Raw genomic sequence first — 72,089 nt, forward strand, 5'->3', positions numbered from 1 at the left:
CATTGGTGAAAATTGTAAACATGCATTGAGTAACTTTCAATGCTATCCTTTGTTAAGATTATTGAATCTTAATCATCCATTTCCCTATTTTCTCTATAAATAGGAATCACTTTCTTCATTCACCATATCCAAGTTTTATGCATCTACATTATTGTCTAATTATATCGGTCATTTTAGCCTCTCTTTGTTAGAATAACATTTTAGCATTTAGAAGCATTTCATATCATAGTATATCCATGTTAGTATATCAAGTTAGTATAGCTTGTTAATATCTTTATCATATCATTATCTTCACCCTAATTTAGCATCATAACTTGAACATATCATATAGATTTAGATTGCATTCATGCATATAGATCACAATATCACTCGTTCTTGGAGTTGTCATTCCTAAAGTCATTTTCTCAATGATCTGAGAGCAAAACATTGATTTTAGGGATCCTATGAGATAGAGAACAATGAGACACATCTTGTGGAGTTAACTTGTTTGAACTAGTTTAAGTTAGTTAATCTTTGTACTCAAAAGTTTCATTGGTATGTTGGTCCTTTTGATCTCAATGTTAATATTTTGATCACCACAGATTCCATCACACACATTCCACAACCTACCATCACCTATTAGATATTCAAAGAAAACACATATTCCATATTTCATTTTCTTAACTCATTCACATCTTTCATATCTTTTATCATTTTTGAAAAACATTATCCACATCTCATCATTTTCATAAATCATTTCCCAAGTCACAATTTTCTCCCAATTTCCTCTTCATCCAAAAATCTTCATATCAGATTACTCATCAAATTCCCCCAAATTAAACTCATCCCAAATTACTTATCATTTTCAAAAAAAATCATCACACTTCAAAATTAAAAAAGAAAACTTTTCTAATATCTTCCATATTTCATATTTCCAATCACATTTCCATATTCCAAAATCAAGTCATCCAAATATTTCCATATTCCATATTTTAAATCACCTGTCCAAATTCACATATCTTCCAAATCACACTTCAAATTTACATATTCCATAAATCATTTCCAAATCATACTTCAAATTCACCCATCTTTCATATGGCATTCATCTTCCATAAATCATTTCCAAATCATACTTCAAATCAACCATCTTTCATAGGTAATTTTCTAAAGCTTTCATCTTCCACAAATTAAAATCCTTTCCAAATCACACATCTTTCATCTTTTATCATCATTCCAAATCCAACAATCATCAAAATCATATACGCCTCATAGAAATTTCAAAGTTTTACACTCATTCCAAAACTCCAAAAATTGTATTCAACTCTCAACATAAAAGAGGTTTTGTCCTTAGTTCTTTCAAGATACTGCTTATCAATAAAACTGCTCTCTAGTATGTCTCTACATCTAGGATCAATCATCCCAAGAGACATTACTAAGCATTATAGATAGGTTAAAACTAGCTTTTGAGTGCATCCTCTCAAAGCTCTATAGCTTGTGATTTGTACGCACAAACCTTGCTACACTTCATCTCACAATTGTTGCAACACCAAACAAGCAATTCTAAAGAGGACTTGTTGATACCCAACCTTTAGTGTAGGAGATAAAACATCTAGTAAATACTTCAAACTCATCATCATCGTAAAATCTTAAAATTATAAGAGGGGATCAACCACCCACTTTTCACTCACCTCAATTCCACAAATACAAATTTCAAACATGGCTAGGACTAGGTCTCAAAGTTAGAGACAACCGCAAAATGAAATATGGGAAGAGGAAGAGGATGTTAACCCCTTTTGAGGAAGAGAAGACCTAGACACTCCTACATAAGCGGAAAAAAAAGGAAGCATTGTAGAGCATTGTTACCATATTTGCATTAGCATATGTTAGCAGCAACCAAGAAGGAAGACTGAGAGGGGGGGGGGGGTGAATCAGTCTTCACCAGATTAGCAAATTTAATTCTAAAAATAGATTTGATGAACTACAACAATAAGACAGATAAGCAAATTAAGAGCACAACACACAACACCAAGATTTTGACATGGAAAACCCAGTTAAGGGAGAAACCACGGTAGGAACCTACCCACAATAAGATGATACTCTGCAGTAGTATGTGAAAATGTTACAATGGGCAATGCACATGCATTTAGGCACACTACCTAGAGCTCACTGCTCAAATATAATGGCCTGGAGGGCTACAACCCTCAGGGAAGTCTCACTGACTTACAACAAGATTCAAAATACAATCTAGAAGAAATGAACTGAATGTAATAACATCTCCAAATGCTTGATTACAGTTTCGGTTAAGTACAGTTGTCTGCTCGACAACCCCAATCTCTCCTCAACACTCAACACTGAAGGATAAATCTCTTGTTCTCACAACAACCACTCTCTGATATTGTAGACACAACATCGACACCTAAATTACATGAATATATCACCTATATACAATTCATCAACCTTGATAACAAGGTCGACTAAACCCTCAACCCTCAATTATAAAATTACATCATACGATACAAAGATCGACCACCCGACCAATATAATGGTTTGCATAGCATAGCATGGACCTAAATTAAATTCCCAAATGCACAAATCCATCAGAAATCACGCTAAGATCAACTGCAACATGCTACACCACCAAGAAAACCGCATAACACGAAAATCATCACCAATTCATAAAAACCACAAAAAAATTGCACAACGATCAATGCATATCACCAAAACAAATAGGACATGACTAGGAAACACCGACAAGCACATTAGAATCATCAAGAACAGCTGCACCAACACCACTTATCAAATCTTCATCTGCCAACGCCTGAAAGCTCAAGAACATAACCAATAAGAAACTGTCACAAAGAAAGATAACTTGTGGAGCACCGAATCACGATCCATCTAAAACAAAGATACACAAGACCATCCCAAACAATATCCCAAAATATCATCACAAGATCTGATCACATCGAAATATACCAGAGGAAATACCAAACTTTGCAAAATAGTGATTAACAAAACAACACTGCAAACCAGATCATAAGATCTTCCCAAACTGCACACACCAGAGCAATACATAGAAATATATTGACATCAATGACAACAACATATCCTAGCATCAACAATGACCAACAATATCCAACAACATAGACACTTAAGCTTTCTTATAGCAATCTTATTCTAGCATTTGCATAGTAATAGGAAGCATCATTTCTCAACCATCTTGAATCTCCATTTGGCATCCATGGTTAGTGATAAGAACTAAGAGATACACACATTTGAATCTTGAAGAAGAGAAAAATGAGGGAGAAGCAAAAAGGGCATCATGGGAGCATCTTAGGCGGTCTCTTCTTTTTTATTTTCATTTGATATTGCTTCGTTTGTATGCTTTTTAATCTCTGGGTATGTATTGGAAGGTTTTTAGAATTTGTTGCATTTATTTGGTTTTTGGTTGAAACTAACAACACTTACTCTTTGGTTCTTTGTCTTGTCCCCTTTTCCATGCATCTGTATGTAAAATCTTTTATTTATAGTTATGGTTAGGATTAAGGTTAGCTTAAGGTTAGGGTTAAGGGTTGGTTAAAATGAAGCTTTCCTTGTAAAATAAATCTTAGGTTAATGTTAAAGTTATGGTTAGTATTAGGGCTCAATTAGGGTGAGTCAGCGTTACAATTTAGTACAAAATTGTCATTCTACGATAAAGCTCGGGGTTAGGGTTCCAGTTGAATTAGGATTATGGTTAGCATTAGGTTTCAATTAGGATCGGAGTTGGTGTTCCTAAGATTTAAATTAAGGTTAAAGATAACACAAGGGGTAAGATTAAATTACTATTAGAGGTAGGGTTAGTATGTTATAGTCTAAATTATTATCAGTCTTTCTTCAATTTGTACCCTTTAATATATTAGTTAAAGTATATCTTACTATCACTGTAACCATTGCACTTCCTTTTGGTGCAAGTGCTAGTATACCATACCTGGAAAGTCATTACAATATATATAGTTTTCCTAATGACAACTATTACTATCCCATGCACATGTGGAAGACATATTTTATTCTAACTAATGAGTGAAATGATTTAAAAAGCATATACATCCCATTTTTAATTAATTTTACCTATATGAGCGACTTATAGGCATATGCATCTCACCTTTTAATTAATGTTACTTGTGAGTGACTAATTAAGTATATGAATCCAATTAATTTACTAGCTACTAAATAGCACAATGATGTCCATAAGAAACATAAGGCTCAAATGCAAGACAAGTATTATTACTCACGTAAGTTCAAAATTTATAATCAAAATAAATCCCTAATGACAATGGGAATCACATCTAATTATAAAGGGAATCACTCTAACCTTGTAAGCAACAAAAATCTTTATAGTTTCACCTTTGTAGATAGAATATGAAATTTTCCTACGATAGATTATGAAAATTATTAGTTCCAAGGTACATATAATTGGGTTTAAATGTTTATAATTTAATGTTTTAACAAGAAGATAAATTATCTTATAAGAAATAATGTAAATAAAATATAAAACAATTGATTTGAGTATAAATGAGATATTTAATCATAAATCGTTGATTATAATTAGTTGATACATTGCGCATGTCTTTTATATATATATAATTTTATTGGTTAGGAGGGATTTATGTGGATTATATAAGAATTTATTTTCAAACTTGAGTATTACTATTTATATAAATTCATTTTATATATCAAATAGTGAGTTTTACATAAGTAGTCATTTCAATAATTTGTAGGTGAGGTCTCCAAATATGACACTAGTTATGCACAACTTATAAAAAATGTATAGTCTACTAGAAATCATGATTTATAAATATTATAAGTTGAGGACATATATTATTTATTAAATAAAATAAATATATTTGATTTAGAGTTATGTTACGAACTCAAAACATAACAAGTGCCACATAGTGGTGAGTACTTGCCTTTTTAGTATTGCAATAATAATATTTTGTTTTGTTTAGAGTTAGGTTGGATAATAATTTGAGATAATATATTTTTGTAGTAATATAATAGAAAGTGTCCACAATTGTAATATAGTTATAAACTTACAATAATATCTATGACTAATTCAAACGCTAACAATAACCTTAATTCCAACCTTAGCATAGTTTGTACCCCAGCTCAATTTTTTTAACCTAATTTAACTCTAAATATAACATTAAATACAATCCTAATCCTAATTTTTCCTTAATTCTAATCCTAGTTTAGAATCTAAGTCTAAGATTAACTTTAATCTTAATTTAGAAATAATTTAAACCTTATTTTAACCTTAACCTTAACCCTTATTCTAACACTAACACTTATTAAAAACCTGATTTTAATCCCAAACATGATTATAATGATTTTAGAATTATAAGAATTAATAAGAATTAAGATTGAAGTTATAATATAAATATTAATTAAGTCATAATCATTTATTTAAATTATAACCTTAAAATCAATAATAATAATCTTAATCCCAATTAATAACTATTTAATTAATTTTTTTATATAATTATTAATAATAGATTTATTATTATATATTTTAGGTAATTTTATTATTAATAAATTATTTATAATTAATATATTAATATTTATACAACATTTTAGATTATATTGTTATATTATATAGATTTAATATTACATGATAAGGATATACAATATTTTCTTTCATTTATGTTATAAATATAATTTAGATTAGAAATAAATATGTTAATTATATAGTCAATAATATATATATATATATAATATTGAATTATTTAGCCAAACCTTTATCTCACATTTTCTTATATTTTAATAATTTAATTAACCTTACGAATTTATTATTATATATAATTTTATTGTTGATTGATCATATATAATTAACATATTTAATTTTGCTTTTAATATCAAAAATAAATTTAATCCTAATATAATATTTTTAAATATATATATATATATATATATATATATATATATATATATATTAATAATATTTGTCAATAACATTTATTAAATTAAATTGTTTATTCATCTTTTATTTAATATTTAATTTAAATATATATTATATAAAAATCTATATATTATTAAATTTATTAAATATATATTTTATTTTGGATATTTTCTACTATATAAAATATAATTAATAATAGATATATTTTTTATAGGTCATTTCTATTTTTCATTTTTTTAGACAAAATATGAATTTAAAAAATTCTAAAATGTATTTACTAATTTTTTGAGTAAATCTATTCAAAGTAATTTGATTCTCTGTTTTTACTGAAGGATCCGATTTCTTTTTTATTTGTGTGGGCTCCAACATTCTTCAAAGAAGGATAGGCCGCAAGTGTGCTGTATTCATTAATACAAGTTAATCATCTTTTTAACTTGTTGTGACAATTGAAAAAATTCCTAAAAAATATTTATGTTATGCTTTCCAAAAATCCAATCCGTGTGTAAGAACCAAATTTATTAGCCAATCAATGCAAAAAGAAATAATTTTAACAATTCATAAATTGAAATTTTTGCACGAATACTTTAGAAAAACCAAAAAAATGAAACAAAATAAAAACAATTTTTTTAGTAAGGGGAAAAAGATGAAACTCATTGCAATAGTATTGGCAAGAACTAATAATTTGAAAAGAAAATTTAAACATAATATTATCATATATAATTTCATATGAATGAATTAAATTACTTGTCTTGTATAAAGGTACATTTTGAGGAACATTAATTGTATTTTTACTATGAAATGATAAGTAGATAATATATATATTTTTGTTTATCAATGATATATGTCAAGTTAAACTAAAACAACTAGGAGTGATTAACATTTTATTATGCATGACTTGCTAACACACGTATTTGCAACACCGAAAATTTCTCGCTCTACAATTTTTCAATGCATGGCATTTCTGCTAGGGAGGGCCTGCCCTCCCTGGACCCGGACCCTCCACCGTTTAACCTACAGATTTGTCCGGACCTGGCCCTTGTGCTGTGAGCCCAAGGTGATGGGTGGGCTCCCTTTGTGGATGCTTGCAACATGACCCTGCACGAGGTCCCCTGCCTTGCGAAGCTTCCTCTAGTGGCCCCCAACATGGATTCTTCCAAAAAGGACCCTAAGTCTCAGGAGGTGGGTCCTTTGTCTGGGGAAGCTCAAGCGATCTCCTAGAAAGGTGCCCTTCTGGGGAACTCCAAGCCAAAACGTCAAACGGTGCAGTGAAAAGTCACTATTGGTGAGGAGGGGCCTAAGATTTGCCTCCCCGATGGAATCATGGGTAACATTACTTCATCCCTCAACCTTTGCCTGGTTGGAAGGTTCCTTGCCTTCAGACCCACTATAGATATGGTTAGAAGATGGGTGGGCTCTAGATGGAAATCCAAAGGTAGTGTCTCTGTCTTTGCCATGCCAGGCGGACTTTTCCTTTTCAGATTCACTACAGAGGAAGACTTCATTCATGTTATGTCTGGTACTTGGTCTTATGGTAAGAACTGCCTTACTCTCTCCAAGTGGAAGTTGGGGTTTGACCCAAGTGTGGACCTCCTTAGACTGGCGCCGGTGTGGATTAGACTCCCTGGCCTCCCCCTTGAATTTTGGGATGAGACCATCTTCAAGTGGATTGGTAACTCGTTTGGTCAGTTTATTGTTGTCGACAATGTGACAATGCAGAAATCCAGATTGGTGTATGCTCACCTTTGTGTGAATGTGGTTGTCAACAATCCCCTCCCTAACTTCATTTCCCTCAAATCCAAATAGGGTAAATGGACACAGGCAGTAGTCTATGAGAATGCCTCTCTGTATTATCAAAAATGCGGTAAACATGGCCATGTTATTGCGGTTTGTCCAACGCCTCAACAACCTGAGGAAAAGTTGAAGGAGAAGTTGTTATCCCCGGGTATTGCTAATGGGGTCTGCTGAGATTGGTATGGTTAGTGGGGAGACTGCTGTGACTACTGAGATTGTTGATGGTGAAGTTGTCATCCCCGTGGCTCAGACTAAGGATCAGATAGACAAGCCAAGCCCCCAAGACACCTTTGAGGAGGGCTACCCCTTCTTGGATGGCATTCTCAACATGATAGTTACCCCTGACTCCAAAATGACCCCTACCCCCTTGAGGAGATGCTTGGGACCGGAGCTGGAAGAAGGAGAGATCCCCAAAGAAAAGGTTGATAAAAAAGGTCCCATAGCAGAGGTGACTAGCATGGACAAGATAGATCTCATTACTTCTACTCCACCATCAACTGTGAACCTGCTAACCAACCTAAAGGGAAGTGGTGGGAGGAATATCTGGAGCACTTGTGTGGGGGCTTCGACCACTGTTGGGATTGGGTTGGATCCAACCTCCTCCTCGTCTGCTACTAGATCCTTTGGGGATATCACTACTCTTTCTTTTGGTAGCCGTTCAACCCAGTCCTCTCCGATGGACAAAGATTTGGGGGAATGGCAGAAACCAAAGAAAAGAACTAGGGGAAATAAGAAGGTGGATGTGGGTAACGACTCTAAACCAGGTAGACCCTCTGAGAGGACCCTCAGAACTAAGGTAATGGCAAGGGAAATTGCTAGTGGAAGGCAATTAACCCTGGAGACAACTCAAAAGAGAAATAAATGAAGTTCCTTTCTTGGAACTTAAGGGGCTTAAACAACCCTCAAAAGCAGTATGCTCTTAAACAATGCATACTCACAAATAGAGTTGATATCATCCTTATCCAGGAGGTAAAAATGAGTTACCAAAATTTTGATATACTTGCAAATAGTTTATGGTCAGGTGTTGCCTTTCATTATGGAGAGGCAGAGGGTACCTCTGGAGGAATTGCTACCCTTTGGAATAAGAGCAAGCTAGATGGTATTGCAGTTGGCTCTTCTCACAACTTCATTTCTACCAGGTTCACTTTGAATAACTTATCATGGGTCTTTTTTAATATCTATGCTCCCAATACCAGATATGGAAGGGTTTGAATCTGGGATGAAACTACTTCCTTGTTAACTAACAATAAGGAGGAGTTGGTTATGTTAGCTGGGGATTTCAATACCCCCCTCTATCCTTCAGAGAAGATTGGAGGTCTTACAGACTACAGTGAGAGCATGCTTGACTTAGCTGACTTCATTAGAAATGATGAATTACTTGATCTTGACCTCCAAGGGAACCAACTCACCTGGTCTAATAACAGAAAAGGCTCCAATCTCATCCAGGTCAGGCTAGACAGGTTTTTGATTTCTACCAAGTGGAACTTGGAATCTAGTTCCTCGCTGTTATCTCTCCTGCACACTATCTTAGACCACTCCCCGATCCTCTTCTCCTAGGTTGACAAGATGACCTCCGGCCCCTCACCCTTCAGGTATGAGATTATGTGGCACTCCCACCCAGATTTCAAACGATGTATACAAAATTGGTGGAACTCCCCTGTTCAAGGGTCGACTATGTTCAAAATTTCTAAAAAGTTGGAAATTATCAAAAGGGAGGTGAAAGCCTAGAGCCTCTCTTCTTTTGGGGATATCTTCAAGAGAAAAAAGAAGGTTGAAACCAAGTTGGACTGCCTCTAGAAAACCATTGTGGAGGGGACTTCCTCTAGGAGCACCCATATGGAGGAAGAAGGATGGAGACACAAGTGGAAAGAAATCATGAATCTTGAAGAAATTTACTGGAAGCAAAGATCCAGGATCTAATGGTTAGCTGAGGGGGATAGAAATACCTCTTTCTTTCATAGATCAATCTCAAAGCATAAAAGGAGGAACACTATCAAGTCCATCCTCAATGACAAAAATGAGGAAGTGGTGGGGGATAATGAAATTGGTCAATGGGCTTCTCTTCACTTTGTTAATGCCTACTCGAATGATAGGATCAAGGAACCTACTGAAATCAGTGATAGACTCCTAAGTCTCTTTCCTCAAATCCTCGATGATGCTGATAATGAGCGATTAATAAGCCGTGTGACTGATGAGGAAGTCAAAGTTGCGGTTTTTTCTATGGCTGCCTTTAAGGCCCTCGGACCCGATGGCTTCCCCCCGGCTTTTTTCCAAACTTTTTGGGAAACTGTGAGATATGATCTCACTAATGCCACTAGGGACTTCATTCGCATTGGTAAACTTCTAAAAAAACTGAATAACACCTTCATTGTTTTGGTGCCCAAAGTTCCGAATCCGAAACTTATCTCTGACTATCGGCCCATCAGCCTATGCAACTTTGTTTACAAAATCTTCTCTAAAGTTATTGTCAATAGAATAAAACCCCTCCTTGATAAATGCATTAGTCCCTCTCAAAGAGGGTTTGTTCTGGGTAGGCAGATCCTTGATGATGTTATTACTACTCATGAGGTCATTCACTCCATGGAAAAAAGTCACAAGCCAAGTATGGCTCTGAAACTTGACATCTTCAAGGCTTATGATAAGGTTAATTGGAAATTCATGTATGCGGTCCTTTCTAAGATAGGGTTCTAGGAAAGACTTATCAACATTATCAGGATGACAATGGAAAGCATCCAATATTTGGTGATTGTCAATGACACTCCTTGGGGCTTCTTCAAGGTTGGAAAAGGGCTTCATCAGGGAGACCCTCTCTCCCCTTATTTGTTCATTATAGTTGCTGAAGTCTGAAGTAAGAATTTCTCCAACCTTGTCGGGACCAATCGAATCTCAGGGTTAATGCTGCTTCCACTCTCCCCCCTATGGTTATGCAGGAATTTGTGGACGACACCTTCCTGTTTGGCCTTTCGTCGGTTATTGAGGCTAAAGCATGGAAGTATCTATTGGGAGAGTACGCTCAAGCCTCTGGTCAACTGATTAACTATTACAAGAGCAAGGTTTACTTCTTTAACACTGACAGAGTCCTCCAGAGTAAACTCATCCAAATCTTGGGTTGTAGTGCTACTGATCTCCCAGATTCTTACCTGGGTCTACCTCTCACTACCAAGGAGGTCACCCCCCTCTTTTGGGAATCTATCCTTGAAAGAATGCAAAAGAAACTCACGGGCTAGTCTGGAAAAACTCTAAGTAGTGTGGGTAAACTCTAGCTCTTGGCGACCTCCCTTCAAGGTGTCCCTGTCTACTTTCTCTCTCTTTTCAAGATTTCCAATTCTATGGTTGTCAAACTTGAGAGAATTCAAATAAGCTTTCTATGGACGGGGTTGGAGGAAAAGACCAGAATCAGTTTAGTCAACTGGGAAAAGGTTTGCAAACCTAAGAGAATGGATGGCCTTGGGATTAGAAAAATCTCCGATCTTAATAAAGCCTTGTTGACCAAAATCGGATGGATCCTTTTGAAGGGAAAAATTGACTGGAGCATGATTATGAGGGCCAAGTACTTCAACCACACCCCCCTCCCCTCCATCCTATCTTCTAATGAGCTCCCTCCTGGATCTAAAATCTGGAACAACTTTGTTAAGAACAAGAAACTTCTCAAGCAAGGTCTAAAGTGGCAAGTTGGGAGTGGTCAGAAAATTAGATTTTGGGAGGACAACTAGATTGGGGACAGACCCCTTGTCTCCTCTCGATTCAATTGCCTGTTAATCCCTCTAAAGGATTAAATTGGCCCCCTTGTGAGCAACTATATCTCTCCTTCCCACTGTTGGTTAAGGCTTGCTGACAGTCTGGGAAATAACCCTCAATGGATTCATCTGGCTGAAGAACTGCAATCTCTCCTACAGGGGATCAGGATTCCTTGTTTCACTCACACTGATAAACTTGTTTGGATTGCGAATCCTTTGGGGTCTTTCAGCATTAAATCGACCTACAATCTCTTGGTTGCCTCCTTCAACGATTGTTGCAGTTGGAATGATGTTTGGAACTCTCAGCTCATTCCTAAAATTAACTTCTTCTGGTGGACGACTCTTCATGGGAAGATCCTTACTATTGACAATTTGAAGAAGAGGGGTTTTATGCTTGCCAACAAATGTGTTATGTGCAGTGGACCAGAGGAAAGCATAAATCACCTCTTTATCCATTGCCCTTTTGCTTTCGGAGTCTGGCACAAAGTGCTTTAGAAATTCAATTTGGCTTGGACTTTCTCAGAAGATCTGTAGCAGTTTGTCAGCAACTGGAAGTGCCCTTCTGCTCACCCATCGGTCACTCTTTTTTGGAGACTCATTCCTCCCCATGTTTGTTGGCATATCTGGAAGGAAAGAAATAACAGGATTTTCCGAGACACCTGCAACTTGGTTGACATGGTGACTGACTTAATTGAAAATTACCTTAGGGAAAATGCCAACATCAACAAATAGAGAACCTCGAATGCCAGCCCCATGGCTCTAGACCAGAGGTGGATTCAAAATTGGAAGTTGCCAGATAACTTCCTCATATATGACAACTCCAAAAAGATGGAGAGGCTTAGTACTAGATGGTCATCACCCCCCTATTGGCTCAAGCTCAATTTTGATGGTGTTGCTCGTAATGGTTCTGCGGCCGGGGGTGGAATTATTAGAGACAACCTGGGTAACCTGGTGTTGGCCTATGCAGGGAATTTTGACTTTGTTTTGAGTAACATGGCGGAGGCTCTTGCTCTTTTTTGGGGGCTGAAGTTGGCCCTGAGCACTCAAGCCAAGAAACTGAATATTGAAGGGGATTCTAAATTGATTATTGAGGCTACTAAAGGTGCCTCAGGGATCTGCTGGTGAATCAAAAATGTTATCAAAGATATCTGGTCTATGATGGTTTGGCTAGAAGATTTTAAAATTCAACATACCTACAAAGAGGGGAATGGGGTGGTGGACTCTCTAGTTGTGACGGGGCTAGATATTAAAGGAATGAGGTGCTGGAAGCACCTAGGCTCTCTCACTGACAAGCAGAAGGCCCTTATTGGGAATGATCAAATTGTCCCTATCCATCAATGAAGTGCCAATTTCCTTTTTCCAAGAGGTTGCTTTGGGCTGGCAGCTATGCTATGCTGCTGGCGGGAATTTCAAATTCAGATTGGGCAGGCTTTGCCTTACTGGCGTTTTGTGGCCCCCACCTTCTTTGCTCGATGCTGACTTGGTTGGCCACCTACTCCTGCATTATCGACGAGTTGGAGTGCCAACTCATAATCATTAACAACTGCAAGGACCCTAATTATTACATTAATAGAAACCTTACCACTCGCCATAATGACGATCTTTGCAAGTTGGCAGAGATCTCTAGAGGTGTCCCTTCGCATGGTTCCCGGAGCTGGCAAACGCAAGCCTTGGGAAACAACACCAAAAATCATTATTACACCTTGCAATTCATTTTGGCTAATTACCGTTTGTTTCTTCTTAACTTCAGCTCTGGTTCTCCTCTTTGCAGTTTTCCTTTCAGGTTTGCGCTTTATCTCAACATCACTCTAGAGGAAGTCGATATGGGTGGGGATTTAGTCTAGGTGGAGCCGGACATAATTGATGACTATTTTTGCAATGACCCTTGTGTCTGGCTGTATATTAAGGAAGGAGGAATCATCCCATTCATGGAAGCCATGAAGGGATTCGACGAAAATCTCTCCATGTAATTTGTCAACAGTTGGAAGGATAGGAGGGTTGTCATGGGAGACATTTCATTTGAAATCAATGAGGAAGTTGTTGCCAAGGCTACAAGCCTCTCCACTGAAGTAAGGAAATGGAAAAAAACAAGTAGGGTTGCAGACGAAAACAACATGAACCGCTTCTTCAAAAAAGGCGAGGAACCGACCAAAATGCGTGGAGGCTTCAACAGGGAATGTTTACCCTACCCGTGGGACCAGGTTTACAAAGTAATAATGAAATACTTCACCCTCGAGGGAAGGTATGGCGTGTTCTACTATTACCACTTTCCGCTGTTAAACCACTTCCGTAACCGTGACACCATTTCTTTCCCTTTTTTTCTGCTACATGCTCTTGAGTCTACTGTTAAAGATGTCCGCAATTGCATGAGCTAAGAGGGTAATTTTACCATCCTCCACCAGGGGCTGATGTTTAGGATTTACAACTTTCATTTGGCCCTCTGCCCTCCTAAACCTATCTCGGTTCAACCTGCCCCCTCCATTCTAGGTCCCCCCACAGGCTCTAAAAAAGGACCCAAGAAATCCTCGAAAAAGCCCATGACTCCCTGTCAATCCCCTGACCAAGGCCCCCTGGTCCCCTTAAAATTGGGGAAAAATATAAAAGCAATCCTTCTGCTGTGAAACCCACCTCCAAGAAACCAAAAAAGGAGCCCAAAATCCTCCTTGTTGAGTCTGATGCTGAGGAGGGCATCACCCCTCGCAGATCCCACAGAAACAAATCCAGGATGAAGCAAATGGTCATGAGAAAGAATTATGTCGACGATGAGGAGGAGGACTTTGAGAAAGTGGAAAGTGAGAAGGGGGAGGAGGCTTCAGAGGCCAAGGAGGACTTAGATTCCACTAATTCTGGCACCAACATCCCCGACTCGGAAACCATCATGGAAGATATCAAGGACACCTCCCCTCGTTCCATATCTCCCCTACCCCACGCCTCAGAGGACAATGGTAGGCACTCTGATGGCAGGAAGACTGCTGTGGATGAGGGGGAGAAGAAAGAGGAGCAGTGTGTGGGTTGCAAGGCTATCTTTGAAGATCTTAGGGGTGTTAAGAAAAAGATGGAGCACCTAGAGTCATATGTCAACAAGATTGAGAAATTCACCATCAAAGTTATGCACTCGTCTGCTACCTCTCTGTGCTTGCTTCACCAGGACAAAGCGGACCTGGAAGGAATGGGCAGCGACACCACTAAGGAACTGTTTCAATTCCTGGCTGACGACTGGACTGGGCTTATGCTCTCCAAGCACGTGGATGCTAATAATTAAGTTGTATGGTTGTTTTCCTCCTTTTTTGCTTTAGTTTCTGTCGCTGGAACGCTGGTTTCCATAGTAATACTGCCACTCTTAGCAATTATTATTATTATGACATTATGTTGGGTAACTATTGGTTATGGCGCTTATTGGACAAGATTGGTGTCAATTTTGGGTTATCCAATAGCGGTAGGCAGTTTTTGTTTTTGATTATTAGAGTTGGGGTTGGCTGACCGCCACGTTTCTGCGGTGTGTGTGCTGGTAATGGTTTGTTTGTTTCTCTCGGGTCAACCCCCGATTTTGGCTGCTTTCTAATCAAAAACATTTTATTATGCATTTACTATAATTTTATGTAAACAATATTGATAATATGTTCTATTAATTATGTGGAAAGAAATTCTACAATTGTAATATGAATAATAATAAACATAAATTTAAAAAGTAATATAATGTATATAAGATTTCTTACATTTTTTAAAATAAAAACAAAATAAATAAATTATCAAAAAATAACAAAGGTTATATACTTTTAAAAGAAATTAACATCTACATGAGTAAAATAATTATTTTCAAATAAAAATAAAATAAATATTGTCATAAAATAAAATAATTCTTGAACAATAACAAATTTTTTTATCAGTTAATGTGACTCTATGAGGCCACACTCATAAATTAAGAATCCAGGAAATTTAGCCTGGCCTTCACCAAGTGAGTTCATAATTAGGAGATCTCATCCCCACAAAAAAACTAGTACTCAGGATACCCCATCTATAGGAATCACAACACCAAACAACTTGCAAAACTAGGATCCAACCCCACTTTTAGTGTGGAAGCGTAGCTGCATTTTAAACATTACCTCATTCTTCTTTCTCCTCTTTTACACCACAGTTTAATTTCCCTTTATAACCTCGCAACCTTGACCTTCATTCGGTTTAGATGGGATTTTCCCTTCCTCCACTAGAGACAAAATTATTGAACTCTCTACCTAATTTGTCATCACCGCATTTGTGTCTTTAGCAACCTTAACACAATCTCTCCCCCAAAGAGGAGATGCAATCATAGGTTTGTGTGTAACCAATGTTTTGCTTGGAGGATCTTTTTGGTCTCCTTTCCAATTGGATTTTGGGGTTTCAACAAGGGATTTGTCATCCTGACCAGATCAAGCTTTCTCCACCAAATAATGATATGTGTAAGCATCCTTCCACCATGTAGCTTGATTATCAATATTTTGTTTAACACACTGGGCCACAACATGATCACCACTGAAGCATCTGCAACATCTAAAAGGAATGGCTTCATAATCTAAACTTTGAGTCCAGCACCCAACTAAGGTGTTGAGGTAGATATCCACATGAAGGACTTTGGTGATGTCAATTTCCACCAAGATGCAAGTGAATATTGTTTGTAGATAATTTGAAGAACCCTCATTCACCCCTAATAATTTTCTCAAGGAGATGCCAATAGCTTTAAAATAAGAATCAAACCAAAACTGTAACGAGAGATTTGGGAGTCTTACCCAAATTGGAATAATAGATAAAGATTCGGTAGCTAGCTTGAAAGAAGAGTGCCAAGGCTTCAGGATAAGAAAATGCTTTTTGTGCAGTCCTATTGATAATCTCATAATATAGTGCGATAGTCCTGTATGCTGTCAAAGACCACCATGAAGAACCCTCTTGCATAAGGATAAATTTGAAGCCTCCCCTCCAAAATGGTATAACATGTATCCAAAATCCATTTGTAAAGCTCAAGTGAACTGGATTAGTATCCCCTGAATCTCCTGATCAGTCCTTGTTTGGCAAAAAAGGTTTCATTTTCAACCACCTCCTGCATAATGTCTTCTCGAAAAACCACTTTTAGAGGAGATTTGGTAGATTGGATGGGCTTAGTCATGGAAGGGGTCGCACCATTCTTCACGGGAGGGGTGTGATTCCTCCCAAGTTCTACCACCATTTGCCTACTAACCGACCTAAAGGGATGCCACAAACCTTGCATATCACCTTATACTTCATTTTGAAACCCATACAAATCACAATGTTTACTAGGAAACCATCACTCCTTACCATCATTTTAAAACCCTAGCCATTGAGTCCAGACGTGGGGGCATAAAAGCTCATGGGTAGACATCTATCGTTTTCCTCAAGGATATCCCACGAGGAGGACGAAAACCCTAGGTAGCAACCTCAAACTCAAGTAGCCATTAGCTAGGGAGAAGATTCTCAACACATTTGCCATAGTCACCCACTAAGAAGGAAGTCATGGGAGATGCCCTAGCTTTGGGAGAAGTCCATAGTCACGACATTGTGAAAAGAGTTTCTTTATTTTTAAAATGTAATAACAATTATTGTATAATAAAAAATTAGATGATGATGTATTAAAAGAAATAATTCTAAATAATTAAACATTTTTATATTGACATATTTAAGATATCTATAATATGACAAATACCTTTATGCTATTTGTGACATAATGTAATAATTATATAGTAAAATTATTGTTAAAATCACCCATGTGTAAACCTTTTCCAAATTCCAAATATTCAAACCTTTCTCCCATTGTTAAAGGCAGGGGTTCCATAAAGAGGCTTTCTTCAAATAGTAAAATTATATTTCAAAATTGTACATGTAAAAGTAGTACTGAAAATGGGCTCGATGGAATGTAACGCTCAGAATCGTTGTACTTCTTTCTAGCTCTTTCATTCAGAACTTACCGGCGGAACAAGAGTGTCATGGAGGTCCGTAATCCTGGAAAATCCAGCCATTTGATTTCTGCGACAACTAACCGATTCCCTTTGCAACCCAAGCTTACACAACTCAGATCATGCTCTGTTACCAGGCCTTTGGTATCTGATAGGCTTCGATGCAGTATTAATAGTTCCTGCACGATTCAACTTTGGCCTAAATTAACTGGAATCTCGCCTACTGACAATATGCAGCGTTTCAAGAGCAGGACGAGACATAGAAGCTGCTCTGCAATAAGTAAGCCAATCTCATTTTCTTTCTGTATCTAAATTTGGATTTTCTGAAATGGGTATTTCTGCTTTTGCCCCCATCAATACACCCTCTCTCAGACTTCAAGATCTAAGCCTTGGAATTTGCGAACAGGAATCCATTAAACAATATGCAATATCCTTATTGAGGAACCATTATCGGTTTTTTTTGTTTTCAATTAGTCGTGTAAATCAAGGAAAGCGTTAGGTTTAGTTGTCCGTAATGTGGGTTGGGTTGGATAGAGCGTTGAACAGCATCAGCGGAATTGTGGAAGGTTTTGTTTCAGTTTCTTTTTTGGATTTCTTTGACTATTGCTTTTAGGGCCGTTATTTATTTATTTTATTTTTTGCTGGTATTGCTCAGGGCTTAAACTTATGGCATATGCCTATTAGCTCGTCAAGGTTACTAGGCTCTCATTCTAGTTCGCAATTTCTGCTTTTGTTTACTCCAGTAGCTTAGCATTGGAAATGCTCCAGTCACTTGCAAATTGTCCATCTGGCAAAAGGTTTTGCCCTATCTGATTAGTGTGTTCGCTCAAGTACCCTGACCAATCTCTACTACCAAGCTTTTATATTTCGTTATTTGTTGCACTGAAGTTATTAAACTAAATCAAATTAAGAAATATGCACCAGATACCCAGAGTGTAAATTCCAGAAAGCTGAAAATGAAGAATTTCATAGTTTATCGTGTAAGGTTCTAGGTTGAGTAGTTTACATACAAGCTCCGTTACCAGAAACAAGAAACATGATGATAACCGCAACATAAACGAAGACGGGGTTATAGAGGTTGCTTATAAGTTTTGATTTTGTAGACAGTTTGTCACGTTAATATATATACCGTCAGTACAGTTAAAATTCACAAAACCATATAACCCTGTCAATGGGGTAATTGAGAAAGTCTCAAAGTGGAACTTCAGTTTCTGAATTCTGCCAAAAAAGTGATTTAGCTAAGATGAATTTTGATGGTGCAGCTAGAGGAAACCTGGGGTCAGGTAGTGCACTGGCCAATTTTTTGAAGGGGTTTTTTCCATTCAGGTATCAAATCAAAAAGTGACGCAGAGGCGTTGACAGCTCTGAAAGGGCTCAAATTAGCTATTTCATCTGGTTTCAAATGTCTAGAAGTGGAAAGGGGATTCCCTTTTAGTGATTATGGTTTGGTGAAGATTCAAGAACCATTCGTATGATTGGAGTTTGAACAACATTTTAGATGAAGCTCGTGTTTTGTGCGGTCATTTTGACAAGGTTGTGTTTATTAATTGCTTCCAGGAAAGTAACATGGTAGCTGATTACCTAGCGAATATGGAGGTGGATCAATTTGCTCTCTCCTTCAAGCTCAACGATGAGCTGGATGAATGGAATTTGATGCAGTTGTTAGAGAAGGATTTCTTTCATGAAAAAGATTTTGTTACATTGAACATCAGATCTTAACCCTTTCTTTCTAATGATAGGCCGTAATTATTTCTCTTGGTGGCATCGGCTTAAATTCAAATGCCTTCATATGAAATGTTCCCCACGTAATTCTCCGTTCCAAAACACACATGGCACCCATAGCTCGTGGGCATTCCTGCATTTTCCTCCAATTCCTCTTTTCATGCATTCTTTGTTTTTTTTTGAAATGATGTTCCCCATGTAGTAATCTGTTCCATAGCACACATAGCACTCGTGGCTTGTGCGTATTCCTGCATTTATTTCCAACTCCTCTTTTCAAAGCATTCTTTGCATTTTTGTTTTGTGCTCTAGGTTTTTCCTTTGTGCAGGATTTTCTGCAGCTTGTATGGCTGTGACTTGCTATAAGAGCCATGAAAAGAAGATTTTCAGTCAGAAGTTTTCTTACAGCAGTGTGGCCTCAAACTGTCGCTTAAGAAAAACATTCAGTATCAGCGATATTTTGACTCTTCATTACATGAAAGAGGTTGGATGAAGAGGGGCTTGCCAATTTGGAGTCTGCTACGCCCTTAATTCAATAACTATATTGGGTCATGTGTAGCTGACTTATGTAATCATTTAATTAGTCTTAGTTATGTATCCAAGTCAACTTGGATGATATCCAAGGCATAAGTAGGGTATATAAGGAGACCACAAGTGCTATTTGATAGATTGTGAATTGTATTCTTCTTGTGGACTTCCAGAGGTTTGCCCCCTCAAAGTGGCTTTTTATTCTCAAGTATTTTTTAGCATATTTCCCATATTTCTTCTTCTTTTGTGCAAGCTGTTTACAATTGGTATAGGAGCATGATCTTGGTGTTTGAAGGGCAAGAATCAAGTTGATTTTTTCAGCTCAATTGGAAAGCACATCTCTTTAAAATGGGCATTTTTTTTCTTGGTTTTTAAATTGTTTTTCAAGTCCATATTGAAGTGGCAACAATCTCAATTTGAGGTCATTTGGAGCAGACCAGAGGAAGTTATTGGGAAATTAGGGTTTACACCAAATTCATTCACAAGGCTGCAAATTATGGAATTTCTTGGAGATTTTTTGTGAAAGATGAGATCTAGGCCTAAGTAAGTTTTCTCTTTCAAATGAGTGATTTTTATTTTCATTTTTAAATTGTTTTTCAAGTCCATATTGAAGTTGCTACAATCTCTATTTGAGATCATTTGGAGCAGATTTGAGGAATTTATTGGGAAATTAGGGTTTACCCTAAATTTTTTCACAAGGCTGCAAATTAGTGAATTTATTGGATATTTTTAGTGAAAGGTGAGACCTAGGCTCAAGTAAGTTACGATAATTTTTTTTTTATCATTTGGTTTTGTTGTGTGATTTATTGGAAAATTATTTTTCCTCATCATGGCTAGCCCTACCAAAAGAGGCAAAAAGAGTCCTATCGCATCTAGAAAATCTCTAGACAAGGAGGATATAGCAATTGAGGAGGTTGATCCTAGTGATATGAAAGACGAAAACACCAAGTTTAAGGAGGACATTTCATCATTGAAGGTATAGATGACATTTATAGATTAGAGATTAGCTTATTATCAAGCAAAATTGAGTACTTTTTGAGTGGGATGGAATTCGAGGGTGAGAATTCACACAGTAAGAATTGGGAAGAAGATGATGCTTCTAAGGGGCATGATGCTTTTGTGTTTGACTTAGATCTCAAGATGGATCGTCACCCAAATCATTCTATGGTTAGGCACTTTACACTAAAGATGGATATGTGAAAGTTTGATGGCAAAGATTTGATCAATTGGTTTTGTCAAATGAAGCAATTTGTTGATCTTCATCACATTCCTCGTCAACAAAAGTTTGCAATGGAATCTTTATACTTGGACCTTGAACAATTCATTTGGTATTGTTGGCTAAGTGAAGAGAAGAAAATGAATGGATGTGATGTGACACTGTTAATGCATGATAGCTTCAGTAAGATAAATGATTGAATGAGAGATAAATGAAGTCTCTCATTCAAGCATTTATCATATCGATAATTATGATGGAAACCTTCAAGCAATTAATTCTTTGATAGCCATTCTACATTTGCATATAATTAACCTATTCAGTTCGATCAAATCCTTAACATTGATAATCATACTATATCATTGTTTATGTTCATTGATTACTAAATCATGCTCATGCATTCCGATTTGTATCAATTAACATAATTGATAATAACAATTGATTAATCAAACACCGATTGATATCGGGTTATATGTGCTCCGATTAATATCGGGTGGCATGATAAAGTTTACCGATAGTTATCGGTTGTTAAGCATATGCCAATAGTTATCGGCTGTTAAGGCTAAGCATATGTCGATAGTTATCGGCTGTTAGGATTATGCAAACACCGATAGTCATCGGGTGTTAAAGTATAAACATACCGGTTGGCATTAGTAATGAACATGCATTGTTTGGTATTAACAAAGAGGCACGATCAAGTAATGTCTTGATCGGTCATGACCGATCAAGGCATTGCTTGATCGTGCCCCACTTGTTATATACATATATTGAATGGCATTCGTGAGATAGGACATATAAAATATCAAATGCTCCTCTCACCTACCACAAATAAGAAGATAGTCAGATTCATATATTAATTTAGTAATATATAGAACAAGATCATTTTAAATAGAATATAACTTGCATATTGAATGTAAATTGAACATCATTTACATGGTATCGGAGCTATAGTTAAATCGAACCCGAGGCTGTTCAATTTTACGTAAAATTCAAATCAAGCATATATTCAAAATCACAATTCTATCAATGGCTAGCGCTATCAGATTTGAAGACAAGCTTGCAGGAGGTGATGACTTCTCCGCATGGAAATTCAGAATTCAAATGATTCTAAAAGAAAATAAAGTTGAAACATTTGTAAAAACTGAAACTGAAGAACCTGAGGCTGAACCTGACAAAGCAATCTGGAGAGAAGGAAATGATAAAGCTATCAAAATCATAGTTGATGGGGTGAGGAACAACATTATGCCCATTATAAGGAAGCATGAAACAACCTTCAATATGTTCAAAGCACTTGAAAATGCTTTTGAGATATCTAATGCTAGTAGAACCTTGGCTTTAAAAAGAGAGATAAATCACATAGCCATGACAAAAGAAGAATCAATCAATGCCTACTTCATGCTAATATCTGCCCTAAGGGATGAACTGGCAACCCTTGGATATGAGATCCAAAGCAAAGAATTAACCCTCATTGCTCTAGATGGGTTGCCTAGCATATAGGAAACATTCTTCCAAGGCATCAGTGCAAGGGATAACTTTCCAAAGTTCAATAGGCTGAAGGCTGACTGTCTCCAAGAGGAATCAAGGCAAAATAAGAAAGGGATCAAACAAAAGAATATAGATGAAGATCTCCAAGTTCTTAATACGAACTCAAATAAGAAAGGCAAGTAGAAGCAATTCAGAAAGAGAAAAGGGTGCCACGGCAAGAACTCCTTCAAGAAAGACCTCTCTCAAATTCAGTGTTACAGATGTGACAAATTTGGGCACTATGTTGCCAAATGTCCAGAAAGAGCTTAACAAGCCACATTTGCCAAAGTAGGAAAATCCAAAAGGAAAGAACTCTGAGAAGTATGTACTCTATTCAGCACTAACAAATCATGCATCAAACAAAGTGAACTCTTGGGTGATCGACAATGGCTCATCCAGACACATCACAGGATTCAGACAAGTACTAGACTCCATGAAAGAAGAGAATGATGAGGAAGTAACTATCGGAGACGATTCTACACACCCTGTCAAAGGAGTTGGAACCTGCACCATCAAACTAAAGTCGAGTGTATCATTACAACTTAGAGGAGTGCTATATGTTCCAAGCATCAAAAGAAATCTAGTCTCAATATCAGCACTAGAGGACAATGGATACAGAGTAACCTTCATGGACAACAAAGTACTGGCTTGGCCAAAGAACTCATCCATCAAGAAAGCTAAAACAATTGGTCAAAGACAAGGCTATTTGTATGAGCTATGTACAAAACCCAACTTAGCCCTAATTCATGAGACCACAGATGCAAATGAAATCTGGCACAGAAGACTAGGCCACCTAAATTTTAGAGCTTTATCATCAATGGGGGACCTTGTCACAGGTCTACCCAAGTTAAAGCAATATCATTCAGGGGCATGCACAGGATGTGCCCTAGGTAAGAATACTAAGGGTGCTTTTTAGAATAGTAGTAGGAAAACAAGTAAAATTTTAGAGTTAGTTCATTCTGATGTATGTGGACCTATGTCCGTACCTTCATTTGGGGGGATTTCTGTATTATATAATTTTTGTTGATGACTACTCTAGGAAAACTTGGATCTACTATTTGAAATGTAAAGAATTAGAAGAGATCCTTAATAGGTTTAAAGAATTCAAATCACTAACATAGAACTACTCAGGAAATAAAATTAAAACCCTAAGAATTGACAATGGGGGGGAATACACATCAGAATTATTTAAAGAGTTTTGTAAAAATTCAGGGATTAAGAGGGAGTTAACAATACCCTATAACCCTCAACAAAATGGGATAGCTGAAAGAAAAAATAGGACAATCGTTGAAGCTGCCAAAGCTATGATTCTTGATCAGAATCTAAATATCAATCTTTGGGCAGAAGCAACTAGCACTGTTGTATATATTCAAAACAAATGTCCCCATTTTCATCTTGAAGATAAAGCCCCTGAGGAAGTCTTTACTAAATCAAAACTTGATATTAGCCACCTTAGGATATTTGGATGCCCTGTCTATATTCATGTACCTAAGGAGAAAAGATTAAAACTAGAGCCTTCTGGAAAAAGGGGAATCTTTGTAGGATATAGTGAAACCTCCAAGGCTTACAGGATCTATATACCTGGCCAAAAGAATATTGAACTAAGTAGGGATGTGATCTTTGAAGAAGACTTAGCCTTCAAAAGAGCCCAAAGCTCTCTAAACCCTGAAGTCTATATCCCCACCCCTAGCATGGATAGAGATCCTACTCCTGAGCTTCAGGGGGAGAATCTTAAGGAAACTATAAGTGAAACTCAAAGTCCGCCTAGAGAAAACCTCAAGAAAAGACCACTATGGGCCACCAAAACTGCAGCAGAAGCTCAGAAGTTTGTTGCTCCTTTAGGGACCTTCAGCGAAAGCAAAAGGCCCAATAGATTCACTAGCTATGTTGCCCTTATGAATAATCTCTTGAAAGTCAAACCAAACAATGTATCAGAGGCTCTTGAACATCAAGTATGGAAGGATGCTATGTTTGAAGAGTATCAGTCCATTATGAAAAATGATGTTTGGGAGATTGTTCCTAGGCCAACTAAGAAATCAGTTGTTTCATCTAAATGGCTTTTTAAGATTAAACATGCTACAGATGGTAGTATTGAAAAACACAAGGCTAAATTTGTAGCTAGAGGTTTCTCTCAAAGGGAAGGGATAGATTATGAAGGAACGTTTGCACCAATTGCCAGATATGCATCAGTAAGAGCTGTCTTAGCCATTGCAACATCTAAGGGGTGGAAGGTACACCAGATGGATGTTAAGACATCATTTCTAAATGGTGAGATCTCAAAAGAAGTCTACCTAGAGCAACCTAAAGGGTTTGAAGTCTATGATGCAGAGTCTCATGTTTGTAGACTCAAGAAAGCTCTTTATGGGCTTAAACAGGCTCCCAGGGCTTGGTATGAAAGAATTGACACCTATCTCTCAGGACTAGGTTTCTCTAAGAATGATGCAGAGCCTAATCTCTACTACAAAAGAAATAAAGGTGATATGCTAATATTGATTTTATATGTTGATGACTTATTAATCACAGGAAATGATCATCTTATAGATCAATGCAAGAAAGATCTATCCAAAGAATTTGACATGAAGGACTTGGGACTCCTTCATTACTTCCTAGGATTGGAAGTATGGCAGAATTCTGACAGCATTATACTAAACCAAGGGAAGTATACCTTGGATATATTGAAGAAATTCGGAATGCTAAACTGTAGGCCCATGACCTCTCCTATGGAAACCAATTTACATAAACTTAAAGAAGCAGCAACAGAGTCACAACCCACTGACTCTACTCATTACAGACAGATAATTGGGTCCCTGATGTACTTGGTGAATACAAGGCCAGATATCTGTTATGCAGTTAATGCCTTAAGTCAGTTCATGTGTGAACCCAAGGATATACACCTAGTTGCAATAAAGCACATCATGAGATACCTACAAGGTACTCTAAACCTTGGTCTCAAATATGAGAAAGTTGACATAAACCTCCATGGATTTACAGATTCAGATTGGGCTGGAAGTGTAACTGACAGAAAAAGCACTTCAGGGTGTTGCTTCAGTCTAGGTTCAGCCATGATATCTTGGATTAGCAGGAAGCAGTCTTCAGTAGCTCAAAGCTCCATCGAGGCAGAATACATTGTAGCTTCTATGGCTGCCCGAGAAGTAGTATGGCTTAGGAAGTTGCTTGTGGGGTTGTTTGGAGAGCCTATGAAACCCACTGTTATACATTGTGACAATCAGAGCTGCATAAAACTTTCAGTGAATCCAGTGTTCCATGACAGATCCAAGCATATTGAGATTCCATACCACTATGTGCAAGATATGGTAGACAGGAATGTGATCCAATTAGAATATGTTTGTATAGGAGATCAAACTGCAAATATTCTGACCAGACCTCTTTCTAGAGTGAAGGTTGATCACTTCAGAAAAAGGTTTAGGTATGATAGAAAGGTAATTTGCTTTGTAATCTATATTTTGCATATCAATAAGATGTTTAATGTGTAAACTTCTTTGTCATGATAGGACATTTTGGATTTTTATCCCCTGATTTCTTATCTCAGAGGTGACGATCTCTCAAGATAATGAACACTTGTATGGAGACATTATAAGGTGACGATCTTATAATGTCCAAACCAGTTATCATGTTGGATCTCTGGTGTGTCATGGATGTGCCATGATTGTGTTGTGATAAAACATTTGTATAAAGTGTTAGTGCACATATCACAACTTGGATAAGATGAGAAGTTAATCCTCCTCATATGATTATCCTTAAGTATTGCGTGTTTAGGCAATACTGATATCACATGCCTAAGTGATATCCTGCATCACAAGATTGACGTGATGGACATCTGTATTAGGTGTTTAGGTGATACTTCATATCATGTGATTAGGTGGTATGATTTTCTAGAATGTCTAATTAAGTAAAGAATGCTAACTATCATTTGAATTGTGATGCTTGAATATATTGTTTACATTCATCTTACCTAGCTAAGAGGGAGTGTTAATGCATGATAGCTTCGGTAAGATAAATGATTGAATGAGAGATAAATGAAGTCTCTCATTCAATCATTTATCATATCGATAATTATGATGGAAACCTTCAAGCAATTAATTCTTCTTTGATAGCCATTCTACATTTGCATATAATTAACCTATTCAATTCGATCAAATCCTTAACATTGATAATCATACTATATCATTTGTTTATGTTCATCGATTACTAAATCATGCTCATGCATTCCAATTTGTATCGATTAACATAATTGATAATAATAAATGATTAATCAAACACCGATTGATATCGGGTTATATTTGCTTCGATTAATATCGGGTGGCATGATAAAGTTTACCGATAGTTATCGGTTGTTAAGCATACGCCGATAGTTATCGGCTGTTAAGGCTAAGCATATGCCGATAGTTATCGGCTGTTAGGATTATGCAAACACCGATAGTCATCGGGTGTTAAAGTATAAACATACCGATTGGCATTAGTAATGAACATGCATTGTTTGGTATTAACAAAGAGGCACGATCAAGTAATGTCTTGATCGGTCATGACCGATCAAGGCATTGCTTGATCGTACCCCACTTGTTATATACATATATTGAATGGCATTCATGAGATAGGACATAGAAAATATTAAATGCTCCTCTCACCTGCCACAAATAAGAAGATAGTCAGATTCATATATTAATTCAGTAATATATAGAACAAGATCATTTTAAATAGAATATAACTTGCATATTGAATGTAAATTGAACATCATTTACAGACACAATTTGTTTTCCAGGAGGAACTAACTACACATTTTGGTGACAATCTTATCAATAGCTAGTTCAACTAACTTAACAAATTAAAGCAAATAGGTACAGTCATGGATTATATTTATCAAATCCGTACTTTGTATTGAAGAGTGGAGAATGTGGCAAAGGAAAATTTTAAGGAATTATTCCAAGGAGGTTTAAAGGACCTCATCAAATATGAGGTATGCATGTTTTGTCCAAATTCCGTCCCAATTAATGATTATAGCAAGGCAGGTAAAGGAAAAGTGTGTGGCCAATAGAAGGCAATGTCTTGTAAACGTAAGAAATAATACTACTGCACAGTTATTATCTCAGCCTGCTGGTTTTACTTTGCAACATATTGAAGATAAGAGAGCGAAAGGGTTATGTTTCAATTATGATAGCAAATATAATCGAGGTCATCAATGTATTGAAAATAAATGTTTTGTATTGAAGGTTCGAACGAGGAAGAAGAGGAGGGAGAAGTACCATTAGAAGATGACAATGAGACGTGAGGAGTCAGGAGATACTCAACCAACCATTTCTTATCACACACTTTCCAGAATCAGTACCCCACAAACTCTCAAGTTGGTGGGTTTCTCGAAAAAAGAAAGAGTAAGAGTTTGATATACCTAGGAAATAGTCACAAGTTTATCAACAAGAAGTTAGCTACTTGTCTGAATTGTTTTATATATGTCGCTTTGAATCTGATGCAGATAAACACTACAAGTTCAGCTCTAACAGATGCATAAAGAGACCGTAAATGGAAAATAAAATATGTTCTGTTGCTGTCTCAAAAAACACAAAAAATGATCAAGCAAAACCAAACTGCCATATTGTATTTTCATTTTAACAAAAACAAAAAATCAAACTTGTCACAGTGAATCCCCATGAAGCCATTCCATCCTTTCACAGCTCTGCTCACATACCTAAAACAGAGCCTTATTTTCCTATATAAAAGGACTATGCTACAACTCTCCCCTTATAACACCACTAACACCACTTACTGACAACAACCAGAAAGTGGCAACAACAGTACACACCAAAATTAGCAAAAGAAAACATAAAGAATAAGTCCTGTAGGAACTGAGGAGGTAGTAAGGAAGTGCTCCATCAATTAGGAGAATCTTCTGTTACATTAAATCTTAGGTCTAAGTTGTACATGGGGGTACTGTTAGTTGTTGGGGAAAATGCGCTAGCATTAATTGACCAGGGGAGAATACCAATTGGATTGCCCAATGTTATTACCATGGTGCAGTAGACATTGTTTTGGGAGTATAGTGACCTTCTCCATTGGGGACGATTGAGATGAACCTCTGGCAACTATTCACAAGATTTGACTTATAGGGTAGGATAGTTTAATTAAGAGGGTTGAGTGCAAAGTCCCAATAGATGGTAAGTTCTCATTAATTGTAAAATGTAAAAGATGCTTAACAAAAGGTCTAATAAATTTGTGGCTCAATTGTTTTTCATCTACAACCTATTAGTCAAATGTTCTTCCTAGCTAGATCTACAAGCAATTGACTTAATGGTTTTTGGAGATATGCCTAAATGATTGACTGCTAAAAGGGATTAGGATCATGCCATTCAGTTAGTACTAGGGAGCCAACCACCCAACTTTAGGCCCTATAGATACCACTATGTACAAAAAAGTGAGATTGAAAGGATGGCTTAGGAGATGCTAGACGTAAGTATTATAAGCCATAGCTATAGTGCCTACTCTCTTTTGGAGATGGTATGTAAGAAGGATGACACTTGGCAGATGTGTCAAAATTACAAAGAGCTCAACAAGTATGCTGTCAAATATAAGTTTCCTATTCCAATTATTGAATGATTTATTAGATGAACTAAATGGAAGCTACATTATTTTACAAAATTTGTTCTTAGATCAAGTTATCATCAAGTTTGAATTAAGGAAGAAGATATTTCCAAGACAATATTTAGGATTCATGGTGATCATTACTTGTTTTAAATGATGTTGTTTGGTCTTACCGATGCTTCTTCTACATTTCAAAGTTTGACAAATACCATTTTTAAGCCTTTTTGAGGAAGCCTGTAGTGATGTTCTTTGATGATATATTGATTTATAGCAAGACATGGGATGATCATTTGTACCATGTGGACTAGACATTACAATTATCCAACAACTCTATCTTTATGTTAAACCTTCCAAGTGTGATTTTGGTCTCAAAGAGGTGGAGTACTTGGGTCACATAGTGTCTCACAAAGGAGTAGAGGTTGATCCCAATAAAATCATGGCTATGATGGAGTGGCCTATTCCTAAAATTAGTAAGAACTTGAGGGGGTTCCTAGGACTCACTAGATACCATAGAAATTTGTGAAAAACAATGACTGCATAGTAGCACCCATCATAGCTTTGTTGAAAAAGGATGCTTTTTTGTGGAATGAGTTGGCTAATACAACATTCAAGAGACTAAAGGAGGCTATGTTGAACATTGGAGTTGTACTCAATCTAGAATTCACCAAGTATTTTGTTGTGGACTGTGATGCTTTAGGAAATGGTATAATAGCAATTATCTTGTAGGAAGGTAGGTCCATTGCTTTTGGAAGTTATTAGCTAAAGGGTAAGAGTCAACTCAACCCATTTATGAGAAAGAAATGCTAGCTATACTTCATGTAATGAAATTGTGGAGGCCGTATTTGATGGGTAGACACTTCAAAGTTAAGATGGATCATGATGGCCTAAAATATTCTTTGGAGCAATGATTATCCTTTGAAATGCAACAAAAACGGATCACTAAGATGTTGGGCTATAACTTTGAGACCATCTATAAGAATGAGAAGGAGAACATACTGGCCGATGCACTATCTATGAAGGATGAAGCATTGTTGTGCTCCATGTCAATATTACAAATAGATTGGGTTAAAGAAGCCAAAGTAGAGTGGTAGATTGATGTTGTTACAAGGACTCTCATTCATTAGTTGCAAAATGATTAAGTTTTGTTGGAAGGGAGACCCTTTGTGGTACAAATAGAGATTGTACCTATGCAAGAATTCCACCCTCAAACAAAAGATTTTCAAGGAGCAAGTATAGTGGCAAAAGCATTTATGGAGAATATACAAAAGTTACATGGTACCCCAAGGATTGTTGTTAATGATTGTGATCCTATCTTTTTTAATAAGTTTTGGATAGATGTTTTCTCTTGTTTGGGTATTCAATTGGCTCATAGCTCTTCATACCATCCTTAGTCACATGGTCGACTTGAGGTTTTCAATAAGTGCTTGAAGGGTATCTATGTTGTTTCACTTTAGATAAGCAATCTCAATGGGTGGATTGGCTGCCACTAACATGATGGTAATATAACACTTACATAGTTCTTAAAAAATGTCCTTATTGTTAAGTTTGGATCAGATTTATATGATTAGGTAATATTATATTTTAAATATTGAACACAATGAACTTAATTTCAGTCTGATTTAGGTTCACTGCTAAGTGATTGTCAGAATACAGTTTTCGCTTTCAATCTGATATAGATGCAGATTACAATGTATATATAATGTGATTGAACTCGCTGTGTATACCTCCGATCTGCTTATGTATATTCAGAATTTGATGTGTGTTGTATTGATCTGCCTGAGTATGTAATGTGCCCTGTCACGATAATGAGGAATACCAGTTTCCTTCTGTGTATATGAGGTTCAAACTTCTTGTTGAGTACATATTCGAATGTCTTTTATCTGCATGCATATATCTCCGTTCTGCTGTGTCATATTATTTTCCACGATATGTAATTCGTACATTAGTCACTGATGAAGGAAAGCATGTATTATATTGGCCAATAGGAGATGACCTTCAAGAGTCGTCTCTCCTTAGAGAGATACGATTGCTCATAAAGTAACGCACCCTTCCAATACGGAGTGGCGGACTTTCAGGAGTTGGTCATAAACAAACATTAATAATAATAGTCTAAAAATAACATTACTTGCAAATTAATTTGCTTATAAGGTGATGGCTCAAGTAATTGTCTAAGGCCGAAGGCCACTTAGACAATTAAGTTAACTGTGTCGGCCCAGAAGGAGTCTGACCAAAGCTACCATATCATCAACACTCCCTCTTAGCTAGGGAGGATAAAAGGTATTGGGAGCAATATTCATAAATCGTATGATGCTTATCTTGGGACCATAGTTTCAAGATGTGAATTGCCTCTGTTGGCGATTCTATTCACAAACTCGAGTGGATTGCCTCTGTCGGCGATTCTATCCATAAGCTCTTGTGTGGATTGCCTCAGTCGGCGATTCTATCCACAAGCTCTTGTGTGGATTGCCTCAGTTGGCGATTCTATCCATGAGCTCTTGTGTGGATTGCCTTAGTCGGCGATTCTATCCACAAGCTCTTACGTGGATTGCCTCAGTCGGCGATTCTATCCACAATCTTGAGTTATTGTAAGATCGTCACCTTCCAATAACCTCAAAAAATACAAGTGGAAATCATTTGGAAGTCGTCACTTCCTTATGATTTACACAAGGCCCATAAAATAATTATTAGTATTAATAATAATAATCAATATTTACAATTTTACCTCAGAAGTGCTCAATCTTTATTAGTAAGCTCCCTCTCAATCATAAATGTGACCAATTGATGAGAGCTTGTTCCTTAATTCTGTTATCCTCATAAAATATGAAGTGATAGTCGTCTCTTCTTTACTCATTTTAATATTAGAAAGTTGATTTTTAAGTGTGAGGATTCTGCTCGTGTTGTTAATCTCAAACATGTCTTTCAAGGCTTTGAACATGTCATATGCAGAATCTAACCTTTTAATGATAGGTAGTAGATGACTCTTTACTCCATCTATTAATAACTCCATTGCTTTAATATTGTTCTTTTCCCACTGACTCTGTTCGTCTTTTCCATCAGGTTTAGAAGGATTCTCTATTATTGTTTTAACTCATTCTTCCTTAGTACCAACATCATTCATAGTTTCCATGAATCATAGTTTGAGGCACCTTCAAGTCTGTCTTCGAATCTGATTCCATTCGTCATTTTAAAATACAAACTTCAAGGAGATATCAATCTGATCTTAATCGGATCTTCCTTCAGGCGGTTAGGCTTTATAGAAGGAAACTTGACTCTGATACCATGTTAAGTTTGGATCAGATTTATATGATTAGGTAATTTTATATTTTAAATATTGAACACAATGAACTTAATTTCAGTCTGATTTAGGTTCACTGCTAAGTGATTGTCAGAATACAGTTTTCGCTTTCAATCTGATACAGATGCAGATTACAATGTATATATAATGTGATTGAACTCGCTGTGTATACCTCCGATCTGCTTATGTATATTCAGAATTTGATGTGTGTTGTATCGATCTGCCTGAGTATGTAATGTGCCCTGTCACGATAATGAGGAATACCAGTTTCCTTCTGTGTATATGAGGTTCGAACTTCTTGTTGAGTACATATTCGAATGTCTTTTATCTGCGTGCATATATCTCCGTTCTGCTGTGTCATATTATTTTCCACGATATGTAATTCGTACATTAGTCACTGATGAAGGAAAGCATGTATTATATTGGCCGATAGGAGATGACCTTCAAGAGTCTTCTCTCCTTAGAGAGATACGATTGCTCATAAAGTAACACACTCTTCCAATACAGAGTGGCGGACTTTCAGGAGTTGGTCATAAACAAACATTAATAATAATAGTCTAAAAATAACATTACTTGCAATTTAATTTGCTTATAAGGTGACGGCTCAAGTAATTGTCTAAGGCTGAAGGCCACTTAGACAATTAAGTTAACTCTGTCGGCCCAGAAGGAGTCCAACCAAAGCTACCATATCATCAACACTTATTTATGACATTACCCATCATGTCATCATTGAAGATGACACCAAGAGTCCAGGTTGTGGAAGGCCACATTAATCATCAACAATAGGTACTTTTTAGAATCAAGGAGAATTTGGCCATGGCTCAAAATCGAGTGAAACAATAGGCTGACCAACACCATAGGGAAAGGAGTTTTGAAGTAAGTGATTGAGTTTTCTTGAGATTGCAACCTTATAAGCAACTGTCCATGAAGTAACAAACAAAAGATAACAAGTTGTCACCAAAATATTATGGTCCATACTAGATTATGTATAAGACTAGTAGTGTAGCCTACGAGCTTGATTTAGCTCCAACAACAAAGGTACATCTAGTTTTCCATGTTTCATATTTAAAGAAGGCGATTGGTTGACAAATCCTTCCACAAATAGTGTTACTAGAGCTAGATGATGAGGGAAGAATCATCTTGGATCTAGAGTTAATACTCCAGACACACACAAAGAAATATCTCATTCTATGGAAGAATTTGCTGGTTGAAAATGCCACATGGCAATATGAGGATTTGTGCAAAAACATCCATAGTTGATCATCATTGAGGACAATGCTTCTTTGAAGAGGGGGGCCATGCTATGCCCTTAACCAAATAACTATATTGGATCATGTGTAGCTGACTTTTGACATGAAATCATTTAATTAGTCTTATTTATGTAGTCAAGTTGGCCTAGGTGATATAGCTAGGTATCCAAGTCATAAGTAGGGTATATATATGAAGTAGATAGTGTTATTTGATATCAGCAGATTGTGAATTGTGTTCTTCTTGGAGACTTTTAGAGGTTTGCCCCCTCAAAATGGTTTATCATTTTCAAATACTATCGAGTATTTGCAACATATTTCCTATTATATTCTTCTCTTGTGCAAGTTGTTTCATTACAAGGTCTCTTTGCTCTTTCATTACAAGGTCTCTTTGAGCAAAGGCATCTTTTGTTGAAGATTTCATCCACAAGATGGAAATATGGGTGATAGATTTTGTAGTGAAGGAATGGATTCTCAATAGAATCCTTCACCATGATGATCTAATTTTTTTTTGGGATAATCTGCATAATGAAATTCATTAGCCCAACAATGGCAGACATGACGTGGAGTAGTTGCAAGGTGTATCATAGTCCCTATTGAAAAGAACATAGACTTCACCTTGTATTGCCAAGACTTGGCTGTACGTATGGAAAATTTATGAGTGGTTATTAGAACGGGGTCTTTGGAAATTTGTAGTTCCTATCACCTTCCTACCATTACTAAGGTAGGGGTTGGCCAAGTTGTTTGTAGCACAATTTAAAAATGTGGAGTTGGTAGCCCAAAGGTTTGACTCAGGCTTTTCGGACTTGGGATGGACTAGGCAAAAAAGTGACAAGACATGGCCCAAAAACAATTACGTAAATAAAAGAGAAATTAATACATTTAGAGAACACAAAAGTCTACTATGATCATCAAATTGTCATAATTCAAACATGACCCACAAACACCTAAAATCTGAATTTTCAAAGTTTCAAAGTCAAACAATACATTGTATTACAACAAAATTATAAATAACAATTATATAACAACACTATAATTGTTTTTATATATAAAAAAAGCCAAATACAATCTACATTCTATTCTTCCCCCTCCTAGTTTAACTTAATTTTTCTGGCTTCAAACTAGAAGGTAAGTTGGTACCAATGCAAGGAGTGATTGTTTTCTCAAAAATTTCTTCATTTCCCTCAAATTCCTCCACCTCTGCTGCTTTTGATGTCGCTCTCCCCAATTTAGTAATATCTTCATTATTAATCAAGATATTGTTATTTTCTTCAGCAATTCATTCAACTAGATGATTTATGTCATCCAAGTCAATGGCATTATGAGAATTACCTTACGCCTTTTTGGTTTGAAGGTGAATGTTGTATCGAATGAAGATAACGTCATCGAGGCACTCATGGGTCAACATATTTCTCTTCTTTGTGTCATTGCTCTCATATAGGCTCCAATTCTAGTCTCATCTAGAAGCACTACAAGTCTAGGTCAAAACATGAATAAGCAGCCTTTGAAGATTTGGTGTGCTGACATTGTAATTATCCCACTACAAATCTACAAATAAAGCATTAAAAAAATATAAGAATTGAGTAAAAATTCAGAACTTTATTAAACTTTTAGTGCCTAGTTTCATCTTTCTAGTATTGCTTGTTGTATTTCCCTCATTTGAATTGTTTGAGCTAAAGAAAAGAGCCTCCCCTATGCACCCTTGTAAACGTCCAACTCATCAAGAACTATTTCTCTAATCTAATTATCTAATACCATCTATCAATGTAGGAAACAACACTTACCATGACCTTTTTATTAACTTTAAATGTATAAGAGAAATAGAACTTTGGGTTTAGGTAGTAGGCAGACGCATAAGTCACCTCATCCAATAGATTGCACAAATTCTCAGCATTTTTGACTTCATTTTGAGGCATCTATGGACCTCAAAAATATTAATTTGTCATTTGAAGCCACTAAATTTTTTTAGGAGTGTCATATTTTGGCCATTTGTCCATCCATTTGATAAGAATTTTGCAATCCTTTCTCCGCTATACTTTCTTTTGGTCATTAACCTCAAGCCATATGTTTTTAACGGCTTCCTTTAGGCTTTTAGCAATGGCCCACATTCCTTAGCTATTGAAATCTTAAACCCCTTATCAACAATTGCTAATTAGGGCTTCCATTTATCACAACTGGTTCAAGTGCCTCATCACACAGCCTCACATCATGTCTAGGTATTTAAGCAAGGTATTAATTTATTCTATTTATTCTTCCTATCATAAATATAAAAATAAATGAAGGAGAAAAACAAAAAAAATGGTCAGCATCACCTCTAGGTTTTCAACATTTGTCATTTCAAATAAAAATAAAAATAAAAATAGATACATACCTTTGTGAAAAACACTTCAAATTCATTTCAATGTTCAAATTGATTTCAAATTTACCTTAAAAAATTTCTCCAAACCCTTCTCTATCACTTGCAACTTTGCTTGGTTGTAAAGAGAAAAAATGCTAAAAGAAGAGGTCAAGAATGAATGGAAAATGATATTGGATGCGTGTGTTTTTCTTTTTCCATGCTAGGTGAGTCTGACTGCATGATGCTCGTGTCACCTGGAAAAGCTTGGTAAGTTTTTGGCATATACTCAGTCATGACTCAGCTTGTGAGTTGTGTTGATTCGATGTGGTTTTCTATGTGATTCATGAGTCATGACGAGTCATGCCAAGTTTTCTATTAAGAGGTTCATAAGACCTCCTTGGAGCCAGGTGTTCAAGTGGCCTCCAAGATTGTGCTGCATTGGGTCCCATGTGTTGATTTGGCCCATGGGCAAATCTCATTTTGGGGGTTGGATAGATCTTATAGTTGTTTTCTGGTTCTCTTGGTCTGAAGTCAGGTGGCCTGATATTGTAACCTTCTGTTTGTTTCGGTCTTTTCCAAATTTTCTGGCTTTTATATATTAAGCTTTTATTTTTTGGGAGACGGCCCTCATTTAAGGTATAATTTTTTTTAAGAAAATCATATCTAACAAATATTTATATACTTGGTGTCTCTATAGTGTATCAAATTATATCATATTTTTGGGAATTCAACTATGTGGTTGGAGTCAATCAATATATATAGCAGATTGATTCAAAACCAACTGAATCCAGAAAAAATCATCATATAAACTTAAAGCATATCTTGAAAACTATAATATTAGTTTATGCACAAGGTGTTTAGTGGAAGTCCAAAAAGCAAAATTTTTGTAAAGGATCAAACTACAAACCACCCGACTTAGACAAATTTGGAATATTACAACAATAACCAGCAGTTACTTACGAGACACCCACAAGAGGACCTTTTTCCTGAACTTTATTTATATTGATCAAATTTTGCATCCTTTAGTTATTGGCTTTCTGATTAAACCTGGGGAGCAAATTGAGCCTTGCCAATCTGCATCACCAAGGGCACAATGGCCGAACAGTAAATGTTCCTGGTCTAACTTGGGAAGAGTAGGCCGTGACAATACAATCAGTGACAGCTTGAGAAAATTCAAGTCTGAATGTTTTTTCACACCTCCATGGTTGAGAGCATAATATTCATCTCTTCTCTATTGATTACTTGTGAGATGGCAGGGTTGAAATGTAGCACCTCCTTACACCATCAATTTATCATGGCCGCACTATACCAGATAACATCAGCGGACTGTTCTCTTACAAGGTTGTCCTATTACCCTTGAGGATGAATATAAAGATAAAAGATCTGGTGAAATCATGGACTTTCAACTGCAATTTTTCTTCCAGATAAGAATTCATGCATTAACTGCTAAGTATTTGGAGCTTATCACTTTGGCAGCTTAGGCTCTATCAAATCTCAATTTGAGAACCTTTGTTTTACCTAGCTATCTTCTTCATCTTGTGACATAATCTTGTTTGACTGCCTGAGTAAAGTAAATGATCATTTCCTCTTGTTAGGACGTGTCCTGATTCTAGAATCTAGGTACATTTGGAATATGATATACTGTAAAATTGAAGTAGGGCAATATTTTTCAAACACCAAGTGGAAGAATGCTCAAAGTTTCCCCTCTGCTCATGGGCAACTTGAACTAACATTTTTTTCTGCATCATGTTTATTTTTGTTTCCATATGTTGATGGCAATATGTTCAGCTATCATAGCAAGTTTTTTCTTTTTCATTCTTATTCGACGCATCAGATAATAACTAATTCAATATTGAATGCAGATGCTAACTTTGTTAACTTGTGTTTGTTTCAGGAAATGGTGATCACTCTTTTCCTGAAGAGGATAACCCAGAAGACAAAAGGGAATTGGACTCTTCTGAATTATCAGATGCTGGTGGAAGATGTGAACCCAGCAATTTAGATTGGCGATCCTTTCGAGCAAGGCTTGTGGCCTCAGAACAGATTCACAAGACTGAAAATAGTGAATCGGGAAATATAACAGAATTCCCAAATTTATTAGGCTCCAAATGGGCTCATCCAATTCTTGTGCCTGAACCTGGTTGTGTGCTTGTTGCGACGGAAAAGGTTGATGGTCAAAAAGATTTTGAAAGGACTGTAGTTTTGCTTCTTAATGCAGGTTCCGGTGACCCCAGAGAGAGGCCTTTTGGGGTTATTCTTAATCGCCCTAGGCAGATGTGTATCAAGGACATGGAGCCAACAGATCCAGATTTGGCCGAAATTTTTGCGCATTGCCCACTTTATTATGGTGGGCCATTAGAAGCAAGCATTTTCCTACTAACCACAGAGAAAAATGTTCCGACAGATTTTGAGGAAGTCATTCCTGGTTTGTGTTATGGTGCTAGGAACAGTCTGCACTATGCAGCAGAGCTTGTGAGGAATAACATACTTGAACCTCAAAATTTCAGGTTCTTTCTTGGTTTCTCAGGCTGGGAATTGGATCAATTGAAAAATGAAATTGCCTTAGATTATTGGTATGTTGCAGCATGCAGCTCTAATCTGATCACTAGTGCCTCTACCTCAAGCTCTGGGCTGTGGGAGGAGATTTTGGAGCTCATGGGAGGCCAGTATGCCGAACTTGTTACAAAGTCAAAGGAAGACAATCTGTAATAAATTGCAGCAGTTACAGGACCGCTTATTGATGTTTAGGTACATTAGCACTTGGCAGAATAGGATCCTTGACCAATCTCATTTTCTTTCCTCATGAAAATGATTTGTGGAATGCATACATCTGCCAACAAAGTGGAGTGCCTTTTGAATTTGTAATAAATCTCTGCCTTTTGGATTTAACCATTCTAGATATTTGGAAGTGAATTATTTTGGAGCAGGCATTGTTTATGGTCTGCGAGATGAGGAATCAATTTGATACCACCATCTAGGAGGCTGCAATGTTATCTGGAGGCATGAAAAAGATCCACTAAACAGTGAAGATTGGTATGTAACTCCAAGTCATGAAGAGACCAGAAATTGTAGAAAACGAAGGAATTATTGAAGGACAATCATAATATTGATATTACAGAAGTCATTGTTATCAGTGTGCTACAATGAACTGTATTTGTAAAACTCAGGTCACATGGATTATATTAAAATGTAGTGTATCTGTTTGAATCATTGTTCAGTAGTCTAGTTGAGGTCAAAGTCTTGAAGGAAGATGGGTGGTTTCCTATTGCATAACCTTTTGTCTTTCTTATGATTCAAATCCTTGTATTTTTACAATAAATCTGTATTTAATTTTCTGCATAAATTTAATTTTCAGTGCATTAGATTCTTTATTATTTACATTGATGAAGTCACATGCACATTAAACAAATAATTTCTTTCCATTTATTCCGTATTTGCTGAGAAAATTGTACCACCTTGGTGCGTGTCTCGTCTTGGAAAGGCATCCCTTATTTAGCAGATATTCATGGGGATGCCTCTGGATGTCAAGAAAGTACACTCCATAATTGAAAAAAATTGTGGAGAAGTTTCGAATAGGGACACTTTTTGATGTTTGGTCAAATGAAACTTGTAGACACCTAAAATTTGCACAATTAATTTTATTCATTTAATCATCATTTATTCGTCTATTAATTAAACTAATATCTCTATTCTTCCAATCAGCCTGTTAATCAAATTAAAGATTTGATTAAAATCCTTTTCTTCTAGCCTAACCTATTAATTAAACTAAAGTTTGATTAAGTACCCTTTAGCCATTTAATTGAATAAATTTTATTTATTTAATTAAAACCCCTTTTTTCCCTTTTAATTGAATTTATTTTTGATTAAAATCCCTTTACATTTAAATAAAACATTATTTATTTGTGAATAGTCCCCAAGTTGCAAAATCCTACAAATACACGTTGTACCCCCTTTTAGCTAAAATAAATCTTTTATTTTATCTAAAAAATGTCTATTTCCCTCCACTTGCATTCTCTTACATTTTCCATTAGCATGCTAATATTTTTTTAGAACCCCTATATAATTCCTCATTAACTAGCCTAATTCTTCTAATCGTGTCACATCTCTAAATTTGGGGGAGTCACTTTTTCAAATTTGGGGAAAGTCTTCAAAATGTGTTGAAGACTTTACCTTCTTCAACAAGTTAACTTGTTGAGTCTTCCAAACTTGTAAGGTTATTTAACTTTCAACAAGTTAACTTCCAAAGTCTTCAAAGAGCATTTAATGCTTCTTACAAGACATCACCCTAGCCCATGATGGTTGCCCCTTTGGCCATCTGTCAACTTTGCATAAGAGTTTACCTCTTGGACAATAGCATGCTCTCTTGGATAATAGTATTATCCAATGATGTTATCCCTAATGCTTACTTAGCATCTAATGCTTGCTTAGTATCCTCTCAAGCCATTTCAAGGTGACATTTGTCAATTTGGGAATGTATTGAATTCCCCCTCATGGATTGATAACTTTCAATCCTAGCCCTTGTTAAAATTTCTCAATTTTGGCCACCAATTTCTCTATTTTCTCTATAAATAGAGCCCATTTCTTCAATCTTAGGATCCATCATCTTGTGCATCAAACTTATAGTTATTTTGCAGGTGTTATCAATTTATCATCTTCAAACACTTAGATCATCTTAGTTGCATGGTAGTTTAATTTCCATCATGTTGATAGTATCATGCTAATCCCATTTTCATGCTAGCTTAATTCATAGCCATTGTATATCAATTTCATAGCAATCTCCATGTTAGTTTAATTAGCACACTTAAGCTTTCTATTTGGAATCAATCTTAATCTCATATCTTCTATTCCATCTTGCACTTCATCTTTTTATATCATTTGATCATCTAGCTATGATCTTAGTTGCATTCATTTTGATATTGACATATCCTTCAATCTCGTTCTTTAGGTTGACATCTAAAAGATCAAGTGCTCTTCCAAGTGAGAGCCACTTTGAATCTTGAAGATTCTTGGAGATAGAGGAACATGAGACGTGCTTGGGGTTCTTGATTTTGAAGCTAACTTAGTTTAGTTTCTATTTTGATTTCTAACTCTAACATAATGTTTCATGTGTGTGTTTGATGTTGTTTGATTCTCTTTTGTAGATTCCACACTTTCTGAGCACACATTTTTGACTCCCATCGTGGGGCTCGACCCCTAAATTTATCAAATTTCTAACATTTTTTGTGCAGGTCCGACCCAAAAAAATTCATTCAGAATCTTTTAGCACATACATTGTACGTTGTAGCACATTTGGTCTATGTTATAGCGCGCTTGATCTCTGTTATAGCGCATACGCTCACTGTTACATCGCATTTGAAGTACGACGCAACACATTCACTCTCTGTTTTAGCGCATCTACATCTTCTGTCTTTTTCTAGTTTTGGACAATTTAGCGCATTTATAGTGTCTTATAGCGCATTTGCATTTCACTGTAGCACATTCACTCTCTGTTTTAGTGCATTTGCACTCTATAATAGCGCATTTGTCACAAAGACAAAAAATTTGTAATCTCGTTTGGCAAATTAGGCTTGTCTAGCCCACCAAGTGATTGAGATTGTTTCTAATAGTTTTTTGCAGGTTTCTAACAATTTCTTGCAAGTCGGAGGAGTTAAATTAGGGTTTTTGATATTTCTTTTTAGCTTTTTCAAAGTTGGTTAAAAATAATTCACATTTCCTTTTTGGTAAAAAGAACCTCACAATTTCGTTTTGGTGCTCTAAAATAAATCAAACTTGTCTTTTGGGCTCTAAAAAGAACATGACTTACAAAGGTAAAAAGAATCACAAATCAAACTTTGTTTCTTGCAAGTTAGGAGCTAAAACACCCCAATTTGGGCTTAAAAAGAACAACTTTCATTTCTCGCAAAGGTAAAATTCACAATCAATTTTTATTTGCAAGTTAAAAAGAACAATCAGCTTGTCTTTTTTTGCAAAATCGATTTACTTTATAGCAACGTGCTTTCATTTTGTTGACCAGGATTTTACTTTCCTAGTTAGAAAACAATTGCAATGTGGGACTAAAATAAACACCATGTTTGATTGGAGCAACATCTCCAATTAGGACTTAGATAATCATTGCTTTGAAAGGTAAAAAGAACATTGTATGCTTTGTCTTGAGTGGTAGGTATATGCTCTCCCCTTAATTGGATGGCCAAAAAGCCAAACCCATTCTTTTCATGCTTTATTTACTTTCAAGCAATTAAACCTTTAGAGGGTCCGCCTTCTCGAAGCCTTGAGGGGGCTAGTGAGAAGGGGACGACTCAAGTGAGCAACGACTAAAGCTAAGTTTACCAACCCACTATAATCAAATGTGGAAGCTAATGAAAATCCTCTCCAACGGAAGTGTGTATTTGATAGCCTTCCCCTAGTATTCTTGAGATGCGAAAAGCCTTTGTTCTAAAGGTTGAGAAACCTCTTAATTGAGTTCATCATTTGCCACGATGAACATAACCTTTACTACGAACCATAGAAGTAGAAACTTTGAGCCAAGTCAGTTGCCATACATTGGGAATATCATAGTGCAAGGGTGGGGAAGAATCTACCCCCAAGATCACTCAGCATACATCTCCCAAGATAACTACCCAACTGAGGAGAAATACTCTTTGGGTTAATTTCTGGAAAAAAGACAAAAAAAATGGGTGCCCTCTAGGGGGTGATACGACTGTTTGAGCTGAAGGAGTATCGAGCTGTGGGCTATAATATTGTTGATGACCCTTGAATAAAGAGTCTACTTGGTGCGTCTTATTTGTATCCAAATTAGTGAAAACATCAAGGATTTGAACACATTCTCAAAGAACATACACTAAATGTTTAACATTAGGATGACCATTGTCTTCATGTGTGCTATGTATTCTTGTCACAAATGATTACACATCTTGCAAAAATATTAATCAACCAACTTAAAAAATCAGTTCAAACAAAGGAATCATAGAGTGGCAAAGTTTACAAATCCAACAAAGCACCTTTTGAGGTGGTTATTAACTTTTCAAATATCTTTAGGCAAGACTTTGAACATCCAACAAGATTAGGGGAGTATCAAACCAAGTGATCAAGAGTTTATCATCCAAGTATCTCAACGACAACAATACCTAGCTAGGTATTCAAGTTAGTCAAATCAAGTTTCCATATCAAGAGACTTTATCCATATCATTTGACGTGCTTTGTCAGAAGGGCCTATCGAACAAACCCTCTATTTGACTTAGTAAGCTTGAGTATCCAAAATGAAGTATCTATCAAGTCAACAACATCAACCTATCCAAACTGAAACTTTGATCACTCATGTGACCATCCATTGTTGCTTGAAAAAGAAGAAGCTTATTCAAAGGAAATGAGTCCTAGCCTAAATCAAGATCAAGATATCACGACTCTCCAATCTAATCCCATTTTTTTTAATCAAGATCCCACCTATCAAGAATCCTATGATGATCCCCTAATATTTTGGTATTCCATCCACGATGATCGCCTTTTATCTCAAGAGTAGAGTCCCATTCAACATCCACCTCCTAAGCAAGAGCATTTTATCCCTTCCATCTCCTTCACTAATCTAATTCAAAATCATGAGAAAAGAACAAACTCAAATGATCCTACTCCAAGTCAAGATCAAGATCAAGGAATCCTTTCATCCTCCAAATCCATTTTAGGTCCTTTCATTCCAAAGTCAAACTCTCCATCCCTTCCATCCATCTTGGGTCCTTACCTCCCTCCATCCACCCACCAATCCATCACCTCAAACAATCCATAAGAAAGATCAACAAAGGCACACAACTTTGAACTTCTTTCAACCATCTATCTAAACATCTTTCCAAAACTATTCTTCCATCATTTCCTTTATCTATTTTCAGTCCTTATGTCTCAAAATTCAATTTTCCTCCATCTCTTCATCACTTCTCGAGTTTTGTACCAACAATCATCTTGAATTCATTTCCATCTATCCTCACATAAATCTTCAAACTTTCTATCTATTTACCAACACCTCTTTTCTATCTTTCCATCCCTTTCATTCAATCCTTTGCATAAATTCATCATCTGTGAAATAGGCATTTGTGTCATTTTGTCACATGCTTGCCCATGCTCGAATCTCATGTTCAGTCCTTTTCCTAGATATCTATTCATGAAATGCTTTAGAATCCGAGGTTGTTCCTCTTTAACATTTTCTTTTGGTTGGGATACACACTCAATCCATAAAAGAACCACTTATCGTATCTTGGTACTGACATCTTTTAATTACTGTATCTCATACACTTAATCAATTGCTCTAAATCATTGTGATATCTTAGTCGAAGACATGGTTAGTGAAAAATCTAAAATCTTGCTTTAGTGCCACTATAATTATTAGCCCATGTAAATTTCATTACTTAGAATCCAATGCAATCAAAATAAGAAAAGACAAAGACAATATCAAAAGATCAAAAGCATGATCAAGAAAATAAATATCAAAATGCTTGGCTATGGGAACATGCGAGTAACTCCATCGGGGCTATGGATGATTGGTTGACAATGGAGCAATATTTGTGATATTATAACGATAACCTCGTTGGAGCTATGGATGCTTGTTGGCAGCGAGGCTCTATCCAGGATGCTTTTGAAGTTAGGGTAACTCATGTAGCTAGCCACGTTGGATTATGAAAATTACAATGATCATATGAGCCAGAATGAACCCAATTGCACACACATGGGTAACCAAAGACTAAGTACCTTGATCCATTTTGGGATTCTTCTTCCCTTTTGAGTCTACTTCCTAGTTGCTAGATATGTTCGGTTGAATTTTTCGGATGTTCTAAGTGTGGGTTGGGTCTCTATCTTTAAAAAAGTTCAGGAACACTTATTTAGGTGGTGCTAAAAACTGTGACAATCTTACATATCACCTCTTTGCAAATGGAGACCTCTATACTTGGGGTCAAAGTTTCATCCACTCTTTTCTTCATACCACATCTCCCATTATCCTTCCTCCAATATCCATTACCCTATCTAAATTCATCTAGTGCTATCTATGATCTTGCTTCACGCTAATCCATACCATCTATCATAACTATTCATTTCTTCCATCATCTATCACTATCTATGATCTTGTTTCTCCTATCCATATCCTATCTCCATCCATATCCCCTTTTCCATCCTTAATCTTGATCAAAACTAAGGACAACAACATGATTTCAAAAAGCTCTTGATGTGTCTCCTCACAAGCTACCTTAGTCTTTCTCCTATCTATTTCCACCTCAACGGTTCAGTCATCCATTCATAATATTCCTTGTCTTGCTATACATTGGGGCAACCAAATACATCTTCCTTCTAATCCAAAAAGATCCAAAAATCAGAAATGTCTAAAAAAAACTAAAAATAAAAAAAAACCAAAATAAAAAATTGAAAATCAAAGCATGAACGCATGGCCCATCCATCAAATCAACAACATGCAAACTCTCAAAGTTTGCAATCAAACTGATCACATGTCTTGTTAATCAATTCATCACTCGAAATCTATTAACATCAACATGTCTTATACAGGGAAAGGTACACTCGAAACCAGACAGATCGGTCTTATACGGGGTACTCACTATTTGAAACCAGACATTCCTATCAATCATCGAGTAATGAAAACAATGGCATAGATTAGTATGACTACTGGATTTTGTCCTAGTTAGCCTTATCTTTATCAATTGATGACAATGCATGTTTCATCTTTCAAAAAATCGTAAAAATAAAAAAGTGCAATATAAACAAGTGGTGAAAACCTAGAAACAAGCTCGCTATTTGTGATAGAGCTGTTCTTTCATCTATTTGTACATATTATATCCACCCATATGAGCCATCACTAGAAATTCACAATTTCACTAATGCTTATCAATCCTAAACATACTTAGTGTAGTCATTGTCTTTGATTATCTGAACAATTATCCGTATCATATCCCGCCATGACTTGGTGGTTAATGTACATATTCCATATTGTAAGTAGTATCTACAGTGGGGGCAAAATCCTAACCTTGCTGGGGGCAGATCACCTTTGGGTTTCAAATAGATAATCGATTACAACAAACACATCGAGACGAAAACAAGATCACGACAATCAATGGTAAAACAAAGAAACATGAATTGATCAAAACTAAACGAGGCATTTGCAAGATGTTTTATTTGACAAAAATACATAGGATGACATGCATGTTTATCTATGGTTGTTTTCGATTTTTGCTTATCATATCTCCCAAGCGACTCAAGGATGTCTTGAAACGAGAGAAGTAAGGAAGGAGTATGATATTTTTTTGTCTGCTGGTTGTGATTGAAGCCTTTTTGTAATACCCATTTTTTTTTTCCTACGACATGATCCGGTGGCATATCACTGAGGACATTTCCAATTTGTATAGGACACAGGTTAACTCTTGTTTGTTTACTCAAGACGCACTCAGGTCATCGTGGTTCAATTATACCTCGACGCTTGTGCTATCTTGCAATATCAAAACCCATGTAAGTTATACTCAGGTCATCATGGTTCAATTATACCAGAATGCTTGTATCAACTTTCAACATATCAAAGGCTCAAATATGATAAAAAGGAAGCATATCTAATTTGATTGAAAAGGTGACAATATCAAGATCGAGAGTGCATTTCATATCAAGTTTCATATCATTGTTAAGTGCTTAGGTGTATTTTTCAGATCATTCCTAAAATTTGCATTTAGTTGCATTATCATATCATGGCATTTAGTTGCATATCATCATCATTATCATCTAGTCACATTCATCATTGCATCCATCACATGCATATCTATTGCATCATCATGAAATCTGTTTTCACTTTCATATCTTCATCATTTATCCAACTCTCATCTATCATGTCTTATACATGATGTATCTTTCTTGAAACCAGACGTTTTGATCAGGTCTTATATAAGATATATCATTCCTAAAACCAGACGTTTTGATCATCTTTGTCTTATACATGAGGTTGCATTCCTGAAACCAAACTTGATCTCAATCTTATCAATTCTATCAATCCATTTCATCCGATCCATTCTATCATGTCTTATACTTGATGTATCTTTCCTGAAACCAAACGTTTTGATAAGGTCTTATACATGATATATCATTCTTGAAACTAGATGTTTTGATCATCTTTGCCTTATACACGAGGTGTCATTCCTGAAACCAGACTTGATCTCAATCTTATAGATTTTATCAATCCATTTCATCTGATCCATTCTATCATGTCTTATATAGGATGTATCTTTTCTGAAACCAGACATTTTGATCAGGTCTTATACATGATATATCATTCCTAAAACCAGACCTTTTGATCATCTTTGTCTTATACAGGAGGTGTCATTCCTGAAACCAGTCTTGATCTCATTCTTATAAATCTAATCAATCTTATCAATCCAATCAATCTGATCAATCTTATCTAACCCATGCATGTCATCAACTATTCACTCTTCTATCTTTGAAATAACATTCTTCTTATTTCAAGAGACCATTTATGCTTTTAGTGCACAAACGATCTCCCGAGGGGGCATTATCATATTGAAAATCCATATCAATTTGATATCAGGCTCATATCGACACCAGCTTCATATCGAATTCTCATATCGAATCAATTCTTCATATCCAGGGCTTAATATCGACAATTTTGACGACAACACCATATCAAAAATTTTGGCGACATATCGAACGTTTTTCTTTGAATCAACATGTGGTCACACATCGCTTCAAAGAGGGGCAAAATGTAGACACGTAAAACCTACACAACTAATTAAATGAAGTTTATTCATTTAATCATCATTTATTCATCTATTAATTAGACTAAGGTTTAATTAATATCCCTATTCTTCCAATCAGCCTATTAATCAAATTGAAGATTTGATTAAAATCCTTTTCTTCTAGCCTAACCTATTAATTAAACTAAAGTTTGATTAAGTACCCTTTAGCCATTTAATTGAATAAATCTTATTTATTTAATTAAACCCCCTTTTTCCCTTTTAATTGAATTTACATTTGATTAAAATCCCTTTACATTTAAATAGATCATTATTTATTTGTGAATAGTCCCCCCACTTGCAAAATCCTACAAATGCAAGTTCTACCCCCGTTTGGTTAAAATAAATCTTTTATTTTATCAAAAAATGTCTATTTCCCTCCACTTGCATTCTCCTACATTTTCCATTAGCACACTAATATTCTTCTACAACCCCTCTAATCCCTCATTAACTAGCCTAATTCCTTTAATCATGTCACATCCCTAAATTTGGGGGAGTCACTTCTTAAAATTTGGGGAAAGTTTTCAAAATGCGTTGAAGACTTTATCTTCTTCAACAAGTTAACTTGTTGAGTCTTCCAAACTTGTAAGGTTATCTAACTTTCAATAAGTTAACCTCCAAAGTCTTCAAAGAGCATTTAATGCCTCTTACAAGACATCACCCTAGCCCATGATGGTTGCCCCTTTGGCCATCCCTCAACTTTGCACAAGAGTTCACCTCCTGGACAATAACATGCTCCCTTGGATAATAGCATTATCCAATGATATCATCCCTTGAGGTTATCCCTAATGCTTACTTAGAATCTAATACTTTCTTAGCATCCTCTCAAGCCATTTCAAGGTGACATTTGTCAACTTGGGATTGGATTGAATTCCCCCTCATGGATTGATAATTTTCAATCCTAGCCCTTGTTAAGATTGCTCAATCTTGACCATCCATTTCTCTATTCTCTCTATAAATAGAGACCATTTCTTCAATCTTAGGATCCATCATCTTGTGCATCAAACTTATAATCATTTTGCAGGTTATCAAGGAGCTCAATTTGTCATCTTCAAGCACTTAGATCATCTTAGTTGCATGTTAGTTTAGCTTTCATCATGTTGATAGTATCATGCTAATCCCATTTTAATGCTAGCTTAATTCATAGCCATTGCATATCAATTTCATAGCAATCTCCATGTTAGTTTAATTAGCACACCTAAGATTTCAATTTGGAATCAATCTTAATCTCATATCTTGCATTTCATCTTTTTATATCATTTGATCATCTAGCTAGGATCTTAGTTGCATTTTGTTTGATCTTGGCATATCCTTCAATCTCGTTCTTTAGGTTGACATCTAAAAGATCAAGTGCTCTTCCAAGTGAGAGCCACCTTGAATCTTGAAGATCCTTGGAGATAGAGGAACATGAGACGTGCTTGGGGTTCTTGATTTTGAAGCTAACTTAGTTTAGTTTCTATTTTGATTTCTAACTCTAGCATAATGTTTCATGTGTGTGTTTGATGTTGTTTGATTTTCTTTTGCAGATTCCACAGTTTTTGAGCACACATTTTTGGTGCCCACTGTGGGGCTCGACCCCTAGATTTATCAAATTTTTAACAATTTTTGCACAAGTCCGGCAAAAAAAAAAAATCTTTTAGAATCTTTTAGCGCATACTTTGTATATTGCAGCACATTTGGTCTCTGTTATAGCGCATTTGGTCTTTGTTATAGCATATACGCTCACTGTTACAACGCATTTGAAGCATGCCACAACACATTCACTCTCTGTTTTATTGCATTTGCATCTTCTGTCTTTTTTGGTTCTAGACAGTTTAGCACATTTACAGTGTCTTATAGTGCATTTACAGTACACTATAGCGCATTCACTCTCTTTTTTTGCGCATTTGCACTTTGTAATAGCGCATTTGTCATAGAGGTAAAAATTTTGTAATCTTGTTTGGCAAATAAGGCTTGTCTAGCCCACCAAGTGATTGGGATTTTCGCTAACTTCTTTTTTGCTGGTTTCTAACAATTTCTTGCATGTTGGAGGAGTTAAATTAGGATTTTTGATTTCTTTTTAGCTTTTTCAAAGCTGGTTAAAAATAATTCACATTTCCTTTTTGGTAAAAAGAACCTCACAATTTCGTTTTGGTGCTCTAAAATAAATCAAACTTGTCTTTTGGGCTCTAAAAAGAACATCACTTGCAAAGGTAAAAAGAATCACAAATCAAACTTTGTTTCTTGCAAGTTAGGAGCTAAAACACCTCAATTTGGGCTTAAAAAGAACAACTTTTTTCATTTCTTGCAAAGGTAAAATTTACAATCAATCTTAGGATCCATTTATAAATTTCATATTTGCTGAGAAAATTGTACCACCTTGGTGCACGTCTCCTGTCTTGGAAAACCATGCCTTATTTAGCAGATATGGATGGGGATGCCTCTGGATGTCAAGAAAGCGCACTTGCCATTTCCCAGTTACTTCACACATCTATTGGAAACATACCTCCATAGTTGAGAAAAATCCTAGAGAAGTTTCGTATAGGGACACTTTTTGATGTTTGGCCAAATGAAACCAACCTCTAAAAGCTTCTACAACTCTTCTTTAACTAGCAAGATTATTTTGGGATACCTTTTTCTCAACTTTTGCTTTACTCATTTGGATTTAGGATGCACCACAAGATGATGCACCACTAGTGATAGATCTAACCAAGAAAATATATCTGTGAACTCGAGTATAGTGGTGATAATTTATTTTTCCATAGGGTCCAAGTTGATGCAATATGGGTAATATTTTGATTTTTAGTTGTGCTAAGGTTGAGTTCTAGGGATTCTTCAACTAACACTTTTGTCTAGTGATTGTAGTGGTATAAGAGGAAGGTTGATTTCTCTTCCTATAAAAGTCTGATAAAGGTTTTCACCAAAATGTGCCTTTGAGAGTTGTTCAAAAAGGGCATTCTAATTTTTTATCTATATGATTTTTATTTTTATGACTAACAAAATCTTCCTACTATCTAAAATATGTTGTATCAAATGATTTCAAATTCATTTTTATTTTCCCTTGGTGGAGTGCTACTTCAAACTCTCTTGATTCTACAAGAGTTTCATCATTCTAAAATGCATCTCGGATATTTAATCTTATTAATGATATTTAATAAGGTTTAGATATTTAAGCTCAATGCCGATGGTAAATGATAGTTTCATCAAAAAGATTAGTGGTGACAATTTATTCATAAGGGTCATTTAATGTTAGAGGAAGCATTTCCAATAATCTTATAGGAAGCACCAACATTGTTAGATTGCACATCAACGGGCATACATTATAACCCCCAAGTTGTGGTGTTCTCCTACACATTTATGGGGTCGAGGAGTCCTTGTTTATGAAGTTAAAATCCCTTTACTTTATATTTAATATATCCAAAGAGCTTCATGATATTCATTTATCTTGAAACAAGATGTAAATTATTCACAATCACAAGACGAGCTATTCAATCTCCTCAACAACAAGTAAATCATGTTGCACAAAAGGTGATAGATCCATGATACTATGGAGGAGGGATCTTGCCTATATGGAAGGGATCTTATACCTCATATTTCATGCAACCTTTATTGATGATCTTGATGTGGGTCTTAGGCAAGAGATTGGGGGATGTGGATGAATGATCACAAGCATCTAGGTAAGATGATGATTGTTTAATTTTAGGATTTGGGTTTGCTTTAATAATTTAGAACTAATTACCTTTTGGATACGTACTATCTTATATTATTGGAAAGGATGAGTAGATCAACTAGGACGGTTAATTTTATGCCTTCATGGGTGATGTTGAGGCATTGATGAAAGGTGGAAGGGACAAATTGCATGTCATGGATCCACAGATGACCCAAAAGGGAAATTGTATGATAAATCATGATGAGTGACATGACATATAGTTTTCTACATTATGAGTCCAACTATAGTTGAGGGATATATGGTTTGTTTCATTTCACACTTTGAATTTTATATGCCTTGATGCTGATAACTTGTAGATCCAATGCCTTTTTTGAGTATTTGAGGTGTGCTAACTTTATAGTGCAGATATTCAAATTGAATCTAACATCTATAAATAGTCATTTGATTTTGCTTTTAGTAGAGAATGATTCAATGTGTAGGGGACAATTATGAGATGAGCTAATTGTAGGCATGCCATTTTGGTTGAATGTAAGATGGCATTTTGATGATAAATGTCCCATGAGTTGATGACAAGGTAGAGAGGAATTTGGTCTTCTTTAAGGTTGGTGGGCTTTTGTTCTCAATGTACTTCCCAAATCAATCCCTAGGCACAAATGGGATTCTTCTAAACCTTTCTCCTATCTCCTCGTCTCTATTAAACACTGCTTGCACCCTATTGTATTGGACATCACTCCTCCTTACCTTCCATGCTAAGGCATTCAAGTCTGAAAAGAGATCCTCTTGTGTGTCACCAAAAATGAACAAGTTTGGTTTTCCAACTGGCTGAATCTCCTCTCTTCCAGGAATGGGCAACTGTTGGAGAACCATGGTTTACCTAACCTTGTTTGCACCTTTAAGGACTCCTATCATATTAATGTGTTGATTGAGCATCTAGACAGGTCTGCAAAGTATGATGACTGTCCTTCACCTTTTAATAGTGAAAATATCCAAATTGGATGCAAAGAACGTTGGTTTACTCAAGGCAACTTCTAGGTTCAAGTGGTCATTTTGATCAAATGACTTAATACAATGCTTTGGAGCTTGTAGTAGGGTGTCTCAGGTCTTAACTGATCAGTTTTGATGATTTGAAACAATCATTTACTCCTCCTTCCTTACCGATTTCATGAAATTGTCAATTTGACCCCAAAAAGGCTACTAGAATTAGCCCTAGTTTTTAGTGAAATTTGTTCACCCTGCTCAATCTTCTAAACTTCATGGAAAACCCTTGGAGATGTGGTCATTTGATGATGAAAGCTCAAGGATTTTTTCTATGGAAAGTACAGTACGGACTGTTTGAGGACTGCCCCACAAAATAGGCAGTTTTCAAGGTTTTTTGAGGGATTTAGTGAGGGTTTACAATTTGAAAGTCTTCTCCATGATACTAGACCCAATTAAATGTTTTATACCTTGCTATGACATATGAAAAACACTCTCAAGGACTCAAACTTCATCTTAGACTACTGTCATTATGTCAAACAAGTGCCATACTGCTGCCCTTACACAGAAATAACAGTCTAGATGACTGGGACAACAACTTTTCAAGGTTTTACATACATTTCCAACATTGGTTAAGCAAATACAATGAAGGTTTAACAAATATAGATGCAACTATGCCTTGTCATGAGTTGGAACAACCTGCAAACAAATAGGAAAAGATTTTTATTATGACTGTTATTCATTCATCCGCCTACACTGCACTTTGACAACATTAACTGATTCAACTGTCTTTCTTGGTTTTTTTATTGCTTCTTCACTCTGTCCTTGGCCTGCAAGAAGGTGTAAATGGAAAGGTAACATAACACATATATCCTCTTCAAGGATCTTACAAGTTTGAACACTCAAAAGATACCACAAAACATGACAACACTATAAGACTGTGACAGAGAATACACCTTTCTAGGATCCTTATTTAGGTCCTTTACAATCAGATTGTGCATCTTGTCTTCCTAACATTGAAAAAAATTGTAATTACATTCCCATGATGCATAAAAAAAAGGAATCCATCATTCCATACTGTCCTTTAGGAAGGTTGGCAATGAGGTTTTAACAGTGAAACAGTGACACACTGTCTTACAGTCTGTTTACACCTCTTCTTCTTGCATCCAACCAAGTCATGAGAGAGAAAAGGATGGTAAAATACAATGATGACTCTTGCCAACTTAATTCTTCTTCAACATTTCAAAGTATAGTGCTATGAACAACAAAGTACCATTCAAACAAATTTAAGAATACCCAAGCCAAGTTGCTCACTTCACATACTTGCCATGGGCTTATAAACAGTTGTGCATTGCTAGAAAAGGAAAATAGATGTATGATACAGTATATACAGAGGATCCAACAAATTTCCTCAAAGCCATGGATGAAGAGACTTTGAAGAAATTAGTTGGACCATGAATGATCCTCCATTGGAACCACAAAACAATGCCTTTCACAAGAGCACTCCAAACAAAACTTGTTCCAAACCCCAAGGAAAGATCAGAGATCACTACTCAAACATCAAGAGAGGTCACACCAATGAAAAATAATAGTAGCACGGACTCATGGAGCCATGGTACGGACTGTACTCTCAAAAGTGCAGAAAACTAGTTAAAAACTCACAAAAATGAGAGCAAAATAAGTATTTCTATTACTTTTCCAACATGACCAACCCATACAACGATGGGAACATGGTTTTTATACATTTTCCAACTTATTGAAGCCCTTGTACGGATAGGTACAGGCTGGAACTAACCAAAACCACCAAAAACCACTTTTTTTACAACTTTTGACAACTTTTTGACAACTTTTTGTTGCTCAAAAATTGCATTTTGACTTCCGGTGACTTGGCACTCAAACCAATGACTCAAAATCATTTAGAAACACTAAATAAACATGCTCCAATTCCTTTCAAGGCTTTACAACATAAAAAATTCAAAAATGCTCATTTGGACCCAAAATTGACAATTTTTGGCCCACTAAGCAAAAACCAAAAATCTTGGAAACTCTTAAACAAAATGAGTTCCAAACCTCATTACACCACAAAAAAACCTATTAAACCTACTAGAAGCATAAAATAAACACACATGCTTAATTTGCAACAAAATGCTATACCTGCTAGGATTTGAGCATTCAGGTGCTCAGGTGCTCCTGCACCATACTCCCCTAAGGACAAATAAGTCATGTGACTCCTTTGGGCAGTAAAGAAAGAGGAATTCCAGCTTTGAGAAAGTCACTTTCAGGTATCCATGTGGCTTCACAAGCTGGTTTATCCTTCCACTTGATGAGATGCTCCAAGTAGGTATGGTGTCTTGTCTTTTTGATGACTCTTGAATCTAGTACCTGCTGAGGAATGGGAGTAGAAGAAGAGGGGAGAGAAAGATCAGAAAGGGAATGAGAAAGATCTGAAACTCTTTGTGAATCTGATGGTAGCTCCCCTTTGAATGGCACCAAATCTGCAACATTGAAAATAGGAGACATAGAAACTTCATTAGGCAAATCAACTTTGTAAGCATTATGGCCATATTTAGCCAAGATTTTGCATGGTCCTACTCTTCTCATTTGCAACTTAGTAGGCACTCCTTTCTGTAACCATGACTTGTTGAGATGGACCATCACATAATCACCCACTGAAAATTGAACATCTCTTTTTGAAGCATCAACTCTCTCCTTAACCTTTTGAGTAGTTTCCTGTAAAGACTTCTGTACCTGCTCATGAATTTATTTCATAGACTGTGCCATATATTCTATTGTACCACTCACATGCTGCAAATTAGTTACATCATTTAACTCGAAAACACCTCTAGGATGCATTCCATAAACAATCTGAAATGGGCTCTTACCAGTGGATCTGTTTACATTGTCATTGCATGCAAACTCTGCCTGATGGATGAGTTGATCCCAACTTTGCCCATATTCTTTGGTAAGACATCTGAGTAGATTACCCAATGTTCTGTTCACCACTTCTATTTGGCCATCTGTCTGTGGATGGTAAGCTGAGCCAAAAGACAAGTTAGTACCCAATTTCTTCCATAAAGTTTTCCAAAAATGACCCAAAAACTTTGCATCTCTATCAGATACAATACTGGATGGAAAACCATGAATTCTTACAACTTCCTTAAAGAAAAGAAAAGCAATGTGACTAGCATCATTAGTGGTTTTGCAAGGTATGAAATGTGCCATTTTACTGAATCTGTCAACAACCACAAAAATACTATCACACCCTGCTTTAGTTCTAGGTAAACCTACCACAAAATCCATACTGATGCAATCCCAAGGCCTAGAAGGTATGGGAAGAGGCTGATACAAACCAGCATTAGTGCTAGTACCCTTGGCTTTTTGACATACCATGCATTGCTCAACATATTTCCTGACATCTGCCTGCATCTTAGGCCAAAAATAGTGCCTCTGAACCAATTCCAAAGTCTTATTAAGACCAAAGTGACCACTCAAGCAACCATTGTGCTTTTCCTGTATCAGATTCTCCTTCATTGAGCCTTTTGGCACACACAGCTGTCCACCCCTGAATAACAATCCGTTCTGTAAAGTATAGTCAGCATATTCACTATGAAAAGTATTCTGGAAATCTTGACAAACCTTGTAAATATCAGCAAAATCAGAATCATGTGGATATAAATCCTTAAAACATTCTATACCAATACTTCTAATCTGAATTTCTTGAACAGTAAGTAACCTCCTACTCAATGCATCAACTACTTTATTGCATTGTCCTTTCTTATGCTTCAAAGTAAAGGTATATGCTTGCAAAGACTCTACCCATTTAACATGTCTGTGACTAAGCTTATCCTGTGAATTGAGAAAACTAAGTGCCTGGTTGTCAGTGTAAACCACAAATTCTTTAGGAAGAAGATAATGCCTCCATTTCCTAAGTGCCTGAACCAAAGCATACATTTCAAGATCATATGAAGAATATTTCTTCTTCGTATCATTAAGCTTTTCACTGAAAAATGCAACAGGTCTATTATCCTGACTCAAAACAGCGCCAATAGCAATATTACTTGCATCACACTCTAAGGTAAACAATTTGTCAAAACTAGGTAGAATCAACACTAGTTGAGTAGCAACTCTGACTTTCAGCAATTCAAATCCCTTGTTGGCTGCTTCTGTCCACTGAAATTTTGCTTTCACACCACCCTTAATGGTTTCCAACATAGGTGCACATATTTCACTGAAACCTCTGATAAATTTCCTATAAAATTGAGCAAGACCATGAAAACTCCTGACATCACTAGCATTCTTAGGGGTTGGCCAATTAACTATGGCTTCTACCTTACTTGGATCCATCTTCAAATCACCCCCCGAAACAACAAAACCCAAATAGACTAGCTCTTGCTTAAGGAAATCACATTTCTCTAGATTGATAGTAAGTTGTTCATCATTCAATCTTTGTAAGACAATTTGCAAATGTTGGAGGTGTTCTTCCTTGGTTTGACTGAAAATTAAGATGTCATCAAGGTACACAACTACAAACCTGCCTATGAAGTCATGTAACACCTCATTCATCAATCTCATAAATGTACTGGGTGCATTTGTTAACCCAAATGGCATGACTAGCCATTCATACAACCCCTCATTTGTCTTGAAAGCTGTTTTCCATTCATCCCCCTCTTTGATGCGGATTTGATGATAACCACTTTTTAGGTCTATCTTACTGAAATATTTTGCTCCCCCTAAACAATCCATAAGATCTTCTATCCTAGGGATGGGGAATCTATACCTGATTGTGATCCTGTTTATTGCTCTTGAATCTGTACAAAGTCTCCAAGCCCCACCTTTCTTAGGTGCTAACACTGTGGGTACTGCACATGGACTAATACTTTTTCTAATCAATCCTTGGTCTAAGAGCTCTTGGATTTGTCTTGCCACTTCCTGATTTTGTTCAGGTGTCATTTTATAAGCAACTTTGTTTGGTAAGGATGCACCTGGGATGAAGTCTATTTGGTGGCTAATGGCTCTCTGAGGAGGTAGAGAGGTTGGTTGACCATCATTAACAATTGACTTAAACTGAAATAGAAGTTGCTGCACCTCATATGGGATTTCCACCTTCTTTTCTTTCTTTTCATCAACTGGTTTAGTTACCAATGCAAAACCTATGCCATCACCTTCTTTTAAGGTATGAATGAACTCCTTTTCACCAACGAACAAAGTTTTGGAAACTTGTGGTTTGCTGCCCTCACTTTCTTCATTAAGGGACTGAATTTTATAGTTGATACCATTCTTGAGAAATGAGTATGAGTTATTTTCACCATCATATTGTGCTTTCCTGTCAAATTGCCAAGGTCTTCCTAAAAGCAAATGACAAGCATCCATAGGTAGTATATCACACACAATCTTATCTTGGTATTCACCTATGTTAAACTCTACCCATGTTTGTTCACTCACCAATACATGCTGCCCTTTTTCCAACCATGTGACCTTGTAGGGCTCATTGTGCTGTATTCTAGGTAGATGAATTTTTGTAGCAACTTCTTATGATATGATGTTATCAGTTGATCCTGAGTCAATGATAACTTTGCACACCTTTCCTTGGATCTTACATTTGATCCTGAAAAGAGCTTTCCTTTGAGACATATCTTTCTGAGATGGCTCTTTCATGAGGATCCTCCTGATCATGAGGTTTTCCCCTTCTTCTGATGGTAGACACCTTTGATTTGGTGTGGTTTCCTCTTGCACAAAATGGACTCTCTTATCACCTCCTTGAGATGAGCTTGGCTTTTCTGGGCATCTATATGCTGGATGGCCTAGTTTCTGACAGTTGTAACACTTCATAGTGGAGAAGTATGAACCTCTTCCAGGTCCATTAGATCTACCCCTTCCTGGGTTGCCTGATCCCCTACCCCTATAGTTGGGTCTGCTCTGAGAATCCCCGCTTTGCTCAATAAGCTTAGACTCTCCTTGGGACCTATGATCTGTGTTTCTTCCCCCAAAACTGCCTCTATGACTGCCTCTGTTTCCTTTGCCTCTGCCTCTGCCATTCTGTTCTTGTTTCTTCTTATTTCTCTCTTCTACCTTCAGTGCTAATTGAAAACACTTTTGTAATGTGTTGGGACACCATAGGCTTAACTCTTCCTGAATATTCCATCTTAACCCATTGAGATACCTAGCTACCCTGACATTTTCATCTTCTTGTACCTTAGATCTAAGGCTTAGTTTTTGGAATTCTTCAGTGTAACTACTAACATCTAGGTCTTTTTGTCTCAAGTTTTGTCTCTTCCTATGTAACTAGATTTCATAATCTTCAGGCATGTAGGTGTCTTTGATTTTAGTTACCATTGTCTTCCAGGTGGTTATGGGTTTCTTTCCCTCTTTCACCCTTTCCTCTTGGATGAACTTCCACCAAGTTAAGGCTGCCCCTCTCATTCTGGATTTGGCTACCTTCACTTTCTGTGCTTCAGTAATGCCATCACATTCAAAGTGATTCTCTAGACCCTCTATCCACTCCATTAGTGCTTCTGGTTCCATCTTACCACTGAAAAGGGACACTCCATCTAGGGCCTTTCCAGTCAAAGCTTGTAAAAAGATTTCTTGTTCTCTATCCAAGATTGGATCTGGTTCTGGGACTTCTTCCTCTAAGGTTTCCCTCTTATCTTGAGCATTTTCTACTCTCTCACTGACTTCTTTAGTCTTGACTTCTACTTGGTTCAACTTTTTTTCAAGTTGTTGTAATCTTTCCCTAAGGAGTCTATTTTCTTCAACTTGATCCTCCATCTTCTTTGCTAACTCTGCATTGGTCACCATGTTGTTGGTGTTGTCTCCCACTGACTCACTACCTGACATGTGCTAATCTCTCAACCTAAATCTGAATTGGCTCTGATACCACTATGATGAGGAGGTAGAGAGGAAGTTGGTCTTCTTTGAGGTTGGTGGGCTTTTGTTCTCAATGTACTTCCCAAATCAATCCCTAGGCACAAATGAGATTCTTCTAAACCTTTCTCCTATCTCCTCGTCTCTATTAAACACTGCTTGCACCCTATTGTATTGGACATCACTCCTCCTTACCTTCCCTGCTAAGGCATTCAAGTCTGAAATGAGATCCTCTTGTGTGTCACCAAAAATGAACAAGTTTGGTTGTCCAACTGGCTGAATCTCCTCTCTTCTAGGAATGGGTAACTGTTGGAAAACCATGGTTTACCTAACCTTGTTTGCACCTTTAAGGATTCCAATCATATTAATGTGTTGATTGAGCATCTGGACAGGTCTGCAAAGTATGATGACTGTCCTTCACCTTTTAATAGTGAAAATATCCAAATTGGATGCAAAGAACGATGGTTTACTCAAGGCAACTTCTAGGTTCAAGTGGTCATTTTGATCAAATGAATTAATACAATGCTATGGAGCTTGTAGTAGGGTGTCTCAGGTCTTAATTGATTAGTTTTGATGATTTGAAACAATCATTTACTCCTCCTTCCTTACCGATTTCATGAAATTGTCAATTTGACCCCAAAAAGGCTACTAGAATTAGCCCTAGTTTTTAGTGAAATTTGTTCACCCTGCTCAATCTGCTAAACTTCATTGAAAACCCTTGGACATGTGGTCATTTGATGATGAAAGCTCAAGGATTTTTTCTATGGCAAGTACAGTACGGACTATTTGAGGACTACCCCACAAAATAGGCAGTTTTCAAGGGTTTTTGAGGGATTTAGTGAGGGTTTACAATTTGAAAGTCTTCTCCATGATACTAGACCCAATTAAATGTTTTATACTTGCTATGAAATATTCCAAACACTCCCAAGGACTCAAAATTCATCTTAGACTACTGTCATTATGTCAAACAAGTGCCATACTGCTGCCCCTACACAGAAATAACAGTCTAGATGACTGGGACAACAACTTTTCAAGGTTTTACATACATTTCCAACATTGGTTAAGCAAATACAATGAAGGTTTAACAAATATAGATGCAACTATGCCTTGTCATGAGTTGGAACAACCTGCAAACAAATAGGAAAAGATTTTTATTATGACTGTTATTCATTCATCCGCCTACACTGCACTTTGACAGCATTAACTGATTCAATTGTCTTTCTTGGTTTTTTTATTGCTTCTTCACTCTGTCCCTGGCCTACAAGAAGGTGTAAATGGAAAGGTAACATAACACATATATCCTCTTCAAGGATCGTACAAGTTTGAACACTCAAAAGATACCACAAAACATGACAACACTATAAGACTGTGACAGAGAATACACCTTTCTAGGATCCTTATTTAGGCTCTTTACAATTAGATTGTGCATCTTGTCTTCCTAACATTGAAAAAACTTGTAATTACATTCCCATGATGCATAAAAAAAAGGAATCCATCATTCCATACTGTCCTTTAGGAAGGTTGGCAATGAGGTTTTAACAGTGAAACAATGACACACTGTCTTACAGTCTGTTTACACCTCTTCTTCTTGCATCCAACCAAGTCATGAGAGAGACAAGGATGGTAAAATAGAATGAAAACTCTTGCCAACTTAATTCTTCTTCAACATTTCAAAGTACAGTGCTATGAACAACAAAGTACCATTCAAACAAATTTAAGAATACCCAAGCCAAGTTGCTCACTTCACATACTTGCCATGGGCTTATAAACAGTTGTGCATTGCTAGAAAAGGAAAATAGATGTATGATATAGTATGTATAGAGGATCCAAAAAATTTCCTCAAAGCCATGGATGAAGAGACTTTGAAGAAATTAGTTGGACCATGAATGATCCTCCATTGGAACCACAAAACATTGCCTTTCACAAGAGCACTCCAAACAAAACTTGTTCCAAACCCCAAGGAAAGATCAGAGATCAGTACTCAAACATCAAGAGAGGTCACACCAATGAAAAATAGGAGTAGTACGGACTCATGGAGCCATGGTACGGACTGTACTCTCAAAAGTGCAGAAAACTAGTTAAAAACTCACAAAAATGAGAGCAAAATAAGTATTTCTATTACTTTTCCAACATGACCAACCCATACAATGATGGGAACATGGTTTCTATACATGTTCCAACTTATTGAATCCCTTGTATGGATAGGTACAGGCTGGAACTAACCAAAACGACCAAAAACCACCTTTTTTACAACTTTTGACAACTTTTTGACGACTTTTTGTTGCTCAAAAATTGCATTTTGACTTCCGGTGACTTGGAACTCAAACCAATGACTCAACATAGTTTAGAAACACTAAATAAAAATGCTCCAATTCCTTTCAAGGCTTTACAACATAAAAAATTCAAAAATGCTCATTTGGACCCAAAATTGACAATTTTTGGCCCACTGAGCAAAAACCAAAAATCTTGGAAACTCTTAAACAAAATGAGTTCCAAACCTCATTACACCACAAAACAAACCTATTAAACCTACTAGAAGCATAAAATAAACACACATGCTTAATTTGCAACAAAATGCTATACCTGCTAGGATTTGAGCATTCAGGTGCTTAGGTGCTCCTGCACCATGAGTGCTTCAAATTATAATGGATCAATGTTGTTTGGGACTCTTAACTCTTGCAAGACTTTATTAAATACACCCCCATGGACATTGGATGTTTTGAGAAGTTGAATGATTGATATATGTGTTTGAGTCTTTTGAAGATGTTCGATGAGGTTGTATTGGCCTTTAAGAGTGGATAGAGGAGGCCTTTGTATAATGATCTTACCATTCCTCATGTACCATCATAGTTGAAGGATCTAATTTTGATATATTGATTTGTTCAATATTTTTTTTCGATACAACCAATGATGGAATCATAAGTGTGTGTGTTTTTATGGTAACAAATGTTATGGATATAACTATCTTGGTTTTGATTTGTTTGGATGATTGTCATGATTGGTCATGCTTAGGAAATAGGTCTTGATATATCCCCATTTTCTTGTTTGGTGATGAAAATGTCTCTCCTTCTATCTCAATGTCCCCACAATCAATCAAGTATTGGAAATATTTCTTTAACCTCATGTACTTACTAGTTGCACAACCTTGAATATTGTGGTAATCATATTATTCATGCTTTTTGCGCCATGCTGGTTTAGTCTTGTTCTCATTGAAGGGATTTGTTAGTGGGAAGGTTATCATGTTGGCTTTTACTAATTTATGGAACATTACGTCCAATGGATTTCCCAAGGACACTCATTGTCTCTTTTTCGCTTCTTGTTTAAGTTATCTAGATGGGATAGTCACATCAAGAGGGTTTTGGACAACTTTGACATGCATTCAGTTCGTAACCCCATCATTGACCATGCTCTTGTTCTAGCTACATAATTTAGTTTATTTATTTATTTTTTGGCAAGGTGGCAATGCCACTTGATATATTTTATTTATAATATATAATTTTTACAATACATTTAAAAACTGGTTCAAATTGAGCTCCCAGAGAAAAGAACCAGCAAGAAAAACTCCAGTCATTGCTCATCAACATGCCTATAGAAGAGAAGCAGTGAACAATCCTCTAGCCAGAGCTAGTTACAAAATAGAGATCAACAAAGGAGCATGCAGGCTCATTTACAAATAGGATCATGCAAGCTCATTTTACAGAATAGGAGCATGCAAGCTTATTTACAAAATAAGGACATGAAAAAGAAATAACGTAGGCTGCCTAGTGAATGAAGAAGAGAGCTCCAAAAAGAAAGAGGACTAAACCAACATCGAAGGACATATCCATATTCACGGGATATCTTGAAGGCCCCGCACCAATGAACTCTTGCAACCAAAATTGACATGCCCCTGCACCAAAAAATACCTACAACCAATATATATATATACTACATAACGCAAAGAATTTACAAGAAACACAAGGGTCCAAAACATAACTGACACCAATGACATGAGATCTGCAGTCTGCCATTATAGATAAATGCCAAAGGAGAAGAGGTGAATGTGGAAATGCTAGAGAGAAATGAAGCCCACAATTTTTATGCCGTAAATGAAAAGAAAGAGGAGATATATCATAAAAAATCTGACAAACCAAAAGAAGTGGTGTACAAAGATAATCATGAAAACAACGCCACACCAAACTTTAAATGGCATATGAAGGACGGATTCCCAATGTGAAAATAAATATCTCCAGATTTCACACTTGAAGAGAATACCAAACACACAAACAACATCAATAACAACCAACTCATCATTAATGAATGCCAAGTGATGATCGAGTAAAGCAAAGTACCTCAAATCAAAACCAAATGATACCTCACCAAGAGAAGAGAATATCAACTTGTATAAAAGAGGAATCATATAATAAGAAAGATTAAATACTCGACTCTCTACAAGCTATACTTAATAGGTTTAAGAAGCCCATCAAACCACACCCCAATCGAGAGGAATCAATAACAGTTTTGTCACAACCCATATTAGCGAGGCAATCAACCAATGCATTACCTTCACAATAAACATGTGAGATGATGAGGTGCTCAAACGTATCAAGAAGAGTCCATATTTGTTCAAGAATATACCGGAAATGCCAATTATCAGCTTTTCTTGCCTTGCAAGCATTAATGACAATAACCGAATCACCTTCAATATGAAGGTATTTAAAATTCAAATCCTTAGCCATAACAAGACCTTCTAAAAGAGCACAAGCCTCGGCCATATTATTTGTGCCAGAAGAATTTGGCATAGCTTTTAAATCTAATAAAGAACCTAAATGATCACGAAAAACTATCCCTATTCCTGAATCACCAGGGTTTCCACGGGAGGATCCATCAAAATTCAATTTACAAAAAGGAGCATTAGGAGGATGCCATTTTATGAAATTTTTGTCTACAAGTGTTTTCCGAATCCTTCAAAAGGCGGGTGATATAGGAATAATGATAAATTTCCAAAAAAAATCATAAAATTGTCCCAGGAAGAGAACTCTGAATTCATATTAAAATATTTCAGAACATGAGCATTAACTTGCTCAATAATACTTCTTTCCAAAATCCCAAGAACAACTAATAAATCCGATGAGTCACATCTAAAAATGCGCTTGTTTCTTTCTCACCAAATGGTCCATATGACTGAAGAGGGAACTATAAACCACAAACAAGCAAATAGAGAAGATGAATACAAAACTGGCCAAGACTGAAACATGTCCCATAAAGATAAAGGCAAAGGGAATGAAAGAGATAAATTTTGGAGGACAAAATACCAACAACTACTCGCAAACTCACGACGAAGAAAAAGATGATTGACATCTTCAAGAGCTTTACCACATAAGACACAAGAAAAGGAGGCTGTAATATTAAATTTGACTAAACGATCACTAGTCAAAATTCTATTTTGCAACGTGAGCCAGGAAAAAACATCATCTTTAGGTAATATTGAATTATTCCAACAGAACAAAAAGGCACGATGAGGAGCATTTTGATTGGCCATTTGTTGAACAACAAAATATCCTTCTTTAACAGAGTAGTTTCTCGATTTAGAAGGGCACCGAATAAGTTGATCTTTGATGTTAGAAAGGAAAGCCACTCGGTCTTGCAAAATAGATTTAAAATTTTGAATTTCCTACAACGACAATGAAAGAGTAGAGGGATCCTTCCATGAGACCTTGTGAGAAAATAGATCAACACTATCTACATAATCAACCAATCTAACTCCCCATGATTGAGAAAGAACAACTGAAACATAAGCAAGAGAATCATGTTGCGAAAGAGGGGGAAAGCCATTCCAGGAGTCTTTCCAAAAAAAAATATCCTCCCCCGAATGGACCTGCTAGGAGAGAAAATTAGAGACCACTTCCCTACATGAGATCATAAAGTTCCAAATAGTAGACCCCTGTGGAGGATTAGAAATTGTGAAGATCCTAGCAGGATTTTGGGAATCCAAATACTTAGCCTGCATAATTTGGCACCACAAATATTGGGGCTTAGTATACATAGACCAAACTAGTTTGTCCCCAAAAGCCCTATTTCTTTTAGATAAGTCCCAAATCCCAACACCACCAACTTGCTTCGAAAGAGACATCTTGGTCAAAGAAATCAGTGGAATCTTTTTTATCTTTGGTCATGTTATTTTTCCAAAGAAAAGATCGAATAATCTTTTCAATTTGGGAGATGACTGATCTGAGAGCTTGAAGAACTGAGATATAGTAATTAGGAATGGCAGATATGACCGTTTTAATGAGAAGTATCCTACCTGAAGGAGACAACCACCTAGCCTTCCAAGCAGAAATACAAGATTTAAGTCTCTCAATAACCGAATTCCAAAAAGAAGACTTAGCAGATCCCATAAAGAAAGGAATCCCCAAATAGGTAGAAGGAAGAGAGTCTACTGAGAAACCTAAGATATTCACAAGTCTATCAGCCACCAACTGAGGAGTATTAAAAATGAAGATCTTGGATTTATGGGGGCTAATCTGTTGGCCAAATCCAGCAGTATAAGTGTCTAGAATAAATTTAATATGAGTAGCCTCTTGAATAGAAGAAGACCCAAATAAAAGTGTATCATCAACAAAAAGGTTATGAGTGACTAAAATATCAAAATTAGGAATTAACACCCCTTTCCAAAGGCCCAGGTCCCTTTGCTTAATAACCAATCGACTAAAAGATTCTACCATAATGATAAATAAGAAAGGAGATAAAGGATCTCCTTGTCTAACACCCTGGGTTGAAGAAAAGTATCCAGAGGGAGCTCCATTAATGATGATAGAAAATGAAGCAGTAGAAATACAACTCTTGATCCATTTACACCAGCTTTCAGAGAAACCAATTTTTCTCAAAACTTTGAGCAAAAAAGTCCAGCAAACTTTATCATAAGCCTTCATCGTATCAAGTTTGACCACAAAAGCTGGGATATTGGATGAATTTATGGAATGTAAAGTTTCATGAGCAAAAATTGCTCCCTCATGAGTTTCCCGACCCGGAACAAAACCTCCTTGTTGAGGAGAGATGATACGAGCTAATATTCTTCTAATGATCTAATATTTATGAGCTAAAATTCTTCATATGAGCTAATATTTATGAGCTAAAATTCTTCTAATGATCTTTATGAGCTAATATTTCTTCTAATACAATCCTAGATCTTTATGAGATTTGAATGGTAATACAATCCTAGATCTTTATGAGATCTAAATGAGTTTTTTTTTGTTTTTTTTATTATTTTGGTACTAAGAAAATATCTTTACCAATCCTTTAGATATGAGGGATTTTTCAATTTGCATTTTTTTATTATCACGATTTCACGAAAGCAAGTGATGCAAATCTGGTAACAAATATATGGACTAGTTTTTCTAGGATGGGTCATGGAAATCTACTCGCTAGGCTTCATCATCATGGTAAGAAGGATGGCAACCTTTCCCTATTTTGTTTCTTTGCATTTTATAGATCCATATTTGTTAGTTTATGTTCTATGTTGTAAGAAAAGTGTTTTACAAACTTCTCTATTGAGTGTGCGATTGTAGTAATTGATTTTTTGGGGAGGTGTAGAATCATTTTAATTCTTTTTCTTACAAAGATGTCTACATCTTGGCAGACCATCTAAAATTATTCATATGGTCTCTTTGTTACATCCCTCTTGTTCTTTGATACTTTGTTATCTTTTAATGCACTAATATGTGATGTTGTTTAATACCATTGAACAATGGTTCAGAATGCATATATGAATGATTTTGTTTAAAAATCATTGTTTTAATGAGCTATTTAATCATGTTATAGCTAATGATGAGATTCCAAACTAATTATCACAATCCTTATTATTTTCATAAATATTATTTAATATTTAAATTAATTGTATATTTATTTAATCCCGAAACATGATTCTTTATTATATAATTTTAATATTTTAATTAATATATGATTCCTTTAAATCTCAAATAAAATAAAACAAGAAAATTATATTAATAATTAAATATATTTATTATTATTAAAAAAAAAAATTGTAATATAAAATAATATGAATTCTTTATCTTTTAGTTGACTTTTGATTCTAACATAAAATATAGAATATTTTTTTAGAAAAAAGAGAGATTGCATGTTTATAATTTTTAAAAGAAAAGTTAAAAGTTTATTTTTTTTAAAGAAAGAAGTAAATAGTGAACTTAAAGCTTACTTTATTAGTTTTATTAATATAAAAAAAGAAGCTTTATTAAGAAAGCTTACGTATTTTTTCCCCTTTACGCTTTTATGATGTCCATACCTTATTCCAATTAACTCGATTTGTACATATATATCAACAATATTTAGTCATGATTTAGAATATGAGGGAATTCCATAAGTTGTTTGCATGCAAGTTTGTACACCCGTTGTTATGTATACCCTCTAGATACATTAGCTTTTCTATAAAATAGAGACTCTAAGTTGAAAAGTTAATTTTATTTGGAGAAATAATCATATTGCATTAATGAAGAGTCTAATCAATGTCAAATAAATAATACTAATGAACAATTTTGAAGACAAATTAGTCTTTTGGATATTTTAAAAATTGAGTGTTAATTAAGAAATATAGAAATATATATATTTAAATATATCTTAATTGAATGATTAGAAGAAATATTAGCTCATTTAGATCTCATAAAGATCTAAGATTGTATTACCATTCAATACGACTTTGAGAGGGTATTCTTGTGTAACTATTCGGTAAATGTTTACACATTTTTATTAGGAAGAGATAATATACTTAGAACTTGTCTACCGTTATAAGATATATATTCCAGCCGTAACCTTGATGGGTTAAGAGGACTTGCATCATTTGGCTTCTTTATCAATATTGAGATAATCTATGTTGTTTTAATGATGTCGAACTCATTATGTAGTGATTACTTAAATGGTAGCATGGAGATGTTTTGGTGTAAGGTCTTTTAGACATTGATAACTTGTTGGGTTCTTATTCACCCTTTTGACATCATTGTGGCTAATGAATATAGTCTTTAGTATCTCTCAATTTGAGTTAATAGAAGTATGATTATGTTTGACTTGGGATTGAATGAACAACTATTTAATAAAAGACCTTTGATAACTTACCAAGTGCATGGATTGATGTCCTATATCCTTTTGTACACACTTCTATGCTCACGTGAGCTGTGTATTCTTTTACAACCAATCTTGTGCTACAACATATTATGATAGCATGACTTGCATAATTATCAAGCAGTTAAGGCATAGGTTGATGCTTTGTATACCTAGGTGTGCCTTTTTAAAACTTCTATATGATTATTTTAAGGATATGTTGAAGAACCTTTAATTTGAGTTACTAGCTATGAAATGCAATCTTTTATAAAATCATGATCATAATTGTTTTCATTGGAAAAAGATGTATGAATTTATTTTCGTGATTGTGTAATCATCAATTAGATATACGATGCATGTTCTTATAAAAGGATGTTTGAACTATTACACATTTAATCGATGCATTCTTGTATTTTCTCTATGGTTGGAATAAATTGACTTTACATTTACCCCCCTAGAATAAATGTGATTAAGATGAAATTGGATCTCAAATGATTTTTGGTAGTTAAGAAAGGATTGTTGCTTCTATCTTCATATGTGTGTTATGTGCATTTTGTATGTCATGATATTGTTACATCAGTTAAAGAATATGGATATGCCATGTTAGTTGCACAATTTCATTACTCCTGCAAGTATCACATTACTAGTCTTCCTCGTGCTGGGCTAGGTATCTTTCGTGTCATGAAAGATTCCGGGGAAGTGTAACTACTTCGCGGTAGGGTGGAAACACGCCGCGTCAATGTTCTTGCCTGTGATGTGCTCAAGGCAGACAAAAGTTGGGAGTTCCTGTCAGGGTGGTCTTCATGTTTGTACATTATGTTTTCTTTGTATTTGACCTTGTGGTCTATTGTAAAGGTATATGTTTCCTTATGTCTATCTTGATATCAACTTATGTAATTTGACTTTATATGTTGAAATGTAATTCCTTGCCTCTAATCTTGTATATCTAGACATGTGGCAATGATTTATTCTTAATTATGTGTATTTTGTGAATTATTTTGAAATTATGGCGGTCCTTACACTAACTACATTGTTTTGACCTAGTGGATGTAGAGAATTTATCATCATCCATGAAGGGAGGGAAAGTATCATTAGGGTTGGGAGATAAGCAATTGATTGTTCATGTTGCCATCTCAGTTTCCAAACTTGTAAGTATGGTCGTGTCATGTTTTGTTGTTAGAGCCTAGAGTTGAGGAGTTGTGTCCTAGCTACCTGATTAAGTTAATTCAAGTTTGTCAGTTGAGAGGCTAGGATACCTTCTTGTCTTGAACTCTTGGTGTTGACCTTAGCCGTCAGATGTCTCAACTCATTTAATAATGGTATTGATAATCATTTTGGATTTAACGTTATGTTAATTAAAATGCATCATAAATATAATGATTATGATTGTATACTACATATTGTCTATATTTATATAAATACACATGTATATATATGTTGGAATCACCGTTGCTGTTATGCCAAAAGTTTGAGCTATAAACAAATGCCACAATGACCAGAGATAAGGAAACGTCGAAGGCGGTTAAGCACATGTCACAAATCTCAAAGGAGGTGTTGACGAACTAGCCAACAATCCCTCTCAACACCGACTGAGGGTTCCGTGGACTTCTTTTAAGGAGACCATAGGGTGACCTCCAAGGATTTGAACATGTAACCCAACTCTTTGATACCACTTGTTGGAATCACCGTTCCCATTATGCCAAAAGCTTGAGCTATCAACGAACGCCACAACGACCATAGACAAGGATACACGGGAGGCGGTTAAGCACATGTCACAAATCCCAAAGAAGGTGCTGACCGACTGGCCAATAATATATGTGTATATGTGTGTAACATATTAGTGTGGCACAAGTATACATACATATATACCTATGTATAATATGTATTCCATATTGTATACATTATGGTCATATAATGTTATTATCGATACTAAAGAAATTATCAATGAAGTAATACATGAATATATAATGGTCGAAGGCCATGCTCACTTGTGCGAGCAACTACATCATTTCGAACAAATATCTTTCGAAAGTAAACTCTATATTGTTATATTTTTTAAGTGGTGATAGAATTAAATGAACAACCATGATATATATTAAAAGTATTGCAAGCTTAAGTGATGTGGATTATAAAATCCAAATGGAGGGCCTATTCATAAGGAAGTTGTCCATTATCAAAGTGAATGCTATGAAAGTTTAATTTCATCTCAAAAAGCATCGAAGACTACCGCCACTAAGCCAATAAGAAGGAATTCATTGAACTTAGCAATGTGAGTGAGATAATCTTCATCATTCGATATGAATTGTTGGTAATCAAATGAAATTTCATCAAATTAAATATAATTTGGACAACTACTTACACAAGTAGTAAAAGATAGATTTTTGAAGTGGGTGAATTCACAAAGCTGGTTCCCACTTTTGCCAACGGAGGAATTTGGTGAAAGTGGGAACTTCGATTTTCTTGGTGTTCGAGCGAAATAGCACTATTCGCTCGGACTACCCTTGGGAGTCCAAGCGAACCCCACTGCGGACTTGGGTTCGCTCGAACCGTGGGTGACTTTTGGGTTCGAGCGAACCCACTTTAATATTAGTATTTTAAGGGGTTCGAGCGAACCCCCCATTCGCTCGAACCCTTTTTCGGTTAGGGTTTTTTTAAAAATTTATAAATAGCGAAAATGACAGTTAAAGGGTCATTATCAAATTTGTCTTTTTCTGTTTGGTGGGGGTTGGATCGAACCAATCGTCAGCATCATGTCACCGAGCTTTGTCTGCAGCAGCTAGCGTCTTTCCTATTTCAGTTTTCGACCTTTTTTATATCAGGTGCACAAAATAACCCTTTGTTTGGTTTAATAATGTCTTTTTTTATTAAATTTGTAAATAATTTTTTTGTTAATTTATTTTTTTAATTAAATAATTGTATATAGTTATTGTTTTTCAACATTTTAGAAAAATGTTTGATAATTTATTGTTTTTCATTATTTTAGAAAAATGTTTGATAATTTAATGTATTGACTGAAATGTGTCAATTTGTTTTTAAAATTACATAATTGTATAGATGTATATTTTTTTCAACATTTTAAAAAATTGTTATGAAAAACATAGAAAACTAAGGTAGTAAATCAGAACTTAGAAAAACATTAGCAAAAAAAGAAAATTAGAAAAATGTTGCAAACGTAAATATAAGAAATTAAACGTTAGAAAAATTAATAAATTTTAATTTAAATAAACATTAAAAAATTTAGATAACAAATTTAAACAAATTAGACAAAATAAATTTCCTCTACAATGTGACCCATTTTCACATCCTATTACACTGACAACATGACCCCTGAAGACCACATATGCCCTGATGACACTATAGGTTCCCTTAGGAGGTCATAGAGGATCACATATAACATACTAGTGTACATGTATGACATTCCCTTTAGGATCACATCTAGTGTCCTAAGGGGTCATACGTGGTCCTAAGGGGTCACACATGTGTTATAACACATGCGTGACCCCTTAGAACTGCATATGACCCCTTATAAAATTGTAGTGTGAACGACATACCCCTTAGTCCATCAAATAGTGTCTTAACACATGCGTGACCCATTAGAACCGCATATGACCCTTTATAAAATCCTAGTGTGAACGACATACCCCTTAGTCCATCACATAGTGTCTTAAGGGGTCGTATGTGGTCTTAAGGGGTCACGCATGCATTAACACATGCATGACCTCTTAGTAGGTCACATAGGACCCCTTATAACATCCTACTGTACATATGACATTCCCCTTAGGATTACATAGTGTCCTAAGGGGTCATATGTGGTCCTGAGGGGTCATGCATGTGTTATAACATATGCACATGACCCCTTAGAACCGCATATGACCCCTTATAAAATCCTAGTGTG

General features: G+C 35.9%; 1 protein-coding gene across 1 annotated transcript; it reads left to right on the top strand.

Annotated features, from left to right (window-relative positions):
- Positions 1-17,213: 17,213 nt before the first annotated feature.
- On the top strand, positions 17,214-39,049 carry LOC131046614 (uncharacterized). The gene is made up of 2 exons (XM_057980388.2): positions 17,214-17,664; positions 37,734-39,049. Exons 1-2 carry the CDS (start codon positions 17,415-17,417, stop codon positions 38,546-38,548), a joined length of 1,065 nt encoding a protein of 354 aa, XP_057836371.1. The 5' UTR covers positions 17,214-17,414; the 3' UTR covers positions 38,549-39,049.
- Positions 39,050-72,089: the final 33,040 nt, after the last annotated feature.

Source organism: Cryptomeria japonica, chromosome 10, assembly GCF_030272615.1.
Source record: "Cryptomeria japonica chromosome 10, Sugi_1.0, whole genome shotgun sequence".
NCBI lineage: Eukaryota > Viridiplantae > Streptophyta > Pinopsida > Cupressales > Cupressaceae > Cryptomeria > Cryptomeria japonica.

What these genes read in the sequence shown, in the direction of transcription:
- LOC131046614 (XM_057980388.2), top strand. Translation starts at nt 17,415, where the DNA reads ATGGAGGTCCGTAATCCTGGAAAATCCAGCCATTTGATTTCTGCGACA. An exon ending in TAGAAGCTGCTCTGCAATAA is followed by an intron (nt 17,665 to 37,733) that starts GTAAGCCAATCT and finishes TGTTTGTTTCAG; the next exon opens with GAAATGGTGATCACTCTTTT.